Source organism: Nuphar pumila, chromosome 10, assembly GCF_984573655.1.
Source record: "Nuphar pumila chromosome 10, dmNupPumi1.hap1.1, whole genome shotgun sequence".
In the NCBI taxonomy this organism is placed as follows: domain Eukaryota; kingdom Viridiplantae; phylum Streptophyta; class Magnoliopsida; order Nymphaeales; family Nymphaeaceae; genus Nuphar; species Nuphar pumila.
In genome coordinates this window covers 116,651,685-116,723,773 of record NC_143258.1, presented here as the reverse complement: position 1 = coordinate 116,723,773, position 72,089 = coordinate 116,651,685, and the positions used below count along the sequence as shown (strand labels likewise).

The window sequence follows — 72,089 nt, the reverse complement described above, 5'->3', positions numbered from 1 at the left end:
CGAAGAGGTGTCAAACTGAGGTTTTTGAACAATACAAAATGTTTGAAAAATGAAAGAATATAATTTCTAAAAGTTTCAAAAAAATAGCTATATTAGTCAACTGGAATAGTTATTAGTCGACTGAAATCAAATATTAGCAGACTGACTGTTACTGTCGATTGACTATTGTATCTAGCCATTTAGTTTTGAATTATGGATTTCGAAACTTAGTTGACTAAAGAAAAGTTAGTGGACTGATGAAAATCATCAGTAGATTGAAAAAACTTTTAGTCAACTTCTGCTAAATTTTCTAGAAAATCAAACATTCTATCTGGTCGACTAAGAAAACTTTCAATTGACTGTTGTTAAACTTTTCAGAAATCAAACTCTTGGGTCGGTCGACTAATCAGAAAATAGATATTTGGTTTTAAAAAAATAGGCGTTAGAAAATTGGTCAATTGATGAAACTTATTGGTCGACTGATAAACCTGAAAATATGGGTAAATAGTTTTTTGAAATGATTTTCGCCAAGGGTTCTTTTAGAAAAGTTTTTTTAAGTATTTTTAGGTGTAATGCAAGTGAGATATGCAATCAAATGAAGGCTCTTACAAGAATCTAAGATTTTTAAAGAAATTTACATTTACACTCTTGTCTTCACAGATTCTTTAACGAATTCTTCAATTCTTTTCATCTTTCTTTATTGCCTTAGCATAAATTCAGTTGTTTCAGTTGTTCATCATTAAAAAATCTTGTACTTGAAGTGTCGTGTACAACTTCTTTGTCGTAACAATCTCCCCCTTTTTTATGATGACAAACTAGTCACAGATAAAACATTGATAAACAAATAGAGAAAACTTAAACTTACTCCCCTTATCAATATATTGTCAAAACATAAGAAGTTAGCATATCAAATAACATATATCATAATAACCTATATCACACATGCATATTATTTTCCTTCTCTCCATATATCACATATTGTCGTTCTTCTCCCCCTTTGTCATGATCAAAAGGAGTAGGTGGAGTCATAGTATCAAAAGGATACATGCAGATACAAGTTCAAAAGAAAAATATTACAAACCAAAATGTTGTCAAAGCAATATCAGTAAACAAAGTTCAAGAGAAGTGTTGTTTGAGCATCTTCTTGATTTCAGCTATGTCAGACTGATTAGATAAAAGTTGTTGAGTAACATTTTCATGAAATGTATGTTGTTGAAGTTTCAAAGCTTAAAGTCGTTTCAGGATTTCATCATCTTTTTCAGTGGAAAATTTCTTCCTTTTGCCTTGAGATGGAGAAGATAGAGGAGATGGTGATGGTTCAGAAGATATAGCAGATCCAGATGATGAAGGTTCTAGATGGGAAATTTTCATTTGTTTAAGAATAGTTTTATCAAAGATTTTCTTTTGAGAAACAAATTTTTTAGTATTCAAAGGCACTTTGAAATATTTAAAGATTCGAGTAAGAATACAACCATATGGAAGAAAAGGTTTTTGCTTCCATAAAGTAGTAAAGAAGACATGTGCCCAATTTACAGAAACATTTCCAAATAGAACATAGAGAGCAGTAGAAAGATCAGTGGAAAAATAATCAAAAGAACCTGTTTTTGGAAGAACATTATGAGCAAGAATTCAGCCTGCAATCCGTGTGCGAGGTTGAAGATTAGTATTTTTGAAAGGAGAACAATGAGGATTAAGAAGCATGTCCGAAGGCGGTATAGAAAATCTTTTCATCCTCAAGTTCAATGGAATTAAGAAGAGTGCCAGTATAGAAAACATTAAGAATCTTTCCAAGAAGTTTGTAATCAAATTTGATTTCAACATCTCTAACAAGAGAAGATATAAAATCTGTATCGTGATCGATTTGCAAATTTGTGTAAAACAAATAAATCAATAATGGATAGTAATCACGATCAGAAAAAGGATCAAATAGATGTGAAATACCTGTAAACAATTCCTTGAGATTATATCATGCATAGGCATGAAAAAGAATGATTCTACTGGGTAAGATTGGAAGGGCAGATATAGAGCCAAACGTATCATAAAGAAGAGGATTTCAAAGAAGGTTAAGAGAAAATCCATGTTGAGCCTTGGTTGTGGGTGTGGATGAGGAAGGGGAAGCATGTCCGAAGACGGTTTTCTGACGAGGCATCATCGTCAAGAAAGGGGCAAAGAAACTGGAACCTGTCAAAGATGGTGTTGCCGTAGAGAGTGATGAGACGCTGCAAGGAATCCGGCGTTAAAGTGGTGATGTCTGGCGAGTGGATGGTGGATTATTCGGCACTACAGAGGTTGTTGTCGTCCGACAAGTGGAAGAGGGATGCCGATTCACCAAGGGTTTTTAGAAGGGGGAAAGAGGCGGTAGAGAATAGAGTTCGGCTGCTGCAGAGGGTAAAGAAACACACGGGCAGGTTTTTTGAAACATAAGTCGACTGACCCCTTTTTAAAACACATGAGTTATCGGGTCTAAATTTAAAAAAAAAAAAACTAACTATCAGTCGACTAATCGACAAATGTCAGTCGACTGAAAAGTTCTGTTTTTAAAAATTTTTGAAGAAAAACAAAAATTGTAAAAACAAATTATAAATCTAATAATGAGCAAATGCCTAGTTCTCTTCTAATTCTCATAAAATCTTCATTTTTGAGTGGTTTAGTAAAGATGTCGGCATGTTGTACATTTGTGGGTATAAAATTTAAAGAAATATCAACTTTTAAAACATGATCTCGTAAAAATTGATGTCTTACTTCAATATGCTTAGTTCTTGAGTGCTGAACAGGATTTTTCGAAAGATTTATAGCACTAGTGTTATCACAATAAATTATTATTGTGGAGTAATTCAAACCAAAATCTCTTAAGGTTTGTTTCATCTATAGTACTTGTAAATATGCTAAACTAGCCGTTATATATTCTGCTTCAGTAGTTGAGAGTGATACTGAATTTTGCTTTTTACTAAACCAAGAGACTAAAGAATATCCTAAGAAGTGACAAGTTCCACTAGTACTCTTGCGATCAGATTTGCTTTCAGCAAAATCTGCATCACTATATGAAACTAAATCAAAGAAAGATTATTTCAGGTAATACAAAAAAAAGTATGAAGTATCTTTCAAGTATCAAAGAATTTGTTTTACAACAATTAAGTGAGATTCCTTCGGATTAGCTTGAAATCTAGCACACATATAAACGCTAAACATTATATCAGGTCGACTAGCAGTTAAGTATAATAGAGATCTAATCATACCTCTGTAGAGCTTAGTATCTACAGTTTTACCATTTTTATCTTTGTCAAGAGAGGTAATTGTGCTCATAGGATTTCTTCTTGATTTAGATGAGTCCATGTCAAATCCTTTAAGAAGTTCTTTTGTATACTTGGCTTGGTTAATGAAGATTCCTTCTTCTGTTTGCTTTATTTGAAGTCCAAGGAAGTAGTTCAATTCACCCATTAAGCTCATTTCAAACTCTTCCTGCATAGCTTTAGCAAAATCTTTGCAAAGAGAATCATTAGTAGAACCAAATATTATATCATCAATATAAATTTGCATAATAAAAATATCTGAATTTAGATTTTTAATAAATAGAGTGGAGTCTACCTGACCAATGGAAAAACTAGATTTTTCTAGAAAACTTCATAGTCTTTCATACCATGCTCTTGGTGTTTGTTTGAGTCCGTACAAAGCTCTTTTTAATTTATAAACTCTTTCTGGATATTTCTCATCTTCAAAGCGTGAAGGTTGTTCTACATAAACTTCTTCATTGATGTATTCATTCAAAAATGCACTCTTAACATCAATTTGGTATAACTTAAAATTTATGTAGCTAGCAAGAGCAAGCATCATTCAAATTGACTCCAATCGAGCCACTGGTGCAAAGGTTTCATCAAAATCTATGTCTTTTTTTTTGTTGTAGCCTTATGCTACTAGCCTTGTTTTATTTCAAATGACTTCACCGTTCTCATCCAGTTTATTCCAAAAGACCCATCTTGTTTCAATTACTGGATGATCCTTTGGTCTATCAACTAGATCTCATACAACATTCTGAGTGAATTGGTTAAGTTCTTCAGACATGGTCAAAAGCTAAAATTCATCATCACAAGCTTCATAGATATTCTTTGGTTATATTTTTGATATGAAAGGAAAATTTGCAATATATTCTTCCCATTGTCATCTAGTTTGGACACCATTCTTTATTTCTCCAATAATCTGCTTATGTGGATGATTAGGAAGTTCTTTCCAAACCGGTGGAAGATTTTGAGAAATGCTTTCTTGTGAAGTGCTTTCTGTCAAAGGTTTACCTTGAGGTATGACTTCTTCTCCTTCGCTTAGAGGTATAACCTGCTCACAATTCTCATCAAATACAATATGTAAAGATTCTTCAATGCAAGAAGTTCTTTTATTAAAAACACGATAATCTTTGCTTCTATAAGAATATCCAAGAAATATTGTTTCGTCTGCTTTTGAATCAAACTTATCAAGATTATCTTTGGTATTTAGCAAGAAGCACTTACTACAAAAAATTTTGAAATATGAGATCTTTGGTATACGATCATAATACAATTCAAAACATGTTTTATGTAAAAATGGTCGAATAAGAACACCGTTTAAAATATAACATGTTGTATTTACTGCTTCAGCCCAAAAGTATTTTGGTAAATTTTTATCTTGAAGCATGGTTCCAACACACTCTTGCAATGTTCTATTCTTTCTTTCAACAATTCCATTTTGGAAAGTTGCTCTAGGAAAAGAAAAGTTGTGAGATATTCCATATAAATCACAAAACTTTAGAAAAGAATCATTTTCAAATTCTCCTCCATGATCACTACGAATAGTAATAATAGAGGTAGATTTTTCATTTGTAATTCTTCTACAGAGTTTAAAAAATTCAGAAAAAAGCATCATTTTTGCATTTCAGAAAAATCACCCAAGTAAAACAAGAATAATCATCTACTATAACAAAAACATATTTACTACCATTTAAACTTTGAATTATAAATGGTCCAAATAGATCTAAATGCAAAAGTTTGAGAGGACGATTTGTTGAAACTATATCTTTTGCTTTGAAAGAACTCTTGATTTGTTTACCTATTTGGCAAACATCACATAAATAAATTTTTTATATTATATTCTAGGTAGGTCTCTAATAAGATCATTCTTGGATAACTTAGAAATTAATTTAAAGTTAACATGTTCAAGTCTCTTGTGCCATAACCATTGAATTTCATTTGAAGCGATAAGACACTTTTTATTGAAAGTTGGTAACTCATTTAGATAAAGTTCATATACATTGTTCCTTCTTTTTTCTTTAAAGATAATCTTTTTTGAATAATAATTAGAAATTAAGCAAAAATCAAGTTCAAAAGAAACGAGAAAACCTTTGTCACATAATTGATTAATAGATAACAAATTATGCATTAATCCATCTACTAAAAGAATATTTTTTATCAAGAAATTTTTTGGATTATCAATATTACCAATATCGATTACCTTTCCCTTACTATTGTCACCAAAGATGACGATTCCTCCATCCTTACCTTGAAGGGTGAAAAATAACTTCGGCCTTCCAGTCATATGTTTGGAACAACCGTTGTCCAAGATCCACTTATTTCTTATTTTGTGTAACTACAACAAAATTGAAAGACAAAGCATTTGACCCCTTTTTATTTTTGGGTCCATGAGAGTTGGTCTTAGAAACCGAAATCCATTTGGATATTGGTTTCCTTTGAAAATAATCACTCTTTCTAACATAAAATGTTTTAGCATTTCTAGAATTATAGAAGGAAGCATGATAAGATGGATAAACATGTCTAGGCTTATATGCATTGGAAGTATCATGATGTGATATGTTTCTACCATGATATGCATGTCTAGAAAACTGAGTCATTTGAACCAATGATTGAGAATTTTGACTTTCATTTTTTACCACATAGTTTGGTCTATTTTGAGTATCAAAGAAACTATATCCCAATCCAGTTTTGTTAACTAAGCATCTTTGAGAACCAAGAAGTTTTTCTAGATTTTCTTGACCATTAGTGAACTTAGTCACTATAGAGAGAAGACCATTAGATTTTTCTTTAAAACTAGATATCTCTTCTTGTAAGACATTGGTTCTAATGCCGATTTCTTTTATCTTAGATGCTTGAGAGAAGTTTTCCTTCATGAGATGTTTCATCTCTTGAAGTAATAAATTGTTCTTAGAGTCAATAGTCAAATTTTCTGTTTTCAACTCTTTGTTTTTAGAACTTAGACTCTTAAATTTAGCATATAAATCATTGAAAGCTTCTAATAAGTCATCATAATCAACTTGACTTACCGAGTCTTCTTGTGCTACAAAGCACATGTTGGCAACTTCTTCATTTGATTCTTCGTCAAAAGAGAAATCACTTTCATCCCAACTTGCTTGAAACACCTTTTTCTTCTTGAATTGGTCCTTAGGCTTGATTTCGAGAAGAAGACAATCTCTTTTGATATGTCCAGCCTTTTTGCAGTTGAAACACTTGACTTCATTAGGATTTAATGGTTCAATTTTCTTCACCTTTCTTTAAAATCTCCCCTTTTTTATTAATCTTTTGAATTGCTTAGTGATAAGGGCAATATCTTCATCTTCATCTGAATCTTTAGAGTCTGGAGTGACTTTGAATGCAAGAGATTTCTTCTTTGGTTCTTCTTCTTGTATATCTTGAAGTTGAACTTCATATGCCATTAAATTACCAACTAAATCTTCAAAAGAAAGGGTGTTTAAATCATTGGTTTCTTTTATTGCTGTGGTCTTTCTCTCCCATTCAAGAGTTAAACACCTCAGAACTTTTCTAACTAAATCCACTTGTGAATATTCTTTCTCAAGGGATTTAAGAGTATTAGTAATATCGGTCATTCTAGTTATCATGTCAGAAATTGACTCATTTTGTTTTATTTTAAATAACTCGAATTTATGAACTAAAGAGGCAATTTTAGATTCCTTTACCTTTGACGTACCTTCATGAGTCACAAGAGGAGTATGCTAAATTTGATTTGCAGTAGAACATTGAGAGATATGATTGAACTCTACATTATCAACAGCACAATATAGCGCATTCATAGCTTAGGCGTTGAGTGAAGCAGTCTTCTTTGTTTCATCGGTCCATAGGCTAAAATTAGTTGATGGTGCTTGGTATTTTTCTGAAACGACTCTTCAAATTTCAAGATCTATGGATTATAGAAATATTGTCATTTTTACTTTCCAATAGCCATAGTTTGTTCCATCAAAGAGAGAAGGACGAACTGAAGAGCATTCTTCTTTGTGCTGAGAAGACGATGTTGTTGCCATGCTAGATGATGGTAATATCAAAAGATGACAAACCTTGCTCTCATACCAAATGAAAGTGTTGTAGGATTGATGAAACGAGCACTAGAGGAGGGGGGGAGGGGGGAGGGGTGAATAGTGCTTTTAATCTTCGTCTTTGAATTTTTAAGGAATTTCAATAATGCAAAGCAATCACACATAAAGAACACAAAATTTTTATCCTGGTTCAGTCTTCCAGACCTACATTCAGTCCCCAAGCAAAACCCGCTTGAGATTTCTACTATCACATTTGTGTCACCAAAAGATCAAACAGACCAAAACCGGTCCCACTTTTCCTGCTGAAAGCAAACACCTCCTTTAAACTAAGGAGACCTTTTTCCTTTTACAGAAAAATTGAAATAACCGACTTACAATCAACCTTTGAGCCTTTCTTATAAATGCAAATGGAGTGAAATAGGCTTCTAAGGTTGCTGAAATACTCAACTCACAATTTTACTAACGCACAAAAAAATTAGAGTGAAAAACTAGAGTGAAAATACTCAGTGAGCGAGAAAATGAATACTTGAATGAATAAGAGTGAAAATAAAAAAAATTGATGTTTCTCTTGATGATTTTGAGTATAGATTTCATTCTTATTTATAGCTAAAGAATTCAAGACGTTGGTGGTACAAAGGGGTGTCAAACTAAGGTTTTTGAACAATAAAAAATGTTTAAAAAATAAAAAAATGTAATTTCTGAAAGTTTCAAAAAAAATAGCTATATTAGTCGACTGGAATAGTTATTAGTCGACCGAAATCAAATATTAGCAGACTGACTGTTACCGTCGGTTGACTAATGTATCTAGCCGTTTAGTTTTGAATTCTGAATTTCGAAACTTAATTGACTAAAGAAAAGTTAGTCAACTGATGAAAATCATCAGTAGACTGAAAAAACTTTCAGTCGACTCCTGCTAAATTTTTTAGAAAATCGAACATTCTGTCTGGTCGACTAAGAAAACTTTCAGCCAACTGCTGTTAAACTTTTCAAAAATCAAACTCTTGGGTCGGTCGACTAAGAGTCGATTAGTCGACTAATCAAAAAATAAACATTTGGTTTTGAAAAATAGGCGTTAGAAAATTGGTCGACTGATGAAACTTATTGGTCGACTGATAAACCTGAAAATGTGGGTAAATAGTTTTTTGAAATGATTTTTGCCAAGGGTTCTTTTAGAAAAGTTTTTCTAAGTATTTTTAGGTGTAATGCAAGTGAGATATGCAATCAAATGAAGGCGCTTACAAGAATCTAAGATTTTTAAAGAAATGTACATTTACACTCTTGTCTTCACAGATTCTTCAACAAATTCTTTAATTTTTTTCATCTTTCTTTATTGCCTTAGCTGAAATTCAGTTGTTCCAGTTGTTCATCATCAAAATCTTGTACTTGAAGTGTTGTGTACAACTTCTTTGTCGTAACATATTGCATATGATTATGTTGATGTGCTATAAAGCATAAAAAGTACACATGCACATGTGATTACTCATGAATGAACAAGGGGTTGAGAGAACCCATTGGGTGTTAAAAGAGCACCAAGTTGTAAAATGAATATACATGCACACATAAAATAAAAATGTACAAAGTTACCCTAAAGCGGTATGCGATAGTATACTAAAATTTACCTTGGAGCAGTATAATGGGATATGATACACATAACTGAGCATAGAAAACTGTGTAACTATCTCAAAGCAGTATGCGGGGGTGGAATACATATAAATAAACATATAAAATCGTGTAACTACCTCAAAGCGATATGTGTGGGTAGGATACACATAAATGAGCATATAAAACCGTGTAACTACCTCAGAGTGGTATACAAAGTAGGATGCACATAAATAAATATATAAAATTATGTAACTACCTTAGAGCGGTATTCAGGAGTATGATATACATATATAAACATATAAAATTGTGTAATTATCTTGGAATGGTATGTGGGCGTAGGATGCGCATAAATGAACATATAAAATTATGTAACTACCTCAGAGCGGTATGTATGGGTAGGATACACATAAATGAGCATATAGAACTATGTAATTATCTCAAAGCGGTATGTGGGGGTATGATACTTATAAACAAGCATATAAAATTATGTAACTACCTGTGAGCGGTATATGGGGGTAGGATGCACATAAATGAACATATAAAATTGTGTAACTATCTCAGAGTAGTATGATCATAATTAATCAAAATCAAGAATTCACAATATTGTCATAAATGCACCAATAATTTATCATTTATTCATTTTAATTACCAAAGAAAAAATCTCAAGTTTTACGTCCTACTCTCCTTAAAAAGAATTTCATCCCCGAAATTCGATATAAGCGAGACTTGAAACAAATGGGGATATTTCTCCCGTATACTAGCTTCAGGCTCCCAAGTGCACTCTTCGATACCATGATGCTGCCACCGTACTTTCATTAGGGGAATAGTTTTTTACCTTAATACCTATTCTTTCTTATCAACGATCGCTACGGGACTCTCTTCAATGATCAAATCTTTTTTTATGCTCACATCTTCGTATTGGATCACGTGTGAGGGATCCAGAACATATTTTCTTAGCATAGATACATGAAAAATAGCATGAATCTATGAGTACTAAGGAGGTAACACTACTCGATATGTGGTCTCGTCTATCGGCTCTAGAATCTCAAACGGTCTGACGTATCTGGGACTCAACTTCCTTTTTTTTCTGAATCAAAATACACTTTTGGTAGGAGACACCGTGACAAACACAAAATCTCTCACCACAAAAGTGAGCTCCCTATGATACCTATTTGCATAACTCTTTTGTCGACTATGGGTCGCGCGTAGTCTGTCGTGAATCCTCTGAACATGCTCAGTGTAATGCTATAATATGATGGGTGACTCCACTGCATGCTCACCAACCCCATCCCAGTAAACTGGAGATCGACAAGGTTGCTCGTAGAGAGTTTCCTATAGAGTCATCCCAATACTAGCGTGATAACTATTGTTATATGCAAACTCGACTAGTGCTAGATGTGTGTCCCAATCACCCTTTCAATTGAGAGCGCAAGCTCACAACATATCCTCAAGGGTCTGTATCGTGCACTGCGACTCTTCATCAGTCTGAGGATGGAAAGTTGTACTAAACTTTAGCTTCGTACTCAAAGCTTTCTGCAACTGTTTCCAAAAATAAGAAGTGAAACAAGGCTCTCCGTCAAATATAATCGATAAGGGAATATCGTGCAATCAAACTATCTCTCGGATGTATAATTCGGCTAAGTTGTCTAATGACTGACTGATCTCAATAGGTAAAAAGTATACCGATTTGGTAAGTCTGTCGACAATCACCCAAATCACATCGTGCTGACATCGAGTCTTGGGTAAACCTACAATGAAATCCATCGTGATCTTCTCCTATTTCCACTGCAGAATCTCCATCAACTGAATCATACCACTGGGTTTTGATATTCAATATTGACTTGTTGGCAAGTCAAATATCTCGAGACAACTTTACGAAAAGAAACAATGACAAGGTCATATAAATCCATAAAATATATTATAAAGTTATTCATAATCTACTAAAACTACCTACCTTACGATTTTTTGCTTCATTCTATTCCACCAATACCTCATCTGCAAGTCCTTAAACATCTTAGTGCTACTCAAATGTATGGTGTGCTTGGCTCTATGAGCCTCCTCCAGCAACTCTTCCTTAAATTTGGGATCGTTGGGAACCCAAATACGCTCTTTCATCCATATACTCTCATTTTCTCTCTGCTTAAAGGATTAATGCTCCAACCGATCAAGCGCATGCAATCTCTCACACTGGGGGTCTTCCTTTTGAGCTTCGATGATTCGAGCAATGAGATCAGACTAAACAGTCACTCTGGATAACTGAATTACCCCTGCATCAACCGTAAATAGCTGCCATGCCATAAAATCTTCCAACAATTTCCACCTTGCTCCCAACAAACTGGCCAAAATACCTCTTGTCTTTCTACTGAGTGCGTCAGATACCACATTGGCCTTCCCTATATGGTAAGAGATAGAAAAATCATAGTCCTTAATGAACTTCAACCACCTTCGCTGCCTCATATTGAGCTCCTTATGAGAGAACAAGTATTTCAGACTCTTATGATGTGAGAATGCTTCAAATTTCTTTTCGTATAAATAGTGGTGTCATATTTTCAATGCGAAGACAACTGCCGCCAATTCTAGATCATGAACAAGATAATTTATCTCATAAATCTTAAGTTGATGAGACGCATACACAATAACCTTCTCATGCTGCATAAGAACACATCCTAAGCTAGTGCCTAAGGCATCGCTGTAGACCATGAAACCTCCACTGCCAGACGACAAAGCCAAAATTGGGGTTGACATGAGCTTCCTCTTCAAAGTCTGAAAGCTCTCCTCGTACTTGGCATCACACTCAAACTTAGTCCCCTTCCTCATAAGCTTAGTCATCGACAAAACTATCCGTGAAAAGTCTTAGATAAAATGTCTGTAATAGCATACTAATCCAAGAAAACTTATGATGTAACAGACGCTCTTCGGTTGCTCTCAATCTAAGACTACATTCACCTTCAAAATCATCCAAAATTATATAGTGAAAATAAAATTTTATGAATTTGTTACATCAAAACAACAGTTAGAAAAACTTGATTACCTTAGCAGGGTCTACGATAACACCATCCTTCGAGATCACATGATCCAAGAACATAACCTCCTTGAGCCAAAACTCATACTTAGAGAACTTGACATACAACTGGTGTTCCCTAAGTGTACTGAGTACAATCCTTAAGTGATTCAGATGTTGTTCTCTACTCTCAGAGTATACCAAAATATCATCTATAAAGATAATAACGAAGGAATCGAGGTAGGGACGAAACACTCGATTTATCAAATCTATGAATGTGGAAGGGGCATTAGTAAGCTCAAATAACATCACCACAAACTTGTAGGGTCCATATATTGTCTGAAAAGCGATCTTTTGGATATCATTATCCTTCACTCAAAGTTGATGGTAGCTGGAATGAAGATCGATCTTCAAAAATATCTTCGCTCTGTGCAACTGGTAGAATAGATCCTTAATTCGAGGCAACACATATTTATTCTTAATGGTAGCTTGGTTAAGCAAGCTGTAATCTATGCACAACCTCATCGAACCATCTTTCTTCTTAACAAATTAAACTGGTGCTCCCCAAGGCGAAACACTCGACCTAACAAATTTGCGATCCACCAACTCCTGTAACTGCTTTTTGAGTTCTTTGAATTCAACTGACTCCATACTATAGGGTGATTTAAAAATTGGCCTTGTCCCGGGCAATAAATCAATATCGAACTCCATCTCTCTAATTGGCAAAAGTCCCGGTAGATCTTTAGGAAAAATATCTGAAAACTCCTTGACTATCTTGAGGTCTTCTATCAATGAAATGTCAAGCTCTGTCCCAACCACACTAACAAAAAATGTGATGTGTCCTTCATCCAAACATCTCTAAGCCTTCACTGCAGAGATGATATGACCATACAAAGTAGGTCTCGATATCTTGAACTCAATTTCTAGGACATCTACCCTTGATATTATAACCTTTCCTTTTTGACACAAAATACTGGCAAAATACTCGAACAATCAGTCCATTCCCAATATGATGTCATAATCTTTCATATCAAGTAGGACTAGGTTGACAGGTAAGACCTACCCCTGCAACTCTATACATACATCCCAGATATGAGAAACACACAAAAAATTATTCTCAATCGGGGTACGAACATTAAGAGGATATATAAGTGGTTCTATAGGCAATCTCAACTGATTAACACAATTTACTGAAACAAAGGAATAAGTAGATCCACTTTAAAAAAAAACTAAATAAGCTTGTCTCGCCACAAAAATTGTACCTTATACCAAATCATTTGACCGCAACTGATCCATCGTAGTGGTTTACACACGTCCTGACACCTGTTGTTGCTGCTGGTATTGTTGTTGGTGCTATGGAGGCTGTTGCTGGGTCTGAGTCCTCCCAAGCTGTTGTCGCCCCTCACCACCTTGCTTCCTGAAACAGTCTTGAGCAAAGTGGCCTCTCCCGCCATAATAGTAGCAGACGGTGGTATCCCTAGGGCACGTCAGTCCACTGTGCACCCTGTTGCACTTTTGGCACCTCTGCCTAAACCTTTATTGCGGCTGCTGCTGCTAACCTCTCTCTGTTTGCTGCTTCTGCTTTTTGGTAGGAGGAATAAACTTCTTTCCACTTGTAGGATACTGTCTGCGATGATCATCGGTCTTCGCGGGCGGCTACTTAGACAATTCCTTCTTTCCTTTCTCCCATTCAGTTGACAAGGTTGTAGCAACCTTAATCGCATAAGTGAAGGTTACAGGAATGTTGGTCATGACCCAATACCTAAGCATGTTTTTTAGACTCCTGACGAACTTAGTTGCCCTGGCCTCGTCATCCATAAATAGCATGGGGCAGTACCTCTCTAGACACCTGAATTTGGTAGTGTAGTCTACCAAAATCATGCTCTCCTGCTCGAGATCTAAAAACTCATGTTGCATCCTAATCGTGGCATACTGAGGGAAGTAAGTCTTCAAGAACGCTCCTCAAAAAATCTGCCATGAAATATCGACCGCTCTCACAAATCGCACAGTGCGAGTAGTGTCCCACTACTTCCTAACATCACCCTTCAAGCAGTAGGTACCAAAATTTGTCTGTCTGTCTGTCATCAGAGACAAGCAGAACTCGAAAGGCTCGCTAGATCTCCTCGAGCCAATTATTCGCAGCTTTGGGATCAACTTTCCTCACAGAAATAGGTGGTTCCAACTTAAGGAACTTCTCATACGCCATTAGTCCTGGGTTTGAGTTATGCTGCACTACCTGCACTAGAGGAACAAGACGGTTTTGGTTATGCGCTAGTGTTTGAATGGCCTGACCAATGTTTTGAAGGGTGTCCATGACAAAACTCTTCTGAGTCAAGTCAATGTCAATCATCACTGGATTTGGTTTCATTGGAAACATTTCCACTGGAAGTGTTCCCATGATGAGCCATCTATAATTAATTAACCACAACTTAGCTACAGTGTAAGGTATTAAATTTAAATATTTTTTATTTTATATTATTCTCATAATAACCACAAATTTAAATACTTTTTTTATGCAAATACACGGTTTTGATGGAGCATACAACGATATACCAGATTGCTGGATGGCTGTGAACCAATGATTTTTTATCCCTGGGCTCTCATACCAACAGTAACGGCCCGACAAATTTTAATCCAAAAATACCAGTATATTTTTTTCCAAAGGTAACACATTGATTTTCTTTTTCTTTTCTAATATGTAATAATGCAACGGTCTCACCAATGGACATGTTCCAACCATACCAAGTACTAGACGATCTGCTGGAGTGCAAGCGCAAGTGTGTATTAGCCTTTTAGTATCAGATCCAGTATGAAATCATTGTTAACAAATACGAATTAAGACTAGTCAGCTATTTCACAAAATAGGGAAGACATTGTAGTCGAATTTTGGATCAAAAAAACGATAGGCTCAAAGACACTTTCGGCTCTGACTCAAACTGGATGAATATGGATTTAAGTCGCATTTTTTCATCAAGCCAAAAAACATAAATTTTTGACATTGGGATGCTACGATACAGATTAAAGATCAAGTATTTCTAGCAAAATTAGTCACCAAAATGATTGTTTTTTACTATTCGAGTCCGTTTTCATAGTCCGTAGAGACAAAATCTAAAGATGGTATGTACATGAAACAAGTAATATGTGAACCTTAGACAAATATAAACTTAATAAAATGCATAAAATATGAATAAAAATAAGAGTTGAATCTCACATCGAGCTTAGGTAACCCTTTCTACATTGTAGACAAGCGTGGGGAGCACGGAGACACTTCGGCCAAGCACAAGCTCTAAAAGGGATGAGACTCGGTTGATCTGCACCCTAAGCTAGGCAAGTGGGCTAGGTTGGCTAGGTCAACTAGGCTTGGTGGGCTAGGCCTAAAGATTTGTGCAGAGTAACAATACTAATTTTAAATGAGATCTACCTCATCAATAGGGAAAATGCCCCCTTATAGTTTTTTAAGAGGATCTGGATACATTTTTTGTGTATACGGGATCTATCTAGATGGATGGCTACTAGATGGGGATTTGAATGAATGGTTGAGATTTGGATAAAGGGTTTATTGCCTTGATTAGTTTTTTTTGTTTAAGAAAAGAAATTTTGAATAAGATGACTTTCCATTTTCGAGTTTGGAAGGCTGCAAGGGCAAATCCTACCCCAAAGGCGTGCAAAAATGGTGGCTGAGGATGAGTTGGTAATAACTTGAGTGCCAACGACAAGTTAGGTTGCTGTTAGAGCTAGTCAGTGACGACAATTTATGACTCAAATCTACCATGATGGCAATCAACGTGACTCTAATGATAACTCAAGGTGTGGTCAAGGAAAGATGATGTTATCTTTCTGTAATGAAAGGTCTTCTGACGAAAACTTAAGAATGATGATGACAAGTCCCAGACTGTGATATTAGCAAGATGATTGTGATGACAATTCAATAGGCTCTGACGATAATTCAGCATGGGCTAACGACATTATAACATGTCATTAGAGACTGAAAAATTATTTTTGTCATAACTTTTGATTCTGATGTCAAATTGAGGTGATTTTTAGTTCACTGGAAAGCTGGGATTCTCATCTTAAATTGATTATTTTGGAGGCCAAAATTGGATTAAAGACACCTTTGCTTGAGAATAGTTGAATTTTTTAAACAAAACATTTCGGTCAAAATTGAGTGTCTATAAATGTACGCATGAATGTTTGCGTAAATGGTATTGTTTATGTATGTATAACAGTATGCATAAATTGTATATTTATGTGTGCATAAAGGTATGCATAAATTGTATGTTATATATACACATAAATATATGCGTGAATTGAATGCCATAAGTACACATAAATGTTTGCGTGAATTCTATGCAAGAGATATGCATGACTATATGCTTAGATCATCACAAGATAATATAAGGTTACATAAGTTAAATCATAATGGTATAGTTTAGGTATTATGCATTTTAGAGACCTAGTAAGGGTTCGTTTGTCTTGAGACATAACATGTTTAGTGCTTCCTAACCAAGTGCGTAGGCGGGTAGTTGTTGCAGTACATGGAGACTTCGAGGTTTTAGAATGGATTTTATTAGAAGTTATTTATCATTTTGGTTGTAAACTTTAAAATTTCATTTATGGAATAAATCAAATTTATTTTGATGTGTTGTATTGTAAATGGTTTGATTCTAAATTTGTCACGTGACCGAGTAAAAAGAAAAATAAAAGAAACCCTAGATCTTTAGGAATGAAAGTTGGGCGTGACACAGCGGGTCTGGAAAACCCCGATCCGTTGATAACGATCCCATGATTCCTTCCTTTTGTGGTATACGGTATACCTAGGGAGAGGGGTTCTCCTCTCTTAACAGAGGAATCGATCTAGGGCCTTCTCGAGCTCTCATTTTTGTGATTTGGGACTAATAGTAAGTTTTTACTCTACCCCATCTCTCACTTTCTCCCTTTTCTTCGCGAAAACTTCGGATTAATTATCAGTAAATTGATGGTTATATGTCAATTTCGATCACCATCTGAATAGTTTCTCCGAATTTCTGTTGTAGCTGATTTCTGTGAGCAATTATGCATGTTGGCCATTTTATTTTCTCACTGTTTGCTGTTTATGACCCTTTTACCATGCTCAATTGGGTTTTTAGTTGTGAAAATTTTGGTGTTGACTCATAGTTTGTGTTGGTTTTTCCATTTTATGAATGTGGTTGAGATGTTTTGATGCTGGGGATCGTTTCTTGGTTGCAGGAAGATGGCAGAGGAGCCTAAAGCAGCAACGGAGGAATCCAAGGTCGATTTGTTCGAAGACGATGACGAGTTTGAAGAATTTGAATCAGAAGGTAGTTAGATTCGCATGCGTTTCTTTCCTTTCTCCACCACCTTTCTGTTGATTGGTATGTGTGGAAATATGATAGGTTGGATTAGTTTGCCTTAAATTGATTGGGCCTGAAATTGTTTTTTCCATTTCTTATTCGCTCTTTGCCTTGGAGTCGATATTTGTTTCATTGACATGAATTCTTTGGGAGTGTGTGTAGAGTTGCTGAAGTTGCAGCTCTCTCTCTCTCTCTCATGCGCGCACATATGCGAGTGTGAAGAAACACATGAATATTGATTAAGCACCAAAGACTTTCATCACTTAATGGTTGATTAGTATATTGCTGTACATTGATGTTCTAAGTGTTAAGGTCGTTGATATTTTGATGTGTCCTAAAAAAATTGGTATTTACGGCATCCACAGTTCAGTTGATTATTGCTTTTACATGTTAAGATGGTGGTTAAATTTATGTTAGCATGCTGCCATTTAGTTTTGAGTGGTGGGAGCCCTGAGTGGGATGTTGGGCTGGACAGCTGATTCAATTTGCAGTGTTTCCAGTTTGCATTATTTTCTTGTAAGATTTCTTTAAATGATTGTTTTTTTAATATCCATGATTAGAGGTGGCATAATTTTGTTTTCATTGAGCAATAGAATGCTTAAGGTGTTTCACTAAGGATTACAGATAATGCATATATTAGATGCTATCTCTTACTCAATGAGAAAGCTCGTAGAGGGTTATGTGAAATTTCAAAATAAAGGCTTGCTAATGGAAATAATTTATTGATACAACAAAGTTCATTCATTCATCTCAAATTACAAATAATATGAAAAGTTTGTTAATGCCGGTTCTTCTTTCTGACATTCTTGAAAAGAACAAAATGAACATGCAATTGGTCGTAATTTGACCAATTGAGATATTTGAGGATGTTATTGAATTAGCTCTACATTCGAAATGTATTGTGTTACGTGTCTGAGCTCACAGAGTAGGTCTAGGTGGGTTGGCTAGGTTAGAAACAGGCTTAGGTTCAGTTTGGATTCTGACATGTTTTGGGAAAAAGTTCAGTACGCCCAAATTACAACATATAAAATAGTGCAAATTTAGGGTGAGGTTTAAGACACGTGGAAGTAGGTCCTGTTAAAATATCAAGGTCAAACTCTACTTGGTTCGAGATTTATAAGCTCGAGATGAGGTTGTAGGAAACTAGGTCTAGACTGTGTTTTGGGTCTGGTAGGGTTCAATAGAAAATTCGGTTCTCTCTACTAGGTTGGGATATAAGGCTGATTTTTGGAGGGTTGGTTGGGGATACGTGAGAACACCTATGGTTAAAATCTCAGGTTTAGATAAAGTTAGGTTAGGGAGATATGACTTAGGGGAGTCGAATCAGATTCTGCAATTCACAAGCAAAATATGTTAGGTTTCTTGGAATCGGTGCAGATGTGGGTTTGGGCTAAGGTGAGGGCTGGTTCGACTTAGAGGGACCTTATAAACACTCTTGGAGAGTTCTACTACAGAGCTACAAGTTAGGGGGGTCGTTTGGATGCAGGTTGGTGCAACAAGGATTCGGCCAGTGTCGAGCTTGAGTCTACCACACTTGGCTTGGGCCAAATTTTCAAGTTCTTGACCTACTAGAGGTCTGAGCTTTGTGCAACAAGAGTGAACATGAGAGATGGCCTAGGGGCAAAGGAGAGAGAGAGAGAGAGAGAGAGAGAGAGAGAGAGAGAGAGAGAGAGAGAGAGAGAGAGAGAGAGAGAGAGAGAGAGAGAGAGAGAGATTCAAACTTCAATTCATTTCATTTCATGATTCTCAACACATTACAAGGAGGTTTATATAGAGTCTAGAGGGGGTATTTACACCTATACACAAGTTACAAACTCATAATAAAAGAGATTATGAAATACAGTAATGACTACTTGACTAGAACTAAAATTAGGTAAGCCCTCTAAGACCTAGTCTATTCTTAGGTAACCCTCATTTTACTTGGTCAAAACCTTAACTCCCTTGTCACATCCACCCAAGCTCTTAAAATAAGAGAGGTTTACCCCTAGGTGTCTCCTTTGGATCTGGGTCCCTTCAATGTTGATCTAATTACTCCTTGCTCTGATCCGTCCAATGTCAAGTTGGGTTGGATCTCTTATCGCTCCACTCCATCCAATGCCAATTTGGATCCGGGTGCCATTGGATTTGTATCATGTGCTTGGACCAATGAACTTGGATTTGGGTTCACCACCACCTTTACAAGGTCTTCAACATCTGAACATGTAGCATCAAGTGGATCCATCCAAGTCTCTTGGTGTAGTGCATATGGATATGGATTGGAGTAGGCCATACTTAGATCTATTTGGGCCAATGGATGTGGGTTGAAGTCTTTCACACTGGAATCCGCTTTGACTGACTGAGACAATGGGTCCTCCAAGATTTGAACCGTATAACATCGTGTCGACAAGGGTTAAACTAAACAAATTACACAATGAGAAATAGATATGTGGATGTCAGAACTCATTATGGAACCCGTGCTTCATATATCATAAAACTATCATATATTGCAAAAAAATAAACCAGGATGAAAAATAAAGCATTGACTACCTACCTGATGCGGTGCGGAGGCGATGTTCTCACGATAACGGGTGCTCCCGCTCCTCGATGAAGCCACAGGAAACAAACCACAACGTAACGGGCCTGACGCTGTTATAGTTCTCCCACGCACGATCAGGCGTGCGACAGTAAATAACACAGACGAACTGCACTTGATGCAGCGAACATGGGAAATCACAATGGTCATGCGAAGAGGGGCTGACGCTGATGGCTTCGTGCGATGCACAGTCGTGCACCGTGAATAAAGTAGAAACACGTGAAACAATGACAAAAAAAATAAGAAACTGGGAACAAGGAACCCAACACTACGTATCTGAAGGAAGAACCCACTAATGATGCCCACAGAATGGGTTTGCTAACAGGGAGTAATGAATACAAAAAAAACAAAAGACTGACTGAACCATAACACTGTATTCAGACTTGATCAAAGAGAACAAAAATAAAAGACAAAAAAGGAACAGTAAGAAGTGTGGCTGAAAAAAATAACAGAGAAACTCAAAACCCAAAGAAGCAAAAGTCTCCTCAACCTCTTTTTTTTTAATCCACCCCTTGCACGCAACCCTAAGTTGGGTTATTTAAAGGCTTCAACCGGGTCCAGGACCACTTCTGAGTGCTGCTGGATCTGGGGCGTCCCGGCCTGTATTCTCGGTGCTCGTGGACGTCCCAGACCTGCTCTGCATCATTCTCACCTGGTTGGGAAGAAGTCGGTCTGACGACTTGTTGTCACCACGGTATGCATATAAATCAGACACATTGACGATAGGCAACATGTATCGATATTTCAGGACGATTCCAACTTAAAGCCTGTAGATTGGTTTTGAAATTGACCATTTATACCATTTGCTATGGCATCCCATGGAAGCACAAGCTGAATTTTTGTCCCTCCAGCATGCGGTCTTAAGGGTTTGGCTAGAATCCCAACAATACAAGCATGCTTACCAAAAACTGGACCACCTGCTGGAAACTTCACTATATCTGCCCTGAATGCATAGTGGCTCTGCTCACCGTCCATAGAGAAATCCCTGCTCAAGATCTTGTTCCCAAAAGCAAACCCAAACGACTTCAAAAGATCAATTATTGCTGGAATGTTCAATGTTTCGTAAAGAGGCCCGTCATTCCTCATTGCCGAAACCATAAAAATATTATTTGCAGTCAACTCCCAAACCGTTTCGACCAATGAAAGGTCTAAGTAATCAGGTCCACAAATACGCAAATTTAAGACATCCATATTTGTTGCAATGGCATAATTGAATGCATCAAGAAACCATGATGGATATGACACCATCTGCTGGATGGTCGCGCTGCCGACATCCCTGCACAGGCCCACCTCAATGTCATTCGGTTGCACGTCGAAGCCCTGCAAGCCCCACCCACCTTGTGGTGCGAGCTCCCCAGCCCGAGGCCACGAGCCCAGGCCTGGGACAGGACCCAGCGTAATGCTGTGGTCCTGCAACTCAGGCCCAGCCTGCGATGCAGTCGTAGGGACTCGCTGCCACTGCTGGGGTGCATTCGCACCTTGATGGTTCGGTTGGAGGGTACATGGACATGGGCGACCCAGGGTTGCTGCTGATTCGAGATGGAGGGAGAGTACCGGATGGGGAGAACTGCCGCAACCTGCATCCCTGTGCAAGGTTTCCTCAACGCCTTCTCATCGCGCCGTGTGTTGGAGCGTCATTAGGGTTGGATTGACGACGATAGTATCAACATGGTTAATCGCGCGCACGCCTAACTGATTCAATTTCACTGTGTGCACATCCACCTTGGATTCAAGCGCATCCATCCGTGCTTCGACCCCATCCATTCGCTTCGACAGACCGACTACCTCCTTTTCTAGGCATAGCATATCTTCTTGCATCTCCATCAACTTGTTGAGCATCCGCTTCATGGTCTCCTCTCGCGCCTTTCCGCTCGTAGGACCGTTCCTCGCTTATTTTGTCATGCTGTTGACGAAGGAGGAGGGGCTGTGCTTTGATACCATTTTGATGCAGTGCGGAGGCGATGTTCTCACGATAACGGATGCTCCCGCTGTCGCTCCTCGATGCAGCCACAGGAAACAGATCACAATGTAACAGGCCTGACGCTGTTATAGTTCTCCCACGTACGATCAGGCGTGCGACAGTAAATAACACAGACGAACTGCACTTGATGCAGCGAACAGGGGAAATCACAATGGTCACGCGAAGAGGGGCTGACGCTGATGGCTTCGTGCGATGCACGATCGTGCAACGTGAATAAAGTAGAAACACGTGAAACAATGACAAAAAAAATAAGAAACTGGGAACAAGGAACCCAACACTACGTATCTGAAGGAAGAATCCACTAATAATGCCCACAGAATGGGTTTGCTAACAGGGAGTAATGAATAAAAAAAAAAACAAAAGACTGACTGAACCATAACACTGTATTCAGCCTTGATCGAAGAGAACAAAAATAAAAGACAAAAAAGGAACAGTAAGAAGTGCGGCTGAAAAAAATAACAGAGAAACTCAAAACCCAAAGAAGCAAAAAGCTGCTCAACCTTTTTTTTTTAATCCACCCCCTGCACGCAACCCTAAGTTGGGTTATTTAAAGGCTTCAGCCGGGTCCGGGACCACTCCTGAGTGCTGCTGGATCTGGGGCATCCCGGCCTGTATTCTCGGTGCTCGTGGACGTTCTGGACCTGCTCTGCATCACTACCATATTGTGCCAATTCCCTGAGTTTCCCTCTACTTGTGCCTTCACTGCCGTACAGATTTGCAATATCAGACAAAACTATCTTAGAGCACAAGCCAGGCTCATGATAGGTGAAGAATCATTCCCTTGTTTTTTCAGTTCATTGTGTTGTTTAGATGCAACCCCCATTCACTTCTAAGACTAAATACCCCTGCAGAAGACGAAAAAGGTGAACATTGACATGAGAAAGGTTTTCAAATGAAAGTGCTTAGAGTCTGCAGGCGTGCTCCACCTAGCACAACACAAAGAAATGTTGATTTGGTATATGCCTTCTTGCCTGGTGGAAGAAGGTTGGGTAGCACCATTCACGATGGCTTGTTCTTTTCAAGTTGCAATTTGCAAGGCCTGTGTTCACTAATGGGTAGGGAATAGCTGATAACCAAAATAGTTTCATGCCTTTTTTGGGATTTTCCAATTGCATGTGTCATTTTTGGGATAGGGAGTTGATGGAGCATTCCCTCTAGTTGAAGTGATTGATTATCCATCAACTGTTTTTACTTCTTAGTGAGGTATGCCTTCCTCGAACAAAAGAATATCTTAAATATTTCACAAAACAGGCTCTTATAAACCCTCAATCACCAATTCTTGGATGACTTGCTAGGCCAAAGATCTAGATGTATACAATATAAAGGGATTTTAGGGGTGGGCAACGGGCCGGGCGGCCCGATGGGCCAAGCCGACCCAGCCCGCCATGGGCTAGGTTTGGGTCAAGGATCTAGGCCTGGGCCCATTAGCTACCAGGCCTAAACCCAGCCCATTATATACGTGGGCTGGGTTCGGGTCTTCCCGTGGGCTACTGGGCCAGCCCGACGGGCCTGGGCTATTTATTAATTTTTAATAATATAAAAGTTAAAAAAACAATTAGTTGCATTAATTTTATGAAAACTAGAAAAATAATTAGTTGGGTACATGGGAACTTGTTAATTATTTATTATTTACCTAATTAGTTGCACTAGTTAGTTGGGTTTGGGCCGGTCCGGCCTGGGCCCAGCTTGCTTCACATTGGCCCATTCGGCCAATGAACTGGGTAATTGGCTGCTTTTCAAACCCGAGCCCATTAAGAACCAGGCCAAAGCCCAGCCCGTTAGTAAATGGGCCCTGGCCATCTCCGGGCCGGGCCGAGCTCTAAACGGGTCCGGGCCGGCCCGATGCCCACCCCTATTGACGAGAACTTTGTCCTAGCTCCTACTTCAGTTCAATAGTTGTTGCAAGTGTTAAGAGTTAAGTGATAGTGTGTACATTGATAATGTGTGAAAATGTTATCTTCTGTGGAATGCTGTGAGTATATTATATGCCACCTTTTGGGTTTCTAAGTTATCAGACTGTTTGTCGACCATGGAGTTCAGAGGGCATTATATACACTGAAACATGCCCCATCCCCATGTCTTGGGTTCAAAAAATTGTTAGTGTTAATTTACTTGAAGCAAATGGGACTGCTCTAGGTGCATCATACTCTGGTTTTCTCACAGGAAACTGATACATTTGTTCATTTGGAACAGATATAATTGTTATAGGTGCATCATTTTATGCTTTTCTTATAGTGTCATAACCCCTTTTAGGTTTTGATATTTTTTTGTTGTCCATTGGGGGCAGTTGATAGACTAAAGAACGTACTATCTGCTTGAATTGGACAATCAATAATTTTCTTCTTTTCTTAAAAGAAATAGCATTCTCATTGGTGCATGGCATTCTCATTCCTACGGTGAGGTCTGAGGCAATCAAACTTTGAAACTCAGGTCCCCTTAAAATAGGATTTAAGATTCACATTTTAGTTAAGATACATGTAGATTGCCTGGACTTTGGGGTTCACTATCCAGAATCTAGTCATTTAATTGAAAGTGTACATGAATCTAATTAGTTTGATTATTGAATCACATGAGTGACTTCTTTTCAATGCCTTTCTCTTTGTTTCATCTAACTATTTTGCAGTGAAATTATGTTTGCTTTTGACTTCCGAAAAAAAGGAAAGATTCATTGGCAGATAACATGCTTAGTTGTGTTAAACTAGAGCTTCAAACCTTTTACTGAAGAGGATACCAAGTTTCAGCATAATATCATTGTGCCATGGTAGCAATTCCATTAGTATTTTCTTTAACCTGCTAGGTCATCGCCCAGAAGCGACGCGTCACACAGGCGCCCGGGTGTGGTGTCAAATAGGCAAGGGTTCCCTCACTTTGTTGGACGGGTGGAGGTAAACAAGATAGTTCAAGACCATAAAATTAGGTTAGCCACTTGGAACATAGGGTCTTTAACTGATAAGTTGGTAGAGTTAGTAGATGTTATGTGTAGGAGAAAGATTGATATTTTATGTCTACAAGAGACCAAATGGGTAGGTGAGAAAGCAAAAGTGATAGAACCTTGGGGATATAAGATTTGGTATACAGGAATAAATATGAATATGAATGGAGTAGAGATTGTTATTAGTCGTGAGTTTATAAATAATGTAGTTGAGGTCCATAGGAAGGGTGATAGGATTTTACTTATTAAATTAGTATTAGGTACAAATATTATTAATATTATTAGTGTTTATGCACCTCAAGTAGGTTTAGATGATTCCATTAAGCATCAATTTTGGGAAGATTTAGATGAAGTAGTACAAGGGATATCTTATTGAGAAAAACTTTTCATCGGCGGTGACCTTAATGGACATGTAGGCATTAGTATGGATGGATTTGAGAGTATCCATGGAGGCTATGGTATAGGAGAAAGAAACGAAAGTGGAGAAAAGGATTTTAGATTTTGGTTTGTCCTATGATATGATCTTAGCCAACACTTGGTTTAGGAAGGGGGAGTCTCACCTAGTAACATTTAAAAGTGGGGTTAATACGAGTCAGATAGATTTTTTTCTACTTAAAAAGAGAGATAGGGGTTGTTGCATCGATTGTAAGGTTATACCGGGAGAAAGTGTAGCTACACAACATAGAGTCTTAATTTTAGATCTTAGATTTAGAAAATGCCGCAAAAGGGATAGACATATGATAGATCCTAGAATTAAGTGGGGGGCACTGAAAGGAGCTAAACAAGGAATGTTTGTAGAGCAGGTAGTTAAGGAAGCTGATTGGTGTCTCGAGGATGATTCAGAATCAATGTGGAATAAGATAGCGGGTTGCATGAGAAAGGTGGCTAAGGAGGTATTGGGTGAGTCTAAAGGCGATGCACCACTAGGTAAGGATACATCATGGTGGAACGAGGATGTCAAATTAGCTATTAAGGTTAAAAAAAAGTGTTATAGAAATCTAAGAGTCGTGATAATGAGAATTTGGAGAAGTATATGATAGCAAAGAAGGAAACTAAAAAAGTAGTTCAAAACGCGAGGGATAAGGTATATAAGGAGGTTTATGACAAGTTGGATACCAAAGAGGGCGAGAAGGATATTTATAGGCTTGCAAAAATGAGAGATAGGAAATCGAGAGATCTGAGTATGGTTATATGTATCAAAGATGAAACACAACGGGTTTTAGTCAAAGATGAGGAGATTAAGGAGAGATGGAAAAATTATTTTGATAAGCTATTTAATGAAAGTCATGCTCAGGATCTTGAAGACTTCTCCATTCTTTTTCATGAGGTGAATCGTGACTTCATGTGCAAGATTTAAAAGAAAGAAATTGTAGAGGCTTTGAAGAAAATGAAATTAAGAAAGACAGTTGGCCCAGATGGTATACCTATCGAGGCTTGGAAATGCTTGGGTGAAAAAGGTTTAGAATGGTTGACAAATCTTTTTAACAAGATTTGATGGACAAATAAGATGCCTAATGAGTGGATGAAGAGTACTTTGGTGCCTCTATATAAGAATAAGGGCGATATACAAGATTGCACAAACTATCGTGGTATAAAACTCATGAGTCATACTATGAAACTTTGAGAGATGGTGATTGAGTATAGGTTGAGGAAGGTTGTCATGATATCGGAGAATCAATTTGGTTTTATGCCTGGAAGATCAACTATGGAAGCTATACATCTTCTTAGACAACTTATTGAGAGATTTAGAGAGAGGAACAAAGATTTGCATATGGTTTTTATTGATTTGGAGAAGGCATACGATAGAGTACCAAGGGATGTTCTCTGGTGGACAATGATGAAGAAATGTATTTTTTTCAAGTACATTAGTATAATTAAAGATATGTACGAAGGAGTAGTAACCAATGTCCGCACTTGTGGAGGGGTGACAACCAATTTTCCTATAACGGTTGGGCTACATCAAGGATCTGCATTAAGCCCTTTCCTATTTGCTATAGTGATGGATGAGCTTACGAGATCAATTCAAGAAAATGTGCCGTGGTGTATGTTGTTTGCTGATGATATTATTTTGATTGATGAGTCTAGAGCTGAGGTTAATGCTAAGTTAGAATTATGGAGACAGACATTGGAAGCAAGAGGTTTTAAGTTGAGTAAGAGTAAGACAAAATATATGGAATGTCGGTTTAGTAAGCAACGTAGTGATGAGAGTGTAGTGAAGCTTGGTGAGCAAGAAATACCGGTAGATGACTGTTTCAAATATTTGGGATCTATCATTCAAAAGGATGGCGAAATTGATGGAGATGTAAATCATAGGATAAAGGTTGGATGAATGAAATGGAAAAGTGCAACTGGAGTGTTGTGCAATCGTAGAATGCCATTGCGGTTGAAGGGAAAGTTTTTTAGGACGACAATTAAGCCCGCTTTACTATATGGTACGAAATGTTGGGCTGCCAAGAGACATCATATTAAAAAAATGAGTGTAGCTGAGATGCGTATGCTTCGATGGATGTGTGGAAATACAATAAAAGATAAGATTCGAAACGAGGAGATACATAAGAAGGTAGGCGTTGCATCCATTGAAAATAAGATGAGAGAGAATCATTTACGGTGGTTTGGACATATTTGGCGAAGGGCTAATGATGCTCCAATTAGAAGGATGGAGAAATGGAAAAATATATTAGTTAAAAGAGGTCGGGTTAGGCCTAAGAAGACTTGGATGGAAATGATATGAAAGGATATGAATGCTTTGAACCTCACCGACGACATGACTTTGGATAGAAATGATTGGAGGAGAAGGATTCACGTGGAAGACCCAGAATGATTTTCTTATTTGGTTCATATCGCCAACCCAATTATTTTGGGATGAAGGCGTAGTTGTTGTTGTTGTTGCTGGTCCAGCCAGTGTGGTCAAGAAGAAATTTGCTTACCAATTGACTACTTCGACTAAATTGTGGAAGAAAAAGATGTTAGGTGTGTTTTGCGGGGGTGTTGTGGTGTCTCTGGGCATTGTAACTGTGGTTGCACTTTTTTTTACTTTGCTCCTAGGAGTGTTATTTTTGGAACTTTTAGCAGCTTTTAGATGTTGCACATCTTCTAGTTCACTTGTTCACAAGTGCACATCAAGATTGGCATGATGATATTAGAACTTAGTTTGCATGTGCGTGTGTGTGCATGCACACACAAAATGTGTATTTCAGGATTAACTTGGTGTATTCGATAATTCAAGTACTTAAGCAGTGCATTTCTTGTATTGAATTGTAGAGTGGGACAATGACAAGGAGGAAGGGAAAGAAGACACTCATCAATGGGAAGATGACTGGGACGATGATGACGTCAATGACGACTTCTCTCTGCAGCTGAAGAGGGAACTAGAAAGCAATGCAGAGAAGAAGTGATTGCTCTTGCTCTCTCCTTTTTGGCCATTTGAATCTCTATAACATAGTGGACATGTGATAGTTGCAGTGGGTGCCATGAATGATCTTTAGAGCTCATAGCCCTAGTAGCTTGATGTACTTGAATTTCTCTCCCTTTGTCACTATAATGTCTAGCCTGATTTACTCTCACGAGACCAGACCCATATCTATGCTTGTGGAGCGGCTCTTCTGTACTTCACGGGCCTGTGCACTTCATATTTTTTCTTTTTTGGCATAAGGGTGTCTTGAATTCAGTATTATTCTGAACTCTCTCTCTCTCTCTCACACACACACACACACACACACACACACATAGACGCACATGCATGTGTGCATGCACACTCACAATTATCTGGCACTATAAGCGAACTATGTGTCCTAAACTAGGCTTGGACTTAGAGGGCATATCTGATCGCAGATGGGCTCGGCCTCAAAGTTGGTTAGGACGGACTGTAGGATGACTAGTCTTAGTTCTTTACTACCGGACTTTGATTGCTTACCTTAGTCAACTTTGTCTAGCCTTTTGCCGTACCAAGTTTCTTAGTGTCCCTTTCCACAAGGTCGAAGCTGGGTGTACTATCTGGTGGATAGGGGGACCTCAAGGGTTTTACCCACTGGAGGACAGCCAATGTGCAGTCCGTGATGGAGGGTTTTTCCCTTGGATTATCCAAAACAAGTTTTCTACTTGGGCGCACAACAGCTTGAGTTGGGTTGCTCAAAATCCTCTGATTGGAAACTGACCATTGGCGTGTGCTGAGAAGAAATGGAGAATTCTCAGTTCCCAAATCAGTTTCGGGGAGGATTTGTAGGAAAACATGAAAATAGCACGTCATTTACTGACTCCAGTTCCTCAAATCGTTGCCCATTAGCATGAGGTGATAGTTTTTTTTTTTGAAAGGCAAGCTGGGGTTAGCCAGACCCCAACCGGTTATTATTCAACGTACCACTGGGTTTTGAACCTGCAACGCCCCTCCACAAGGAGACATGCACTGACAGCTCCTACCAACCAACACCGGTGCAAGCTACTCATCCAATCGAAGCTAGCTTTCCCTCCGGTGACCTCAGCTACTTTATGGTTACGTTTCATTCCCATGGAAGGGAAGGGTCTTTCTGGGGAAAGCTTCTGCTAGTCCACCCTTCTCGTAAAGGTTCTTTGATAAGGCAAGATAGGGATTTTCTCTCAAAACAAAAGGAAGATAGGGATACAAAGGGATTTACAAAAGAAAAGAAAGTAGTGTGGAAAATTGGGGTCCACTTGAGCATGGCATTTTCCTACAATGATTGTTGGGTGTTTGTTTCATCCATGGCAAATGGAGAAAAGGGGATGTCAGCTCAACAATTTTCTATGAAAACTACATGAAACAAACGGGCCCTTATGTGTTTATTTGTTTAGTCTGAAAGGTCCACGCTAAACATGTAGTGGAAATGGTAAGTATCTGGCTGATACTTTGAGGCTGCTACCAGTCCTTAGTGTTTGACCTGAATGAACACTATTGATTGACTCACTATAGGTACAACAAACTTGGGCATGAAGCTGGACTTGGTCAATCAGTGACTACTCAAACTTGACTCAGTTGGCTGGTTCATTTACGACCACTGCACCAGCATATCACCTCAAAAAAGCTAGAGTCTGCCAGTGTCTCGGATTTGGTCTTCTCTGAAGGTCATACTATGAGACAGACCAGTTTGCAGCTGAGCTAGTCAAGGTGCAGTGTGAAAAGCCTTGCTTTTAAAACTTGACCCATTTTTTCATGACAAGGCCAGTGAGATTTGGTTAGCTAGCCAAGCCACTTGACTGATTCTTGACTAGGCTCCCTTTCTTTGTAGCCTAACCAAGTAGTCAAGAGATTAAGTTTTTCCTGAGCCATAGTAGTACAAACGTTGGCTGAAACCATGTTGGGCTTGGTGTTTTGACTGACAACTCGAGTCTCAAGCTTGCTGGGCTAGGACCTAGTCAATTCCTAGCTAGCTGACTTGAAGGTTGAGTTCTAGATGGTCATTCACTCCGAGATTCTTCAAGTCAAAGGTTCCCTATTCTTGGCTAAGGCAAGACTTGGGCAAGTCTTACTTCGGTCGTACTGATCCGCATCAATCCAATCAACTAGAGTCGGATCACCTTGTTCTTTCTTAATAAGACACATTAGTCTCAGGAAGGAGCTGACTGACTCATGAGGGTTCCTTGAAAGTTGTCCAGATTTGCGCCTGAGTCAGTCGGATCAAGCCCACGTGGTTCTTTCCATGTCTTCTCAGTCAAACTTAATGCATCCAGGAAAGATCCAGGTGAAATCGTGGGGCTCTAAACCCGATCTGGATTTTGAGGGCACATTTGTCATTCTAAACATAGTTCAAGGGTAGATTAGGTGGCAATCAAACTACCAATTAAGAAAGAAATAGTTATCATAAATCTCACGGCAATGCAATTAAAAAGCAAGTCAATCTTAACGTTTTAACAACGTAAAAATATCTTTCTGTATATAACTGATGTTGTTTGGCTCAAAATTATGCCTACTTAGAACAAAGCTTTTTGGCAAAATAACCTTTTCTTTTGTCTTGTTGTTTGAATTTTTTTTGAGGGAAAAACTTAATTTATGAAAATGTTTAGTCTCATATTGATCATCTTTGAAAAACTCTTTGAGTTTAAAATAAGAGGAGTTGCTTTATAGGGCAAGGCCCTAAAGGGGCATTAGATCTTGGGATTGTCAAATGAACTTTGAATATTAATATTGATTTGGATTTGGGGTTTGGTCTTGGTCTTGGTCTAACTATGATCACTCTTTTTGGACTTGTGAAATTCCGCGTTATATGCGGTTTTCTTTTTGTGACCTATCTTATTACTTGTGACTTTTGGTCAACCTCAATGTGTCAACATGTTGGGACGGTAAGTGCATGTTGCACCCATGTTTGGTCGATGGCCGCTCTTGATGGGATGCTACAAGGTCAAGTTTTAAGAGACGAAAGTGCGTAACTCTCTAATTTTTTTGTGGGTTTTCTCATTCTTCTTCTCCCTCGTTGTGAAGCTGTTTAGGGTAACTATATGGTGGTGACTAGCCTACCTAGTACTAGGGGTGGTTAGTATTGCACAAGAAGGTACATGCTTAGTTGTATCACAAAAGTGAAGTTGTGTACAACCGTACTTCACTCGAGTTTATTCATAGTGGGACAATTGTAATTTTTAAAAAAATATCTTGTTATGCGCCTTCAAGCATCGTTCTCATCGAACAGAGTAGAAATGGTGCTATATAGATTGTGCATAAATTTTCAACAATTTAAAAGCGGCATCATGCTTCAAGGTGCCCTTGTATGTAGATGTTTGATCAATCATAGAAAATTGAATGAAATAAGGTACACTATTAATCTTATACTTAGTTTCGTCTTCTTGGCAAAAAGCTATAGCCTATGCTTTTTGGACCAATAGGATGCATGCTCAAGCATACTTGAGCCTACCTATGGAGGAACTATGGGATTTCTAGTGGGTATTTGCTAATCTCTTGGAACCACTTTTATATAGATGGATTATATTGGTGTTTTTCATCATTAGAATGTACAATATTGATGCATGCATAATTCTGTTTTTGGGCCCTATTTTTTTATTAGAATTTGTGTTTTTTGATCTACATTGTGATCCATTTTCTTATCCTAATTTATTTTAGGATTTTTATTCTTGTGGGATCCATTAAGTTATGGGATTCTTGTGATCTGAGTTTTATGATTCACTTAAGGTCGTATATTGAGTCTTTTTCTACATGAAGCATGTTTCTCATGATATTAGATCTATATCTGCTTTCATGTTTTAGATCCATTTGAGATTGATGTTCAATTGTTTATACTTATTAACCATGCAAGCTGAATTTTAATATGTTGTGATGATTGAAAATTATTATTATTTTTTTATCGATCTTGTTAGTAGCATGGTTTATACGTTTTTGGTATTGGATCCATATTAATATCCACTATCATGCTTTGTATTCTTTTGAGTTCAATGATTCATATCCATTCAAACCGATTTTATGTAATTATATGCTTATTATAGTTGAAAATAAATCTTGTATTGGGCCTATCTCGTATTTGTTGAGTTATGTGTTTGGATCCAGACTTATTTCTATTTGATGCAATTATCTAGACCATATTGTTGTTGGTGTACCTAAAAGGGTTATATGCATATGTTGATAAACTTTATTATTCTGGAGGTGGTCCAGACCCTTCTAAACCAATTTTTGTTTAGGCCCCTTTTTTGTTATATTTGAATTTTGACCTATATTTGAATTTGTGGATCAAAGTGTAGTTTCAAATATATATTTGTGAATTAGATCAATCTGTTTATTCCTTATGACTATTTTTTATCATCATGTATCTTGACTGATAAATGCATGTCATGTGAGGATTATTTGGGTATGGATAAAATGAATGCTTTCACCTTATTGTGTATAGATAATACCCTTATTATCAATGAGAGAGACCTTTATTTTATATTTCAAGTATTCTTTGATGTGTATATCCAAAGTTTCTCTTGAGTGATATGATGATTAACTCAAGAGTTCTTTGATGTAAATACTTAGAGTTTCTCTTGATTGACAAATGACATTGTGGATTCTTCTTTAATCCAACTATATGAATCTAAATGAGACTCTAATATGCTTATGTTTTAATCCAAAGGAAAATGAGATATTTATTTATTTCATGAAAAGTGATTCATGATCCTAGTATTGGGTTTTCAACATTGATTCTACTTTGAGAATATGAATCTTGACGTTCCTTGTGTTGTAAATTATCTTTAAATTTTTAAAAAAAATCTCATTTGTCCAAGATAACTTATTGGCCTACTATGAATTAAAATGAGATTGTTTGAGAGACACATACACTACGAGAAAAATGCGTATTGGCGACGGATTCTATCCATCGCTAGTCCGTCACTAATCCGTCGCTGTACATGTTTATGACGGATTTTGCGATGAACTAGCGACGGATAGCATCCGTCGCATAACCCTAGTCGCTAAATTGTGACAGAATTTAGCTGTCGCCAATCCGTCGCTATGTTGTAACGGCTTAGCGACAGATTATATACGTCGCGAATTAATCGTTAAACGAAGACCGATTTGGTTAAGCGACAGAATTTAATCTGTCGCTATTTTTGTCGCTACCATTTATTGACGGATGAGTATCCGTCGCTAATTGACGATGGACTAAATTCCATTGCAAACCGACGACTGCTTCAAATTGGTGACAAATAATATCCATCGCTACTCCATCGCTAATTTGTAATAAAAATTTTATTTTTTTTTAAATATTTTGAAAATCGAGAAAAATTTCTCGTACAATTCATATATCATGCTTATAAAAAAACAGTACAAATAAAAAATGCATACAAATTAAATAGAAATGCTAAGTTAAGCAAACTTTAACTACTAAGTACAGTCCTTGCAAATTTATAATTAGTTACAAGTTTGTCAAATAAATTAAACAAAAAAATCTAATCCTCGCCAAGATTTCAGGCATCATCCTCTTCATTTTTTCAATCTGTCTCTTCCTCTATGCCTCCATCAGCTCCTCTACGGTGATCATCTCCTTCATCCTACAAAAGAGAACCAAAATGTTAGTATTTATAAACAAAACATAATGAAATAAATTATATGCTTTCCACCTAATCTAATGCAACAAAGTAAATGGCTGAATGACACATAGACTAGTAATAAACTGAAGGACATTAACAAAATTATAAGAAAAAATTTATAGCAATTCAATCATGCATACTTGATGAGAACTTGAGCTCATGTTGAATGTAGATGAAGTTCTCCTATATTGAAAAAAGTTGCACAACTCATTACAGACAAGGTTGAGAATGACTTTGTTTAAAAAGTGTTGCATTTTGTCCTCAAGACACTGACAAACACCATCCCAAGACATACCAGGGTCAATAGGACGTTGGGAGTTGATGCTGGCGAGAGAACTCTGTGAGCCCGGGCTGCAGGAGGCAACGACTGGTATGGTGTTCATGTTACTCTCAAACCCGAACACACGACCCTTTTTGGGTTCACCTGTAGCAGTCACCCATGCTGTAGGATCAAAAGACGGATGCTGAGTGGAGTCATCGCCATATCGTTGTATCATTTGCTGCTCGTATGACTCCTACAAAGTAATAATTAGAATATGAATTAATAATTAAGAATTACAATATTTATGATAACATAATTCAAAGTAACTTGTATATTACAATGTTTATTAATACAATAAATATATACCGTTGTCGCTCTCACCTTCTCTGATACAAAATCTCCCATGCTCTTACGTTTATGTGTTTCAACAAACACATCCTTGTAAGGCACAATGCTTCCTTTTTCTGCTTCCTGCAATGTGACATGATATAAAAAATCGATTAATAAGTATGCAGAAATACTTACAAATTTGACAATATATATATATATATATATATATATATATATATATATATATATATATATATATATATATATATTGATAACTTACCATTTTCTTCTGGTGGTTCCCAAAAGTCCTAGATCCACCTGTGTGTAGATGTGTATCGGACATCACTGCTCGGTTTTGTGCAGCCTTTGCTCAGCAATTTTGAAAATCATTGCTCGCCCACTTGTCGCACATGCCCTCCCAATAATCTCTCCTGACAGTAGCTGACCCATGACCCTTCCACTGCAGTGGATCATCTATCCCACCAGCTATTTTTTTTGTTGCAGTCTTCATATTGTGCAACATGTCGGCAAGTAAATTGGCAGCCACCTTCTGTCACACTACCCTCGCGTCCTTCTCCTCGTTTGCACTCGCGAAGCGATAAGAGACCTACAAATACTTTCAGAATGTTAGCACACATAAATATAAAACACTGCTTGTTATGATAAATGATTGCATACCATGAATGAGGAAATTAAGTTGTCCAACACCTCTCTCGGGTACTCTTTTCATTGCGCTACCGATCCTGGAAGATGATGCAGTAATGATTTCGTAATCCCTCATATTACTTCTTGCTGCTCAAACCTCGCACTGCACATGAAAAGATATACATTAACAATCGATCGTCAATATACATTTTTTATAAGTTAAATATTGAACAACTAATAATGAAATACTTACGGTCAACCATCGATATACACTATTTGAATTACTTGTCGTAGGTCACACTGAGAAGACCCTACATCTGGCGTAGGTGGGTCATGTGTAGGCGAAACAGCACCTACAGAACAATGAGTTAAAAATTCATATAATGTAAATTTCAACTAATCAAATATACAATTATTTAAATGATATACCTATCGAAGGAGCCCGTGAAGATGAAGGCTCAGACTGACTACCACTGGGTGCTCGACGACTGTGTCCTTCATGAACCATATTCTAACAAATAAAAATGTACTGGCAATACATTCAAACATGGCAATGCATTTCAATATATTCAAATCAATACAATACATTTCAAATCATTCAGATCATTCAGATCAAATTAAAAAAAAACTTCATTCAAGATATTTAAACATTGCCATACATTTCAATATATTCATATCAATATAATACATTTCAATACATTCAAATCATTCTAATCATTCAGATCAAATTGAAAAAACCTTCATGAAAGACATTCAAACATTACAACACATTTCAATATATTCAAATCAATACAATACATTTCAATACATTCAAATCATTCAGATCAAATTGAAAAAAACTTCATGCAAGACATTCAAACATTGCAATACATTTCAATATATTCAAATCAATACAATACATTTCAATACATTCAAATCATTCAGATCAAATTGAAAAAAACTTCATGCAAGACATTTAAACATTACAATAAATTTCAATATATTCAAATCAATACAATACATTTCAATACATTCAAATCATTCAAATCAAATTGAAAAAGCCTTCATGCAAGACATTCAAACATTGCAACACATTTCAATATATTCAAATCAATACAATACATTTCAATACATTCAAATCATTCTAATCATTTAGATCATTCAGATCAAATTGAAAAAAACTTCATGCAAGACATTCAAACATTGTAATACATTTCAATATATTCAAATCAATACAATACATTTCAATACATTCAAATCATTCTAATCATTCAGATCAAATTGAAAAAAAACTTCATGCAAGACATTCAAACATTGCAATATATTTCAATATATTCAAATCAATAAATACATTTCAATACATTCTAATTATTCAGATCAAATTGAAAAAAACTTCATGCAAGACATTCAAACATTGCAATACATTTCAATATATTCAAATCAATATAATACATTTCAATACATTCAAATTATTCTAATCATTCAGATCAAATTGAAAAAACTTTCATGCAAGACATTCAAACATTGCAACATATTTCAATATATTTAAATCAATACAATACATTTCAATACATTCAAATCATTCAGATCAAATTGAAAAAGCCTTCATGCAAGACATTCAAATATTGCAATACATTTCAATATATTCAAATCAATACAATACATTTCAATACATTCAAATCATTCTAATCAAATTGTATTACAAGTTTTATTTCACTAGCTCATGAATGACTCATCGTCACTTGTCTGACTTTCATAGTCTTCTTCTTCCTCCTCCTCTTCGTCATCATCTTCTTCTTCTTCATTTAGTGCCCATCCACTTCGTATATCATTTGGATCACATTCTTCTATGCATGTGCCATCAACCAATGGAGATATGACATGCATACCATGTGCGACATCGTGACCATAAGAGACGTCATACATATCATCTGATTGATAGTATTCACCCTCTTCAACAATCTTGTCTTCCTGTAACTGATCATACTCGGAGTATAGTTTAGACTTCACCTTACAAACTGCCCACCATTCATTTCTATCTGACTTTCTTGTACTCGGATATGCAGTATAGTACACTTGTTGAGCTTGCGAGGCTAATATGAATGGTTCATATGTTCCAAACCTTGACTTACCATTCACCTCCACAATGCCTGAGACTTTGCCGACTCTAGTTGCTGTGGGATCAAACCTAAGAATGTTACGCTTATGTCTTAAGAGAGGTATTGTAAGTATCGTGACTTAATGGGTTGATTCTGTGGTGGGATGTTATCCTTAGATATATGACATGTGCCTACATATTAAAAGTAGTTAGTGGACATATATTGATGTTTGTATAAGACACTAACGTTAAGAAATTAAAGTTAAAAGAATAATGTGCATAGGATCTAGTAAGTGAGAATGGTCTAGGGTATTGTTTGGGGTGTGTATCTCATTTATACTTCGGAATTTGCTCAGAAATTTCTAGGTGACCCTTATGGATTAAAAACATTTCCCACTAGATGCATGTAGGATGTAACATAAACCACAAAACCTTGGGGGTAGGTTTAACCTCTCGAGCTCTTCGGCTAGCTACCGATGATTACTTTGTGGCTCTTGGCTTGCAACCGATGAACAACTGTTGCATTTATGAGTCCATAGTTTGGTCCGATTTGGATTATGTTGTTGTAAGTGGTTCATACATCTGGCCAATGTCTTAGACTTTGAGTTGTCTACATGTATTGCCACGCCCAATGAGGCTATTTCTAGAATAGCCAATTAAAGTAAAACATGAATGTCTACTTTAAGAATGATAATAAAGAACAATAAAAGGAGGTAAAATCTATAAACAATATATGTGTTTAGTTAGCAAACTAAAGTAAGATTAGCTCACTACAGTTGTAACGATTATGTCTAATTTGTAAATGAAAACTTACTTAGTTGTAGATTCACCCCCTCTCTTGATTGCAATTGTAGGTTCAATGATTGCTGCCAACCGAAGGAATTGATTGTGAACTTTGATTTAGCTACCACCAAACTTCTCAGCATTTGAAGTACTTATGAAATTTGGATGATAATAGTTGTTGTTGATGGATGTATGAACCTTGAATCCTTATAATAAAAAAAATTCTGACATGGTTTTTAAGATTATTTTTTATAATTTTTCTCTGAGAACTGATATTCATGCACTCGGGCTGAGGAGGCCCCAATTTGGGTCATTACACCAACACAAAATTATCACCCAAACCCAACCCTCATATTACTCGGGTCAGGTTTGGATTGACCCTAAAAGTACTTGGGTCGCCATTTTTTATGCCCATACCTGGGTATTTGGGTTTGGGTTGGGTTCGGTAACCGATACAAACGATACCCGTTGACAGCCCTAAATTTGAGTTGGCTGACGTGCATTCTATAAGGCAGCCAAGAGATGGCTCATACATAAGGCTGCAATAGAGTCCAATCAGCAGCAATATCATAACATGAAATCACACGCCCCTATTACATGTGCACCAAAACATTTGTGTGCGGGCTCAACTCTTGCCTTTGCGATTACTCATGTTTGGATCCCAATTCTCTAATGCTGACGCTCCTCTTTTTTCTCATACGTGACCTTTTAAGAAGTGGTAATTGGTTAAGATGCATGTTGGTAGAAAAAAGGGATGATAGCATTGGTGACTAAAGATCTCTGAACGGCAACAAAACGGCAGTCAATATCTCGTGTGAAATTGATTCTTTTTTTTTTTATTTTTTAACTGCAAAAATATTTCTTGAAATAAATAAATTAAAAATAATGCAACGATATATGTAAAAGTATACCAAATGAGATTATAAAAATGATATTTTTTGAAGATATAACCAATAATCATTCTAAAAAAAAGCTATAGCCAATAAAAACACAACTATCAAATTAAAGTTGTGATGTCTTATAAATTAAAAATATCATGATATTTTCAATGTACCCCTTATGTTTTGGCTATTTTAAGCGATTGGCAAAATGTTTTGTAAAAGAGAAAATTCCATTTAGGGTCCAACATTTGGACCATAATTCCAAGTATGAGCCAAACTTTCAAATAGGGACCTCATGTCAACACCCATGTTATTGGAAAATTTGAGTCGTTTTTTGGTTTCTTGTATTATCTCTTGAAAACTGAAAAGTAGTTATCTTCATTAAAAAAAAGTCAACTGAACTTTTGTCATTGTTGTAAAATGGAAACCCTTGTTTAATAGTTTTCAGAAAAAGTTTGGTCAATATATGAAACTTCATAAATGTTTGGCTCATATTTGAAATTAAGAGCAAAAGGGTAGCCTCTCAATGGAATTTTCCCTTCAGAAATTTTTGTAATATGCTGTCAATTCATGGGAAACAATTATGGCCACCCATTTTCATAGTGGTTTGGAATTTGAATTATTCATCCTAATGTTCCTCCAGGCTTTTTTTTTTGTGGCTACACCACCGACCTCACATGGGCTGGCCTCTGGTTGGTGGGGAGTACACTCAGCTTCGACTTTGCGGCTTCTTTCACCAACAGTATTTGAGTAGGACCAGTTCACACTGTTGTTCACTGACTTCAAATTGGACCAGGCAGGCTGCCATCCGATTCATGTTGGTTGAACCATGACCCAGTCAGTGGAATCTTATGAAAAAGTCTTCCTTCTAGATCATCAGTGACCATACTTGGCTCTCAATTAATTTGGACTGTGCCATTATGAGTATATAGAGCATATTTTAATTAATTTCTTTAAACCCTAAATTCTGTAAATTTGCAAAAACCCCATTCTGAATTCGACCAGTTACAACCCTATCTTTGAGGTACTTAGCCTGTCAAATGGTAATCACATTGCACCTGATCCTCCCATCTTTGTATCTTGGAAGTAGAGATCTTGCCTAACTAGGTACACTAATCTAACTATTAATAAACACAATTACCAAAAAGGAGTTTTTTTTAAAATGCCCAAAAGGATTTTAACATTGGGCTATATTCACCAAATGTGAAGTTCCAAAATTCATTGAAGGTGAGTTTGGATACTAAGTAATTTAAGAGAAATGGAATTCTACTATATAACATATTTCACTTGTTTTGATTCACTTTTGTGCTTATTAATTAGAATTCTAAATCTTCTAAAATCTGTCATTAGAGGTCCCAACTGAGGAGGTGGGAAGTCTAATTGTCAGAGCCCCCGGGACATCCAGGCTTCTTCTGTGAAGCTTCGTCCTCCTCTTCTCCTTCTCCTCCACCTCCTCCTCCTCTTCTCCCATCCGCCTCCACCACCACCTCCTCCTCTCCTCCCCTCTCCATCACCACCACCACCGCTTCCGCCTCTTCTTCTCCCCATCCACCTCCACCATCTCCTCTCTCCCCTTGTAACCACCACCGCCTGATGGAACGCACGCCTCTCAAGCTGAGCACAACTGGCCTTATGCTGGCTATCTAATGCCGTTTTTTGACGGAATCTGGTGCATGCATACTCGCTCGTCCCATCTCCGTCCACACCGTATCCCTTGCCCCTCTCTGTCGAGAGAGAGAGAGAACAAAAAGAACTTATTTTTAATAAACATGAAAAAAAATTTTTATTGAAAGCTTGAGGGTGGGGCCGATGTGCTCATTTTGTGCTGCAAAGGATCAAATACAGGTTGTACTGATCCAAATCCTAATCCAAATTTTATGATTCGAATTAAAACTAGGTAGAATGGCCTAAAATTGGATTCAGATCCAAAATGTATATAGTGATATTGAATCTGGTAAAAAAATTACCTGAATCAAGGTTTTCACATGTACAATGTTCAAATGAATCAGATTTGATCAAATCAAAACATGGATATGATAAAACATTGATTTGAATACAAAAGTGATCCAAAAGTGTATGAATCTTAATCTAAGTGTATGAACCATTGGTTACAACCAGTTTGTTACTAAAAATTTTAAAAAACATTTTTATACCCATTTTATAAATAAAAACCATCTTAATAAGTGAGGATTTTTAAAAGAATTCATTTTGCATACGAGAGCTATCCAAACAATGGAAATCTAAAGATTGAGAATTATCTTTCTTGACTTTTCCTGAAATCACTTTCTATGAGAATTTTGTTTCAAAATATCCAAACGCACCCTAAGTTTCCATTATGAATATGCACCACTTGCGACTCGTGAGACCTTCATACCACAAAACCGAATAACACTTGTCTTTCTGTAATTGATCATACTCGGGGTATAGTTTAGACTTCACCTTACAAACTGCCCACCATTCATTTCTATCTAACTTTCTTGTACTCAGATATGAAGTATAGTACACTTGTTGAGCTTGCGAGGCTAATATGAATGGTTCATATGTTTCAAACCTTGACTTACCATTCACCTCCACAATGCCTGAGACTTTGCCGACTCTAGTTGCTGTGTGATCAAACCATTGACACTTGAATAAAGTTAAGCTATTATTTGTGCCTAAGTAAGTCAACTCCATTATTTCTTCTATAACACCGTAATCCATTATTACTTGAATAAAGTTAAGCTATTGCTGTGGGTTCATTTTCACCATAGCTGCTACCCTTGACGCACACGCTACTATTTATCATTGACTTATTGACACCGTAGTCTTTTGTATGGAAACAATAACCATTTACGATGTACCCGTTGTAACACTGCATAACTTTAGATGAACCATTTTGTAAATCACATATTCCTAGATCATTAACATCACCATGACGGACCTCCAAGCACAAACAAAGACTATGATCACGACAAATTAAGTATCTTATTGTTGTATAAAGAGAAAAAATATATACAATCGTCCTTACCAACTCTTTCAACCATGCCACAAATTTATTTTCACGTTCTTTCTGTACTTCTGCATCAGTGAGTTGTGGAAGTTTTCTTCGCAACTTCAGATCAAATCGTCTACACTTAACATAAACTTATTTTACCGAACCATGTATACACGTATAGAACTTAATGTTACGTATTAACTATACTTACTCAATGTATGGGTCGATTGCTGAGCAATTGAAAATGATTTATATTTGTGCTGCGTATTGCTCTCGATCTTCCAAGAGTCTTGACCGACAATTGCCAAATGCATGTCCAAGTGGTTAAAATATAGACAATTTGTCAGTTATAGTTAATTGTTCTTCATCATCATTACGAGGTGGGCACGTGTAACGTGTTGGAATGTGAGGTTCAAAGTACATAGATGAGAAATTTGAAATCTCTTCCAAGGTGTACGTCTCACAAATAGAGCCCTCTACTCTTGCTTTATTTCAAACCTTTTTTTTTGAGGTCAAACATGCATCTGTCGATAATATACATCTCGAATTACAATAAATTTTTCAATAGTATTGAAAAGAAAAATTTAAATAAATATATACCTTTCAAATGGGTACATCCACCGATATTGCACAGGTCCACCAACCCTAAGTTCATATGACAAATGTATAACCACATGTTCCATAACATCAAAAAATGCTGGTAGAAATATCTTCTCTAATTGACAAATAGTAGTTACGAGAGATTTCTCGAGATTCTTTACCTTAGATACTACAACTTCTATTGCGCACAATATTCTAAAAAATCTACTCAACTCGGACAATTACTCCCATATAGGTTTGTCTAACATATCATGGAATGCTAGGGGTATCAACCGTTGCATAATGACATGACAATCATGGCTCTTCAACCCATATAACTGTCCCTCGTCTATCTTCATAGCCCGAGCAATGTTAGAAATGTAGTCGTTTGAAAATCTTAATTGTCTCAACCATTGACATACCAACTTTACTTGATCTGGACCAAGCACATACCCTGCCTTTGGTTTCAGTACTTTGTCATTGTACTCTTTGAGTTCCAATTCTGGTTTACATACCACTTTTAAATCTATACGTGCCTTCAGATTATCCTTCATTTTTCTTTTCACGTTCATTACTGTATTAAACACATTATCGAACACATTTTTCTCCATATGCATGACATCCAAATTATGTCATATCAATAAGGTTGACCAATATGGTAGTTCCCAAAATATAGAATTTTTTTGTCTAATTATGATCCTTCTCAAATCCAATAAAGGGTGTTATCCTACGGGCATCTGTCAGTCCACATGGAAAGTATCTCAATGCTCTTAAAATCTCTGTGCCAGACAACCTTGTTGGTGGACCTTCCATTTCAGTTATGCCTGCTCGAAACATATTCTTTTGTCGTCGGAACGGATGATCGCTGGATAGAAATCGACAGTAACAATCAAACCAGCACGACCTCCTTCCATGCGTCAATCTAAACGATTTTGTATTCTCCATGTAGTACAAACATGCTAACCTCCCATGTGTGCTCCAACCAGATAACATACCATATGCAGGGAAGTCACTGATTGTCCATAGAACAACAACCTTCATATTGAAGTTTTGTTTTTTGTGGGCATCGTACGTGAGAACACATCATCCCACAGTATTTTCAGTTCATCAATCAATGACCTCAAATATACATCAAGATTTTGGTCGGGAGACGTCGGACTAGGGATCAATAGAGACAAGAAAAGATTTTGACGCTTCATACACAAGCTTGGAGGAAGGTTGTATGGGGTGACAAATATCGGCCAACACGAGTATGTGGTTGATCTACCCTCAAATGGATTAAATCCATATGTACATAAACCTAGCCTAACATTTCTCACTTCTAAAGCGAAGTTCTGATGAGTACGATCAAAGTGCTTCTAAGCTTCTGCGTCAACAGGATGTGTGATCTTGTCCTCATCATGTCGAACTTTATTTGCATGCCATATCATTTGTTTAACTGTCCTCGAAGACATATAAAGACGTTGCAATCTAGGGGTGAGAGAGAAGTAGCAGAGTGACTTATATGACACTTCTTTTGATCTTGTGCTACCATTTTCTTTTGTCTTTGGCTTGAACCGAGGATGTCCACATGATGGACATGATCTGCTTTTTTCTTGATCTTTAAAATACAATATGCAGTGATTGAGACAAGCATCTATCTTTTGATACCCCATACCTAGAGCATTGACCATAACCTTCACACGATAGAGATTTTGTGGCAATTTCTCATCTTTGGGTAACATACTCTTCGCAATAGAGCACAGACGATCAAAACATGATTGACTCAAATTAAACTCGCACTTCAAATTCAGTAGTTTAAGAACCGCGGACAGGATAGTGTGACTCTCGCAACCATTCCACAGTGGTTCATCAACATCTCTAAGTAAGTCATAGAATATACTAGCTATATCGTTTGTTGCTTCTTCCTCTACCCCAGTTGGTGCATCACTATGTCCCACAGCAGAACCTATTTTCGGTCCTATGGCATCCAATATCAGGTCCACATATGGATTATCGTGCACTACATTTACCATTGCGTCATAATTATTCCAAAATTCTTCACCATGAAGCGTCCAATTTTGATAACCACTAACAAAACCCTTCCTATATAGGTGATGTCTAACGCCATGAGGTTCTACAAATTGATTGTTTTTACACATTGTGCAGGGGCATCTGATCCGACTGGTGGGATCCACTATACTGACATTTGCCGTTGTGAATTCAATAAATCTGTCAACACCATCCATATATTTATGAGACACCTCATTATCAACCATCCTACGATACATCCATTCACAATTTGCAGCCATTTTGTCCTATAATATTATAAATATTTTCATCACCAGTTAAAAGAAAATCTTAATAATGCTATGATGAAACAAATATCTAATTTATCTGTTAATTATCAAGCGAGGCATGGGGGGCGACCCCTTGTCAACATCACCAAGTTGATGAACATAAATAGACTGATAGAGATACTGAAACAAACAGATATCTAATTCCTACGCCCAAGAGGGCTTAAAATATTGAAACAATGTTATTAATTTTGTAAACCTACAAAATGAAAACCTATAAAATGGGCTGGTTGTTAAATTAAACATGCTAATAGATTTTTGATATATTTTTTTGAAATTCTGACCCTATAAATGTGTTTAGCATCATCAACACTTGGATAATGCTTTTGGATAAAATAATTGGTATTTAGAGCCTCAAAAATTTATAAAAAATTGTATGTCGTTGATTTTTGAAACCTTATAAAAATCTTATTTATGCATTTAAATCAAATGCTTGAAGAAATAATTTCTAAATAATTGTTTGTGAGTAATTTTTTGTTTAAACTTTCATGTGAAATACACCATCACATCATATTTATACACATCACGAGGATATTTATAAATTTGAAATCAAATTACATAGAACGATACATTCATTTGAACAAAAAATTCATAATACAATTTCACATGAAAGGCATAATCAAATGAAAAATAACTTCATGCAAGCATGAATACATACACATCAAATATTATAATACATTCAAATCATTCATATCAAAACAATATCAAACATGTACCTGCAACAAACACACTCCAATATCCCGTTAACTACTACCATGCCTAGCATGAAATCCGTACTCAAAAAATAAGAACACTTTTATTCTCATACATTAAAATCATGCTCAACATGATCTCCAAACTCCATTGAAGCAGTTCTAAATATCAACAACTAAGTGAGTGTGTGAACAGTAAAGTGTTGCATCCAATAAATTAAATAACATGTGATGCGCTTGCATCACTTACTCACCACGGGTATTTACCTGATTTGCATTATTTTTGTCACTTACTTACCACGGGTGGCGGGGGCACAAACGAGATCCGTTGAGAAATCTACAAGGGACACTGTGTTAAAATGAAGCCACCCTCTGCCGAAAAGAAAAAAAACCAGTCAACAAGACACTTAATCGTGCACCAACAACTTATCTAGAGCTCAAAGCTATAAACTAAATATTGAATAGGATTCACAAGCAAACCAACATACTATATCGGGCCCTTGGTTCTTGAAATACTTTATCAAAACAACAACCAGTCAACCATTCAATGAAGAATAATTTAAATATCACAAAATTTTGATGCAGTGTGAGGATACTTTTATAAGAATGCTGTTTGAACATCAACATAACATTAAACAAGTCAGAACTTAGTAATACAAAAAATTATTAGCATATTTACCTTTTTACCCATTTAAATTCAAATGTTTTCTTATTTGTGAAAAATCAAAACGCTTCACCCCTGAATTGGTTTGGTGCCAACATGAGTCAATTAATTAACTCGAGTCACAAGTTGACTCACTGAGTTTTACAACTATGCTTGCAGGTGTGGTCACCATGGTTTGTTTAGTAGGAAAGGACCTTTCAATGATCTAATTACAACATATGAGCAGGTTTTTATAAAGCTTAAAAAATTAATGGTCCAAAATTTTTATAAATTTCAAGACTTATAGCAAAATCACATTTTTCTCATAAAAAATACATAATTCAAGAATCAGTTCCTAGCAAATAGACCATGTTAAACACATATATTGGGGTCTGATTTAAAAAAATAGAACCTGAAACATAAAGAATTAGCACCTTAAGCACCTTGTGATGCTCTAAATATCATTAGTCATTAAGATAATAAATACATAAACGGTAAATGATTAACTTTTAATCCTATTTATTTTCAGGAAATACGCTGGTGGCTCGAAGAAAAGAAAGGTAGATTTAAGCTTTAAGGTGAGATTTAGGACAATGTCTGAGGTCGAAATAATGGACGATGGCTACAGATGGAGGAAATATGGAAAGAAGTTTGTAGATATGGAACTTAGTAACACCAATGAAAAATCACAAAATAGAGAAGAGAAACCAAAACCTACGAGAAATTCCCATGTAAATAAATCAAGATTAGGTTTCTTACCTTATGCAAATCGTCAGTAATTCCACCACCACAACCACCTATCAACCTTAGACTCAGGAATGAACTCCGCACCTCTCTTCCCGGCACAACAACCTAACAGGCACCCAATACAGGAGTCAAAATAAAACCCAACCTTAAAACCAAAAAAAGGGAAAAAAACTAAACAGAAGGTGGAGCCATCTTCTGCAACCAATCACTAGCGCCATCGGCCTCGTCGGAGCCATCTTATGCAACCGAGAAGGCGACGACTCTATTTTTACAACATCAAAAGGGGATTTCTTCCCTTTTGCTTTTGCTGAGAGGTCGGTGGTGGCTAACGGCGATTGTCGTCGCTATCGACCGACCGTCAGGGCCAACTGCCCAAGTTGACGACCGACAACCATGATCGATCGTCGGTAGAGGGAGCAACCCCAACGAAAACAAAAAAAATATGCTAACCCTTACCTTTGCTGGGGTTTCTATCGTGGTTCGTCCTCCAGACAGGGGGGTGACCTTTGTCGGGGGCCGCCGATCGATTCACTAGCAGCCTAGAGTTTCGACAGAGAGAGGGAGGGGGCGGTCGACGAAGAGCGGCATGGGTGAGAGAGAGAGAGAGAGAGAGAGAGAGAGAGAGAGAGAGAGAGCAGCGTGGGTGAGAGCAAAAAAAAAATATGAATTCGTGCCCTAGGGCGTTTTATATCAACATTTAGCGACAGATTGTTTTCGTCGTAAATGCCGTCACTAACTAGCGACGAAAATCAATCCATCGCTAAGTGCGCCAGGTTTTGCGACATAAAACTTCGGTCTCGAATCCGTCGCTACTTAGCGACGGATTTGGCGACGGAATGTTTTTCGTCACTAATTTCATAAATATTTATGCAATTAGCGACAGATGGTTTGCTCTCGCTAATCCGTCGAAATGTTGCGATAAAAAAAATCCGTCGTAAAGTTCCATCGCTAATTAGCATTTTTCTTGTAGTGATATAACATGTGCATATATTGAAACATGATATAGCTTAAATTGTGCAAATGCATTGAAACATAAGAGGGTTTATTGCCATGATCCAACTTCAATTAGATTAAGAATGTGATATCTTATCATGTTTCTTATGTTGCTCTCATTTTCTGGTAAGCTAGGTAGCACTGATTGGGAGTGCCAATTCAGGCTATATTTATGTGACATTATACTCAATTACATATTAATGGTAGAAATGAGTAAATATGTTTTGATTCAGATAAAGGGTGAAGCATGGGTTTGGATAATTGATTCAATCCTACATGTCTAAATTACACTTTATCATGGGGGTAGACATATAGTCTTAATGAAGACTATTATGGAGCCAAGTGATGGCAATATGGGTATTAAATTCTACTTATGTAAATGACTTACCCTATGAGATTTGTATTGTGTATTCACCGTGGCGAATCTTCACATCTACTTATTATATATGGTTAGTAGGTTAAACCTACTCTTGATATTTTGATATAACTAATAGTTGGGGGTTAGTATGACTTTGTGAAATCCTATTTAAATATTAAGTTGATGATATTTTGCTTTCATATTTAATTTGAAAAATTTCTTAATTGCTGATATGAGATCCTTATATGCTTGGGAACATGAGTATATTATGATTTGTGTTTGCATCATTATCAAAAATGGAATTACATATGTGGGACATCATAGACAAAGTCGTAAAATAATTTCTCAATTATAATTGGTTTAATTTTTTGTTTGGTTGTTAAATGAGTTAAATAATATTTGTCATACGCTCCAACTCGTAGGGGTAAAAATTGATTTGATAAGATTTACAATCAATTTTTTTTTTATATCTACCATGTTTGAAATTCTAGAGGAATCTTAATGCTCATATTTTTCTTTAAAAGGAAAAATCTTCCAAAAATTATTTTATGAGCTATTAAAACCTAAAGAAGGGTAATTTATTGATCTCTAAAAAAATATTTTTTAACATTGAAATATCCATTATATTTATATAGAGATGAATTTGAGAATAGTTCCTATAAAACAACTATATATCACTTCAAAAATTGAGTTTTGTATCTTAATTAAACAAACTTTACAAATAATATATTTCATAATCCTAACATGCTATGCTTGAATTTTAATACATTTTATATAAGTGATATGTTGTTTATGAGCAATAGAATGTATTACAATATTGCTTATGACCAAATTTTCATGTTATGAGATTGATTTAATGTGTGGTGTTATAATTGTTTTATCATACAGTGAATCATAATCCATTCATATTGAAAGACTTTAGAGAAAAGTCTAATCCTTGATGTATGGTTTGATCCTAGTGTTGTTTTATACTAAATGATATTGGTCACAACTAAAGTGTGTGGATATCATTGAAAATTTTACTTGTGCTATGTGTTGGAACTAAACCGATCATATCTTAAGTGAGATCAACCTAATAATTGATAATCTAGGGAAATAGTAATATGGAATGCTATTCTTGTTATGCCCTGAACAATCTTGAGAATTTAAGATTATAAGACAAGTTATACTTAAAAGTACAATGATGAGAATGATAATTCTAATCCAATTTTATTGGATATATGAGTGAATGAATTTTACTCTTTTATATCTAGATGTTCAAGTATCTTGAACATCTAAAAACATGACGACAACTCACTCGATTCCATGAATTCAATTGAGGATATTAGTTTTGTTAATATGAAAGTCACATTTTATATGGTTTAATATAAAGATGGAGAAAATTGAACTTGGGAAAATCTAGACTTATAAAGTCTAAAGCACGTGAATCATTACTTAATCAAAGAGTAATGTTTGTTGATTATGAAAAGATCGTGTAAAAACTAGGCAGATCTATAAATGAAAGGCCTTTCACAAAAAATCATTAAAAATACATATGAGAGAATGAGATAAAACCTACTAAAGAGATTACTCGTGATGAGAACCCTACCGAGTGACTTGAATTGCTTGAGTTCTTGGTTCAAAGTGAAGAATAAGTCATTGGAGTGATCAGGTGAGCAGTAAAAATATATATGAAGATAGAGTATTATCTTCATGTCCCATTCTGATATAAGTGATCGGAAAAACTTGTGACATAAAGATAAGTCTCTTAGCTCTTAATGACATCTGTAGGCCAGATTCATTAAGGTGGTTGAAATATGTTTTCACTTTTGACACTCACCTATATGAGTGTGAAGGTGTGGTTGTCCTCTATGAGATTGAGATTGCCTCTAGAGCACTAATGAAATAGGATACTACATAGGATCTTAAATAAATACAACCTTTATAAATTGATGACACATATAGTTACCTGAAAGAAGTATGCATGTGAATAGGCTTAAGAAGTTCACATTAGGGACTAAGTTCAACGTTGTTAGCTACTTAGTTTTTAAGTCTGTCTGAATCTTGTTCACACTAAGTGTAGGTTCAAACCAAAAGGTATCTTCACATATGCATATGACTTTCACGAACATCTTCACTCTTCCATTCTATCCTAATTTTGACCCATGTGAGGGATTGTTGTTATTTAGCTCAAAATTATGCTTACATGAAACTAAGGTTTTTTGGCAAAATATTTTTTTCTTTTACCTAGTTGTTTGAGAAAGGTTTTTTGGAGGAAAAAACCTACTTTATAAAAATGTTTAGTCTCATATTGATAATCTTTGAAAACTCTATGAGTTTAAAATGAGGAGAGTTGCCTTAGAGAGCAAGGCCCTCAAGGGGTGTTAGATCTTGGGTTTGTCAAATAAACTTTGAATATCAATATTAAATATTAATATTGATATTGATATTGATATTGATATTGATTCAGGTTCAGTTTGGTTCGATCCTAGACCTGGACCCAGACAATGCGATTTTTCTGTGTGACTTGCAAAATTCCTTGTAATATGCGATTTTCTTTTTACGACTTTTTTTATTACTTGTGACTTTTCGTCAGCCTCAACATGTTAACGCGTTGGGACAATAAGTGCACGTGACACCCATGTTTGGTCGGTGGCTGCCCTTGATGGGACGCTAGAAGGTCAAGTTTTAAAAGAAGAAAAAGCAAGTGTGAAACTCTTTGATTTTTCATGTGGTTTTCTCCTTCTTCTTCTTCCTTACAGTGAATTTATTTAAGATAACTGTGTCGTGGTGACTAGCCTACCTAGTGCTAGGAGTGGTTAGTATTGCATGAGAAGGTACAAACTTGGTTGTATCTTAAAAGCAAAGTTGTGTACAACCCTACTACACTCGGGTTTATTCCTGGTGGGACAACTGTCATTTTTAATAAAGCGTTTGTTGTGTGCTTTCAATCATTGTTCCTATTGATCAAAGCAGAAGGGGTGTCATGCAGATTGTGTAAAAATTTTCAACAATTTAAAAGCGACATCAAGCTTCAAGGCAGCCTTATATGTAGATGTTTGATCAATCGTGGAAAATTGAATGAAGTACAACCTCTGGTTTTTAACTGTGTCGTGGTGACTAGCTAACCAAAAGTGAAGTTGTATACAAACTTACTGCACTCAGGTTTATATTTGGTGGGCAACTGTCGCTTTTAAGAAAGCGCCTTGCTGCATAGGGGTGGCAATTGGGTCGGGTTGGCGGGTCAGCATACCTCAACACAAACCCGACCCATTTATTAAACGGGTCGGCTGTGGCAAACACGAACTTGACCCATTTATTAAATGGGTAACCCGACATGACACGGTTAACCCGTTTAATAAACAGATCGGGTCGGGTAAACGGGTTGGCGGGTCGGGTTCGGGTAAACAGGTTGGCGGGTCGGGTTCGAGTAAACGGGTTGGCAGGTGGGTCAGGGTCGGGTAAACAGGTTGGCGGGTCGGGTAAACGGGTTGGCGGGTCGGGTAAACGGGTTGACCCGCCCGCCTAACCCGTTTATTAAACGGGTCAGCCGGGTTGGCATACCCCTAACACGACCCCGACCCGTTTAATAAACGGGTTAGGCGGGTTGACCCGTTTATGACACGAACCCGTTTAAGCCAAACCCAAACCCAGCTAAGAAGCGGGTTGGCGGGTCGTGTCAGATTTTGCCACCCCTATTGCTGCATGCCTCCGAGCATCATTTTTACCGACTAGAGCAAAAAGGGTTTCAGATCTCCTATAATGGTTGCCATACAAATTGTGCAGAAATTTCCAACATAAATTTGAACCATAACCAAAGCCACACCAATTTGGAACAGTAACGTTGTTTTGAGGTGCATCTTAAATTGTTAAAATGGAAAATAGCACTTTAAAATGCGTAATCTTGTTAAAAAGCTTATTTTTGAAAGCAAACTACCAATTAAGAAATAAACAGATACCATAAGCCTCACGGCGCTGTATTAAAAAAGCAAACCAATTTTTAGCGCTTCAACAACGTCAAAATATCGCCCATACGCAAAAAAGAAAATCGTTATTTTGAATGCACACCACCAATTAAGAAAGAAACAGTTTCCATTATTATTATTTTTAAAGATAATCCAAGAAAAAACTCCAGACTACACATTGGTTGGTAAAACTAGGAACCGGTGGACAAACTCGTGCCCTAGACACCAACTAAGCAAATTTAACTTCGTTTTAGGCTTCATCTTAACTTGTTAAGAGAGTTCCCGAAAAATAAAGGGGCCCTACTTGTTAATAACACCATCTGGAAATACCGAAAAGAACACTTTAAGATCACGTTATTTTGAGGGAAAGCCGGAGTTTTGGGTAGCGATCATTTTCTGCAGCTGATTTTCCTCACTTTATAAATAGAGCGATCGATTCACACACACACACACACAGATAGAGAGAGAGAGCAATGGCGGAGGAGGAACACAACGCATGGAGCTCCGAGACGAATTGGAGAGTACTTTCCGGCGATCCCCGGAGATCGATCCTTCTGGAAACTTCCGGCGGAATTCTTCTCGGAGGTGACGACCGATCGGGCGCCGCCGGGCCTCTGCTTCTGGCGCCGCCGATGATCGAGGAGTCGGAGCCCTGCGAGATCACCGGTGAGTTTGGGAAACGCTTCCCTTTGATTACTCCTTAGAACGGGATTTCCTGTGCATCTGATTCCGTGCTTGTTAGGTTTTTCGATTCGTGCTGACTGAGTTCGTTTGGGTTTTCCGGTGGTTATTTGGTTTCCTCTCTCGTTTAGTCGGTTTTCTGGGGTTTTGGTATCTGAATGAGAATTCCTTCGGACTTTTCTTTTCATCTTTTTCTTTCTTTTCTTGGTGGACTTAGTCGTCGTGAGACGCTTGTGTTATCTGATAATTACCGTTGTTTGTTTTGGACGAGACGCTTGTGTTACTGTTTCGTCATGGAATTCTAGCGTTTCCTTATCCGTTTTTCTTTATGGAATTCATGCTTGAATTCTAGGGTTGTTGCGTTTTTCTCCTCTTTTCTTTGAAGAATTCGTGTTTTTTGGATGTTTGACTGGTTGCGATCACCTTTTGATTTTGCGGAAACTCTCTCTCTCTCTCTCTCATATGAGAACTAGAGTGTGAACTAGACACTTTCCACTCTTTTTTGCAAATCTGACCCTGAAGATGTGTTTGGCATGCTCCATTTGCTAGGCATCGACTATTAGATCATGTTACGAAAACTTAGAACCATCTATTTTCAAGTCTTAAAAAAAACTGCTTATGCAAGATAATCCAAGAGCCCATCCGTATAAAACCAAGCATGAAGATCACATCCGTACAGTCAGTTTTAAGGAAAAAAATCCTGAGTATGCGTCATAATCAGATGGTCCAAGAGTCAGTCCCTATAAAACCAAACATGTACATCACATCCGTACGGCCAGATTTAAGGAAAAACAAAATTCATGAAAATCTGGGTTCACACTCTAGTCCTCGTGTATATATATATATAAGATTTACATGAAATCAAGGATATGATTATCCTTGATTACCGGCAAGGACTCTCTCATGTCTATTAGCCTGTAAAGAGTCTATTAGCCTGCAAAGAGTCCACCTACTTTGCAATGATAAGGATAAGGATAAGGATAAGGATTGTTAAGAGTCCGGTCAAAGGTTGTGATACCAGTGTCATCCCGGGATTGTCTGAATGATGGAGAAAAAAAAGGCTCTCCATCCGGGTGTAGCCTTTGGCCATGAGTTGGGCTTTGTATCTTTTAATGGAACCATCAACACAATATTTGAGTTTGTAAACCCACTTGCAACCAACTGGATGTTTTCTCACGGGCAAGTCAACAATCTACCAAGTGTGATTTTCTTCTAATGCCCTAATTTCGGTAGTCATAGCCTCACGTCAGTCCTGGGACTTCATGGCATGGGGAAAGGTTTTGGGTTATGTGGTTTGAAAGATGGCACTTAATGGAAAAACGATCATACCTTAAAAATTGAGAGAGCTCATGATTGGATGTGGGGACCGCCTCTCTTGTCGCGGTCGACTGGAGTATGGGAGCAACCGTGTAACAACTGTAGTCCTTGAGATGCGTAAGGTTTGCAGACTACACAAGTCGCTGTATGGTCTGAAGCAATCATCTAAAAACTGGTTCGCCAAGCTTTTACGCAATCTAAGGCCGATTATTTTCTTTTCTTCAAAACCACTAATGGGGCACATATATTTGTTCTAGTCTATGCGGCTGACATCATCATTGCAGGCGATGCCATTCAATACATCAAGCAACTTAAATTTAACATAAATAAACAATTTTGCTTGAAAGACCTTGGTTGCCTGAAATATTTTCTCGGCATTGAAGTTGCACAGTCCGAAGCTGGTATTTTCTTATCCCAGCGCAAATATGCTCTTGATATTTTGCAGGACATGGGCCTCCTTGGAGCCAAGCCCAAACAGTTCTCTATAGAGCTGCATGTCAAACTCAACAATGATGATGGTGTTTTACTCGAAGACCCAGGGATGTATAAACGCTTAGTGGGCCGGTTGTTATATCTTACCATAACCTGCCTTGACATCCTCTTCACAGTCAACATTCTAAGTCAGTTTAGTAGTCAGCTGCAACAGCCTCATATGGATGCCACCCTTCGAGTACTTCGATATCTCAAAAGTTGTCCAGGACAGGGTATCCTAATGTCCTCTACCAGTCAGCTCCAAGTAGTTGGTTATTATGACTCCGACTGGGCCTCTTGCCCCATCACTTGCTGCTCTAGATCAGGATATTGCGTCATGATCAGGGATAGTTTAGTTTCTTAGAAGACCAAAAATCAATCCACTATCTCATGGTCCTCGGCCAAAACTGAATATCGTTCTATGGCCCTCGCTTGCTGCGAACTCATTTGGATGAAATATTGCTACTAGACTTTGGTATTACTCACCTTCAACCAATGATACTGCATTGCGACAATCAAGCTGCCATCCACATTGCTGTCAATCCTGTTTATCACGAGCGCACTAAACACATCGAGATAAACTGCCATCTCGTGCGTGAAAAGATTCAAAGTGGTCTCATTGCAACCCGTTTTACTCTTTACTAAAGTGCTAGCCACTGGACATTTCTATCGTCTCAAGTCCAAGTTGGGTGTTCTTAATCTCCATGCCCCAACTTGAGGGGGAGTAAAAGATTTACATGATCTACCGGTAATCAATGCTGTGATTATCCTTGATTATCGGCAAGGACTCTCTCACGTCTATTAGCTTGCAAAGAGTCCACCGACTTTGCAATGATAAAGATTGTTAAGAGTTCGGTCAAAGGAAGAGGTTTATTAAGGACGTCGGTTTATCTTTATTCGTTGTATTTTTTCCTATATATATGCATCGGCTATGCTCAGTTGTATTATTGATTTTTTAGTAAGGAATAATACATCAGACTTCTATATTCCTTGATCTCGGTTTTTATTCAATATATATATACACACACAAAATGGGCACAATGTTAAATGAAACATAGTATTGGATTTTCGGTGTTTTTTCGAAATTCTTACCATACAGATGTGATCTATATGTTTGTTTTTGTAGGAATCACTTCTTGAAGCATTACATTCCAATGCATGGATAGGTTTTTATCAGGTTTAAAAAATAACGACCTACAATTTTTTATAACTTTTTGAGGCTCTAAATACCATTTTCTCTTCCAAAATGCATGATCCAAGTGTCAATTTCTAATTAGTCAATCATGCTGAACACATCTATGGGGTCAGAATTTCGAAAAAAAACATTGACAATCCATTACCATGTTTCATTGAGCACCGTGCCCATTTTGTAGGTTTTCATTTTCCTATATATATACACCGTATCATCAAACATGTAAAGTGTTTGATGACGGTCAGATGACTATCTGTCGCTGATCTGTGTGCTCTGCGGTAGAAAAATGCTGTTTTTTTATCAAAAAGTGTCTTTAGTGGCGGTTCCACCACTAAAGACCAACAAATCAAAAATAAAATAAAGCAAAAAAATGTTGTGACCCTACATCCAAGGATTGGGTGTTCGACGTGTTATCATATATATATATATATATATATATATATATATAAGTAGAGTAATGTCGGACAACATTACTTTGTTGAATGAGCAAATGCACGGTCACGCCCAACGCGTCTGCTCAAAAGGCCTTTAGCGGCAGTGGTGGTGGTCACTGCTAACGGCCCTGTAGTTATGTTAGAAAATAAATGTAGGTTCTTCAGTGGCAGTAAAGACCGCCGCTAAAGGCCCTTTCTTGCGCCTTTCAGCTTGCGTTGTTGATCTCGTGCATGATCGATGGCATATGCTCGTCCGACAAGGGCGTCCACTGTTTGGGCATCCACCAATACCTCTCTCTCTCTCCCTCTCTCTCTCTCTCTATATATATATATATAAGAAGAGGGATCATCCAACCAAAGAAAGGTCCAAAATCTACAACCGATGATGATCGACGGTGTTCATTCTTTAACGATTAAGATTTTCATCGAATAGACTTTATATATTGGATTTTATCATTTATGTAGTAAGCAAGATGTTTTAGATTATGAATTTTTGATATTTAGATGTTTTTTTTAAAGCATTAAAAAATGACCCAGAATATTTTTTATTGTAAAGTTTAACCCCCCCCTCTCTCTCTCTCTATATATATATAAATAAATAAAAGAAGAGGGATCATCCAACCAAAGAAAGGTCCAAAATCTACAACCGATGATGATCGACGGTGTTCATTCTTTAACGATCAAGATTTTCATCGAATAGACTTTATATATTGGATTTTATCATTTTTGTAGTAAGCAAGATGTTTTAGATTAGGAATTTTCGATATTTAGATGCTTTTTTTTAAAGCATTAAAAAATGACCCAGAATACTTTGTATTGTAAAGTTTAAATGCATTGTGAGCCATCGATTTTTCATGTTTGGAAAAACATTAGATGTCAAAGTCTTTGCGTAAAGCATGTTTCTTAGTAAATGAATTGTAAAGAACAAATATATAAGGTACGATCAATGTTGTGAAAAGTGTTGAGGCGTAGCGTTGTGCTCCACCAAAAACTGGAGCGAGGTGTAAAGCGTAAGCCTCAATTTTTTTTTAAACTTAAAAAAGCATTTAAAAATATCTACAAATACAAAATGTGTTCAATTGCAAAAATTACATATAAGAAAAGACAAACAAAGAATCAATTGCAATTTACTGTTATAAAAACTAACAAATGAACAATCAATTACAATTACGTATAAAACACAAATAAGGAGATGTGAAACCTTTTCCAGCTTACGCATTTTACTACTTTATACTATTGCTTGCAGGAGATGCAGAACAACAATAAAAAATTTGCAAATAGCCTCAATCAACTCATACGAAAAAATAAATCCAATAGCCAGGGAAAAGATTGATGACTTTCAGGACTAAAACTTTAGTTACAGATTTGCTAACCATAATAGCTGTAACAGAAAATTAGATCCTCACATTTTGTTGGAGTATAGGAAAATTCTATAACCTTAGCATCAAATGAAAAGTTACTTCTCCAGGGTCCAAACAATAGAAGATGTCATGTTAAATGCTTCCAGAACTGAAAAACTCAGTTGCACTTAAGACTAACCTAAATCGGTACACAAAAGAAATGGCAATAACGACACACAACAATAGCTAAAAAATGCGCAAGGATCACACACAAAATTTTCCTACATATCACATGCTTTTACAGAATTATTCAACAAAAATGAAGAGGGGAGAAAGAAGAAAGGAGAGGAAGAAGAGGGAGGAGGCGAGTTGAAGGGAGGAAGAATAGGAGAGAAGAAGAAGAAAAACAAGGGTGAAGAGGGAGAAACAATGGGGAAAGAAGAGGCGGAGAAAGAAGAAGAGAAAAATGAAGAGGGGGAGAAATAAGAGAGAGGAAGAAGAGGGGGGCATACCTTCTTTTTCTTTTGTTTCCTTTTCTTCAGCTGCTTCTTCCTCTTAGAGACGAGACACGAGAGAGAGAGAGAGAGAGAGAGAGAGAGAGAGAGAGAGAGAGAGAGAGAGAGGCGAGAGAAAAATGAGAGGCCCGACCCTAATAAGGGTCGGGCTCGCCCCCAAATTTGGGTCAAATGGGGGTCAAAGCCTGCATTTGACCTAAATTAAATGAGGTGCATGCCTCAAAGTAAGGTGCACCTCACCTTGAGGCGTGCGTCTCAGTACTCTATGTTAGTGTGCCTCAAGGCAAGGCGTGCCTTTTGCGCCTTGAGGCACATTTTTAACAACACTACACCCAAACATCCAACCAGAGAAAGAGAGTCACTAGAATATGAGAACTGGAAATATGAGAACTAATGTGTGAACCATGATTTTCATGGATTTTTTATTCTTTTCTCTTGAATCTGACAATATGGATGTGATCTACATGCTTGGTTTTATAAGAAAATGCTCTTGAATCATCCGATTTTGATGCATAAACGAGATTTTTTTAAGGCTTTAAAATCAATGGCTCATAATCTTCATAAATATTCAAGCATTCAAAAATCACATTTTTCATCGAAAATACACGATCCAATGGTTGATTCCTAGCAAATTCACCATGCCAAGCACATCCACATGGTTGGATTTGCAAAAAAAGTGTTAGAAATACTCATATTTCTAGTTTTCATATTCTAGTGACTATATATATATATCAAAAACCAATTGGGTCTTTGTTTCTACATGGCTAGCAAAAGCCCCTTAGCACAAAGTGCGAACATATTGGAGGTTCTATTTCTTTTTTTTCTCTAACATGCAAAAATGTCCCCAGAATTTATCCTTAATAAAGAAATTTCAAATTAGTGTTAAGAAATTCCTTGTCAAGAGTTTCATGACAACCATCTCTCTCTGTGTGTGTTTAACTCCTGTTTTTCTTGTAAATAATGAGTAGAAATTTCTTTCAGATTTTCAGCCAATCTGACTCTTTTCGCATGAATGTTTTGTGTTGCGATCCACAGTTAAGTTCGACAAAATGCATGAGATCCACAGGGTTTATGTTCGGAGCTCAGCTCGTGTCTATGAGATGTACTATGCAACCGAGCTTCATGGTGGAAATGAGTATCTATGCACAGTCCGTTGCGGACCTGCAGAGAGACAAGATCAAACATCTCAATCAGATGGTTCTGCTTCACTCAATGAGGCTCCCAAGAACAATCTCACCCATAGCAGTAGCGATGAAGATGGCTGGGTTGAAGTGAAGGTTCCAGGTTCTACTGTGCTGGATGAATCACCCCTGTCCCGAAAAGCATCTGGGGTTAAGAAACAGGAAGATAATTGCATGTTTTATGAAGCCACAGCAGAGATTTCAGATGCAAACCCTTGCGTCTCTCTAACAATCCGTCTGCTCTCTCTGAAGACCAAGGAATCTGTTTGTGTAGATGAGATTTATATACTTGCTGACCCCATCGACAACTCTGAATTCTGTGAACCATCCAACCCAACATCGAGTTCTGGAAATGCCTCTCTGCTGGCTTTGCTTGTCCCCAGTCTTATTCAACTTTGTAGAGCAGGCTCTGGGATGCAGGAAAAGCGATCTTCTGATGGTACGAAAGCATGGAAGGGACCAGATATGGCAACACAAAACAGAATTCAGATGAAAAAACCCATCGAAGGAGAACTTGGCAAAGTTGAACAAATGCAAAACAACTCTGCCTCAAAATGTATCGATGAGTCCATACAAGTAGACGATGATATCATCAGGATTCCTGCTGGCAGATCTGGAAATACATCCTGCAGTTGCAGGTGTGAAGAAGCATTGCAGCAGCTGTCACAGAAGATGGACAAAATAGTTGCTCACTTTGTAAGAGTTGAGGAAAGCATTCTGGGACCTCTTGTTACCATGGAAACAAGACTCAATCAACTGGAAAAGAAACTGGATATGACTCTTAGTTCATTTGACTCAAATATGTGTCTTAAAGATAGCGTTTGTGACAGGGGGCATCCAGAAGATGAGGATGATGAAAGTAAAGATAGTGAAGTCACTGAAACAATGCTGGCTATGCTTATGACACCCAGCAAATTAAATAGATGCCAGCCTCAACTTACTGATGACAGTGGTGATTCTGTTGATGAAAGCGATGGAGATAACCGTGAAAAGGAACTCAAAGGAAAATTGGATAGATCTACAAGAGAAACATCGTCTGAATCAGATAGCTGCTCCCATTTTAATAGTGAAAACTGTGGCAGTTCTGATGATGTTGATGAGAGTGAAGATGAGGATGATGGAACTGAGGAATCTGATAGTGATGATGAAACTGAAGGGGAGGAAAACTGCAGAAGTGGAGAAAATGAAAATGATGAAACTGAAGAAGATGAAAGTAACCATGATAATGAGGAGGAAGATGGTCACCTTGCTTCAACTAAGGAAGAGGGTCGCCTTGGTGCTCCACCTGATGCTAAAGATGTGGTTGCCCCTTCTTCACATGTTGAACCACGGTTGCTCATTGATGAAATATTAGCCTCTGCACTTTCTGCATTCCTATCCACTGCTTCTACCACTGCTGGTGCTCCATGTAATGAACAAGCAATCCTTTCTACCGGGAACAAGAAGAAAGAAAGCTGGAGACTTGATTCAACCGAAGCCAGTTTTGCAATTCAATCGGTTAAAGAAGTGCAACACCTTTCTTCCCTGGACACCGACATGCAAGACCAGCTTCCCATGGCAGATCCCAGGAATGATGATGCCACAACCAGTTCATTCTCGACCAGTTCCAGAGAAGACAGCACATATGAGCATGTGCTCAGAGATATCCAGGAAGACCAATGGGAGCCTGAAAATGAAATGGAAGAACGCTTTACACTCAAACCAGTTTCGACTCCTGAGCCTGAAAACGAAATGGAAGATATCCAAGAAGACCAATGGGAGCCTGAAAATGAAATGGAAGAACACTTGACACTCAAACTAGTTTCGACTCCGGAGCCAGGATTTGGAATCCTTGACTATTTCAAGGAACAGACTGACCTCGGCAAGGGAAGAACTTTCAAGGTTACGTCCGGCTCCGAAGCTTCTTCATTGTTGGATGTAAACTTTGTCATAGACAAGAATTGGCAATCTGGTGTTCCACTCGAAGCTCTTCTTGGAGAAACCCCTGCTATTGCAGCAAGCTCAATTGATCCTATGGAGCAATCAAGCAATGATGATCGCCTGTTATCTTTTTAAGGGACTCTGACTTTTAGATACCATACAAATTTGGTCGATCAAAACGATTACTCGTCCGGATGTGAAGAGTTGGATTAGATGGATTCTGGCTTTGATGGATCAACCATTGGATGACGTGCAGATTATTTTGTAAATAGCTCCTTGCTATTTATTTTAAATTGCATGTTTTGGTGTTATAAACGTTTTTTTTTTAGTTCTTTTAATATTTTCTTATAAATTTAATGACAGACCATCCTGTTTTTTTACTGCAAAGACCTTTTTTTTTGTTACAACTAATTATTTTCTTTTATTCCACTTTTACCACCAATGTCACCACTACCATTATCCCCTCCACCACCACCACCACCACCTCTAGCACGGGCACGGCTTTATTTTGAGCCCCATCGAGCATATTGGATGACATTTTCACTCATGCGAGTGATTTGTTTTATCTAAGAATGACGGCAACTTCGTAAGATTTCAGTTGATGAAAGAGAGAACTTTGTGCCTGCAGAGCAGGGGCAGTAGCGTTGAGGCATTGCTCATGTAAACGGGCAATCAGGTTGCTGCACTGATAATGTTTCCAATGGATCTTTATTAGGCTTTGAAATGTAAATAGTTAGTTTTTTGTTGATAAGTTTCATACAATATATAAAAGAAGAAGCCCAAGTATTCGATGCTAAAATTTGGTTCTTTATGATCTTTTTTAAATGACTCTCTTGCCATAATTTTTTAGTATGTAATTTTCAAAACATTTATATTTTTTTTAACAAAAAAAAACAAGTGTTTTTTTTTGAAAGACAAGCTGGGGTTAGGCAGACCCCTACCAGAACAACAGCTACCCTCATGTGGCAGAGGGATTCGATCCTGGGCCTTCAGCTTGACACAGGACCCCGCTTACAACATGGGATACCACCTCGGTGGTAAAAAAACAAGTGTTATATACATGGTACTTATGTAATTTTTTTAAACAATAAAAGTGTCATTTAAGTAGGTAAAAATAAAGTTACTTTTTCAAACAATAGAAGTGTCACTTAATTAGGTAAAAATAAGGTTACCTCTCTCATAGGTAACTCATTTCTTCTCCGCCCCCACCCCCCCTCTAATTATCATTTTTACCATTTAAGTGGATAAGCTCACCCCTATGTTCTACCTCGTTTATATGAAAAAATTGAACAGTTAACAATATTGGGTATATCACAACTTAGATTTAAACTTAGAATTTTCTAAAAAAATAGGCAGAAAAATAGGTATCCTGATACAGTTTGGATAGCAAGTCAAGACAAAACCATGACATTTGCCTTTTTTTTTTCTTTAGGTAGGGGTGCACACGAGCTGGGCTCAGTTCATTCAAGCTCGAGCCTGGCTTGGCTCGGTTCGAGTTGAGTTGTTTTATTTAAAAAGAAAAATAACAAGAATGAGTGCATTATGTGTAGATCTTATGAGATTTAAACCCCAAACCTTACACGCAAGTCCCAAACACCCTGCCTACTTGAGTGAAACACCTTCTTGTACTTGTTATTGGACAAAAAATCTACATATCTTAAAACTGGCCACTATATGACTATTAGCCGATCAAGCTCGGCTCGTTTACTTACTCGGATGAGTCTGGGCCTGAGCTGGGCTCTCGTTGTGCAGCCCTGCTAAGAGGATCACGATTCCTCAATTTCTGAGCATTTTTTCATCAATTTTGGACTAAAATAATTAGTCTTTCTGTTTTCTCTTTGATTTCTTCTTTCTTTTTCCGTTTTTTCCTTTATTTTTTCTTTCACTCTATAGCACTTTTTGTTTGCGCTCCCTCTTGTTTAAGTTGGGATCCTTTTATTTTTAAGTCTTGGGGTTTCAATATAGCAGTCAGGAGTTCACATAGAGGAGACTATCTTTCACAATAAGTTCGCCAATAACCTTGAAGATGAATAAAACTTGATTGAACGAGGCTTAAGGGCAAACATGGTTGATTACCACATTCTCAAGCTACAGCTAGCCTTCAAGTCAATTTCAATACCATGGTGAGGGCTCTCTTAGTTTTTTTTTTTTTTTTGAAAAAAATGACCCTCCTAGATTCAAATGAAGTCAGGTCTAATGATAGGTTATTAGTTATGACCTTTCTGTTTCTTGGGTTTCTCATCACCTTTTCTTTTGTATTGAGACTACGCTTTTGTATGATATATGCATAGTGTTTGTTTTTTTTCCAATGTTAATACGAGTCAGATAGATTTTTTCCTACTTAGAAAGAGAGATAGGGGTTGTTGCATCGATTGTAAGGTTATACCAGGAGAAAGTGTAGCTACACAACATAAAGTCTTAATTTTAGATCTTAGAATTAGACAATGCCGCAAAAGGGATAGACATAGGATAGATCCTAGAATTAAGTGGTGGGCACTGAAAGAAGCTAAACAAGGAATGTTTGTAGAGCAGGTAGTTAAGGAAGTTGATTGGTGTCTCGAGGAGGATTCAGAATCAATGTGGAATAAGATAGCGGGTGGTATGAGAAAAGTAGCTAAGGAGGTATTGGGTGAGTCTAAAGGCGGTGCACCACTAGGTAAGGATACATCATGGTGGAACGAGGATGTCAAATTAGCTATTAAGGTTAAAAGAGAGTGTTATAGAAATCTAAGTAAGAGTCGTGATAATGAGAATTTGGAGAAGTATATGATAGCAAAGAAGGAAGCTAAAAAAGTTGTTCGAAACGCGAGGGCTAAGGTATATAAGGAGGTTTATGACAAGTTGGATACCAAAGAAGGCGAGAAGGATATTTATAGGCTTGCAAAGATGAGAGATAGGAAATCGAAGGATTTGGGTATGGTTAGATGTATCAAAGATGAAACGCAAAGGGTTTTAGTCAAAGATGAGGAGATTAAGGAGAGATGGAAAGATTATTTTGATAAGCTATTTAATGATAGTCATGCTCAAGATCTTGGAGACTTCTCCATTCCTTTTCATGAGATAAATCGTGACTTCATGCACAAGATTCAAAAGAAAGAAATTGCAGAGGCTTTGAAGAAAATGAAATCAAGAAGGGCAGTTGGCCCAGATGGTATACCTATCGAGGCTTGAAAATGCTTGGGAGAGAAAGGTTTAGAATGGTTGACAAATCTTTTTAACTTGATTTGGCGAACAAATAAGATGCCTAATGAGTGGAGGAAGAGTACTTTGGTGCCTTTATATAAGAATAAGGGTGATATACAAGATTGCACAAACTATAGTGGTATAAAACTCATGAGTCATACTATGAAACTTTGGGAGAGGGTGATTGAGTCTAGGTTGAGGAAGGTTGTCATGGTATCGGAGAATCAATTTGGTTTTATGCCTGAAAGATCAACTATGGAAGCTATACATCTTCTTAGACAACTTATTGAAAGATATAGAGAGAGGAACAAAGATTTGCATATGGTTTTTATTGATTTAGAGAAGGCATACGATAGAGTACCTAGGGACGTTCTCTGGTGGACAATGATGAAGAAAGGTGTTTCTCTCAAGTACATTAGTATAATTAAAGATATGTATGAAGGAGTAGTAACCAATGTCCGCACTTGTGGAGGGGTGACAACCAATTTTCCGATAACGGTTGGGTTACATCAAGGATCTGCTTTAAGCCCTTTCCTATTTGCGATAGTGATGGATGAGCTTACAAGATCAATTCAAGAAAATGTACCGTGGTGTATGTTGTTTGCTGATGATATTGTTTTGATTGATGAGTCTAGAGCTGGGGTTAATGCTAAGTTAGAATTATGGAGACAGACATTGGAAGCTAGAGGTTTTAAGTTGAGTAAGAGTAAGACTGAATATATGGAATGTCGGTTTAGTAAGCAACGAAGTAGTGATGGGAGTGTAGTGAAGCTTGGTGAGCAAGATATACCGGTGAATGATTATTTCAAATATTTGGGATCCATCATTCAAAAGTATGGAGAAATTGATGGAGATGTAAATCATAGGATAAAGGTTGGGTGGATGAAATGGAAAAGTGCTACTGGAGTGCTGTGCGATCGTAGAATGCCATTGCGGTTGAAGGGAAAGTTTTATAGGACGACTATTAGACCCGCTTTACTATATGGTACGGAATGTTGGGCTGCCAAGAGACATCATATTCAAAAAATGAGTGTAGCTGAGATGCGGATGCTTAGATGGATGTGTGGAAATACAATAAAAGATAAGATTCGGAACGAAGAGATACGTAAGAAGGTAGGTGTTGCACCCATTGAAAATAAGATGCGAGAGAATCGTTTACGGTGGTTTGGACATATTCGGCGAAGGCCTAATGATGCTCCAGTTAGAAGGTTGGAGAAATGGGAAAATATATTAGTTAAAAGAGGTCGGGGTAGGCCTAGGAAGACTTGGATGGAGATGATAGGAAAGGATATGAATGCTTTGAACCTCACCGAGGACATGGCGTTGGATAGAAATGATTGGAGGAAAAGGATTCATGTGGAAGACCCAAAATGAATTTCTTTTTTGGTTCATATCGCTGACCCCAATTGTTTTGGGATGAAGGCGTAGTTGTTGTTGTTGTTGTATGCATAGTGTTTGTTTTTCTTTTGTCTCTTATTTTATTAGTAACTATATTTATGGTTTTGATATTTGTGGTTGTTGTAGAGTTGTTCAGTGGATTTTGTTTAGGAAACAGTATTGTTAAAAGCGTGCTTTGAGGAGCAAAAGGTGCGCCTTGCCTTGAGGTGAGGCTCTCTGCACCTCAAGGCGCCAGCCAAAGGTCGGAAGAAGAAGAAGACGTTTGAGATTTATTTATAATTTTAGATATTTTTTATAGTTTTTTTTAAGTTTTAAAAAAAATTGAGATTTATTTATAATTTTAGATATTTTTTTATAGTTTAGAAGAAGAAGTTTGAGATTTATTTATAATTTTAGATATTTTTTATAGTTTTTTTTTTAATTTTTCAAAAAACAAAAAAATTAAGGCTTACGCCTCGCCTCAGTTTTTGGTGGAGCGCCTAACTTTGCCTCGATGCTTTTCACAACATTGGTAGGAAATATACATTGGGTTGAGTTGCTTTGTTTAAAACCCTGATTTTTTTTTTCTTTTGTCATGAAAGTTTGGCACATTGTATATCATTGATTTTTTAAGCTCTTGAAAAACTTATTTACATATTGCAATCATGCAATCCAAAATGTAACTCTTAGTAAACTAACTGTGCAGGCAATGCCTGTCGGCTTCATCTTGGGAGTGATATAATGAGCTAGTTATGCATGACTGTAAGGTGGCAAATAGGGGTCTAACAAGCTTTGTTAGGGTACATTAAAATTTTAGACCTGAACCTAAACCAGTTTAGTTTGGGTCTGGCTTTTATTAAACATGCAGACCCATATATAGGTAAAGGGGTTTGAGCTTAGATCTTTTGGATTTTAAACACATTTTTTTATTGCGTATAAAAATTAGATTTTAACCTGTTGCAATTTGATTTCAAAAACGATTAATCAGAATGAGTTAATAAGTTTGAACATGAGTTAATACGTTTGGATATAAATCGTATTAGACATAAACAAGTCAAAAAATTATATCAGTATGGGTTAAGAGGTTTAAGCAAGTTTTGGTGCGTCTTCTCAAGACCAACCATATTGAAGTCTGTCGTAACCTTAGTGACGGCATTTTAATGGCAAATTATCAACCAAGAAACTATTATAATATTTGTATAGTTTTTGCATTTTTACCAAGAAAATATGAGAAATATAAAAATCAAACTATAAAAACATGAAAAAAAACATACTTTCCTAATCTTTTGTCATTACAAATCCAGATAGCATGACAAAATTTATTTAAATGATAACATCATTATATTTTTAAAATAATTTGACATATGGAACTGAGGGGGTCGCCCTCTTGGCCAACAGGGTGATTGTGAAGGCGTTGAGTTGAAGATGCAGGATCAAACCCCACTGGTGTGTCCGTAGCTTTCAGAGGTGGACCACCTAAGGGAGGTTGGTCATAGGGCCTCACCCAGGTTTTTCCTTGCTTCGGTACAGGTTCCTTGTAATAAAAAAAACATTGTTTGCATTATTTTCAGCACACACACACACACACACACACACACACACACATATATATATATATATATATATATATATATATATATATATATATATATATATATATATATATATATATATATATATATATATATGGTTATTAAGGCTGGTTTGGGTCTCAAGTTGGTTAAGGTTCAAGTTCAGTTGGCTTTGTGTGGGTTTGGGTATAAAAACAGGTTTTAGGTATGAATTGAATAGAACCGTTTGGGTCAAGCATAAATCAAGCCAGACTCATATGAACTGGTTGAAGTCGATATCTTTTACACCCAAGAACTAAACTATTTTTTAAATGAATCTACATTTTAAACCAGACCCAAGCCCATGGGTCTGTCAAGATGGGGTTGTATTGTGTCTAATGAGTTTGGGATATTTGAGCATGTCTGGGCTCTGGATGGATAAAGTTTATATTAAAATATTTATTATAATACAAATATTATTACATTTTTTATTTATGTAGTTTCTTATGCATTAGCTATAGTGCTTGTGTGTTTTCAATTTAAAATATATATGAGAATTTATTGAAGGCCACATTGAAGGGATGTAAGGGTCGGCAGTGGGTTGAGAGAGAGAGAGAGAGAGAGAGAGAGAGAGAGAGAGAGAGAGAGAGGCAGAAGGCCGAGAATGATCTGAACCGTCCAATCGGACAGTCCGAAATTTGGACAGTCCATGTGCTAGACCTCCCTTCCCTAGTACTTGTACGGTGGTATAGATCTAAGCTCCAAATGAAAAATCTAACCTTTGGATCATGTTTAGTATATTCTATTTATTATTCTCATGTATTAAAATTTACTCAAATATCTCATTTTATACCATTTTTAAACCACCCTTATTTTCATGAATTGTGAGTCATTGATTTCACTGTTTCAAAAATAGAATCTTATGGTGTATTAAACATGATAAAACCTTATAATATACTAAACAAATCATACTAAACACAAACACATCTTTACTATTTGGTAACTGGAGATATATGGTGGATCTGTACCATGATATCATACTGTGGTACAATTGTTTGCATAGATCTAACCACTAAATAGTAAATCTAACCGATGCGTTTAGCATGATTTATTTAGTACATTACAAGGCTTTATCATGTTATATATATATATACATTCTTGTTAGTGCCGTTCTACTAGTCTCAATAAAAGCAAGAAAAGCGACATGAAAAGAAAGGCCTAAAACCCATCTAAACTATAGGTTTTCTGGCGAAAACTAAAGAGAAAATCATAAGCACTGAGTTTCTCCTCTAAAACAGATGATTACGCACTCCCTCTTCATGTTGCCCATACATCCCTTTCTCGTTCACTGGAAGCAAATACGCAGTCCAAGCTATTGGAAAACTAGTTCACTTGGATGTTGAGACTTTTAACCATCTAGCCATTGCATCCATCATGACACGAAAAGGAGAATTAAGGGAAAAAAAGACTTCCTGGTGATCTTGGAGACACCTCACTGAAACCGTTAACAAATGTTAACGGTTTGGAGGAAGAGAAACTACCCTGAAGGCGGTAACTCGCTCACTACAAGAAAATTGTTAATTAGCGACGGAAATTTACGACGGATTTTTTCCATCGCTAATTAGCGACAGATTAGCTAGAGATACAATCTGTCGCTAATTTGCGACGGATTAGCGAGGAAACAACTTTTATCGCTAATCTGTCGCTACTTAGCGACGGATTAGCGACTGCAATTTTTTGTCGCTAATTCTTATTACAAGAACACCATTTTAGCGATGGATTTAGAGAGGGAACCCTGTCGTCGCTAATCCGTCGCTAATTAGCGACGACGTAGCGACGGAATATGTTCCGTCGCTTTTTTGGTATTTTGATTTACGACGGCTTAGCGACGAAATTATTCCGTCGCTAAGCCGTCGCTAAATGTCGCGTAAATCCCTAATCCCATCCCTCTTTCTCTTTTCCCTGTTTTGCTGTCTTGCTCCCGCCCGCCGCCCTCTCCCTCCCGCCGCCCGTCGGCTCTCGCCACCGCCCGGCCGCCGCCGCCCGTCGGCTCTCGCCACCGCCCGGCCGCCGCCGCCCGTCGGCTCTCGCCACCGCCCGACCGCCGCCGCTCGCCAGCCGCCGCTCCCCGTCCACCGCTCGGTGCCACTTTTTCAGTTTCCGCCATCTTTTTTTATCGCCTTTCTCCCCCACCAGTTATGATATAAATATCATTTTCACCCCTGTAATTACCCCCACTCACTCCCTCTTCTTCTTCTTCTTCCTCGTCTGCGAGAGGAGGATCTCTTTCTTCCCTCTCTCCTCTTTACTCTGACCTACAACAAACCAGAGGTATATCTCTCTCCCTCTCTCTCTGATCCGTTGCACGCCGTTGCTATTATCGATCTCCTTTTTCGTTGTCTGAATCTATAAACTTTTTCCCGCTAAAGATTGATGGAAGTTACCCTAAGATTTGGTAGTGTTTTTCTTTATAAGGTTTTTAGCCCCAATATTTTGATCAAAAGCAAGGTTTTGGGGTTAGATCTACTGTCTCGTTCATGGATGCGTTTCGTTTGTTATGCATTCTGTAGATTTCTTGTTTATGAGTTGCCTGCAAATGGATTTGAGGTTTCTACTGATGGGAATGCGAGATTGAGATTTTTTGGGTTTTTAGTGTTTTTGGTTTCTTAATGCTTTTCTTGTTGATATTGATGTTGTGATGATCTTCGTGAATAATTAGGATTTATTTTATCTGGAAGGGATCTGGATCTAGGGTTTCTCAACAAGAGATTTTCCTGCCGAAAATTGGGAGTTTTGCTTGAGAGCGTGAAATGTATTACATTGCTTGCTTCTTCTTTTCTGGGTAATTTTTGTTATCTAGTGGTTACAAGTATACGAGGTTGGATGGCTTTTAAGACTTATTGTCAGAGCTTCTTTTTTCTCTACTTGAGATGGTGCCCTCCTGAATGTTGTGGCATCCAGGGGAATGCTAATGTGATGTCCTTTTTCCCGTTTGTGGCCTGTATAGCTATTGAAGGATCTCCTCTGTCGTGAAATTCTGCATTCATTGTATTGATCTCTGACTCTTTGGAATTATTGATATAAAACCTTTGGTTCCGATACCTTGGCCCAGTCAAAGCGGTCATTGTGAACAGGGTCTGCATACTGTAAAATTCTTTGTTCTTTGGTTCCGATAACGAGTTCTTTTTCCTATTTTTTCTTTGTTCTATTTTTCTTTGTTTAGTCTTTTTGCTTCCTTTGCATAAGTGTTTGTGTTTCCCTAATTAGCTTCAATATTCATTGCAGTACATTACTTGCACACTTTATTTCATCGCATTTCATCATTAGATATATCATCAACAGTTTAGTTGTTTTTTGCATTGCATAAGTGTTTGTGTTTCCCTAATTAGCTTCAATATTCATTTTAACACAGTGTTTTTTGCAGATTTCTCAACAGAACTCGCTTGTGCCCCGCCACCCGTGGTAAGTAAGTGACAAAAATAATGCAAATCGGGTAAATACCCGTGGTGAGTAAGTGATGCAAGCGCATCACATGTTATTTAATTTATTGAATGTAACACTTTATTGTTCACACACTCACTTAGTTGTTGATATCTAGGACTGCTTTGTTGGAGTTCGGAGATCATGCTGAGCATGATTTTAATGTATGAATATGGAAGTGTTCTTATTTTTGGAGTACGGAGTCCATGCTATGCATGGTAGTAGTTAGTGGGATATTGAAGTGTGTTTGCTGCAGGTACATGTTTGACATTTGTTTGATATGAATTATTTCGATGTATTGCAATGTTTGATGTGATTGTATCCATGCTTACATGTAGTTACTTTCAATTTGATTATGTCTTCCATGTGAAATTGTATACTGAAAGCATGCTTCAAATGAATGTATCGTGTCATGAATAGTTTACACGTGAAAATATTAAGTTATCAATGCATGCATCATAATTCTTGTGATTGTATGACATCATATATTGCATGATAAATTTGATATTTTCTTCATCATAGCATTCTGATGGTTCTCTTTTAACTGGTTAAGATACTATTCGTAACATCATACGACAGAATGACTGCAAACCGTGAATGGATGTACCGTAGGATAGTGGACAATGAGTTATCGCATGAATATATGGATGGTGTTAACAATTTTATTGAATTTGCAACGGCAAGTGTCAGTACGGTAGATCCCACAGGTCGGATTAGGTGTCCCTGCAAGATTTGTAAGAATAATCGATTTGTAGAACCTCATGGCGTTAGACATCACCTATACAGGAAGGGTTTTGTGAGTGATTATCAGAACTGGACGTTTCATGGAGAAGAATTTAGAAACGATTTTGATGCACGGGTGAATGTGGTGCACGATAATCTATGTACGAATTTGATATTTGATGCCGCAGGAACAGAACTGGGTTCTGCTATGAGTTCTAGTGATGTAAGAACTGCCGTAGATGAAGAATCACCAAACGATGCAACTAGTAGATTTTATGATTTACTTAGAGATGCTGATGAGCCACTTTGGAACGGTTGTGAGAGTCACACTATCTTGTCTGCAGTTCTTCAACTAATGAATTTTAAGTCCGAGTATAATTTGAGTCAATCATGTTTTGACCGTTTGTGCATGATTGTGAAGAGTATGTTGCCTAAAGATGAGAAATTGCCACAAAATTTCTATCGTGCGAAAGTTATGGTCAACGCTCTAGGTATGGGTTACAAAAAGATTGATGTTTGTCCAAATCACTGCATGTTGTATTTCAAGGAGCAGGAAAACGACATATCATGCCCGTCATGTGGGCATCCTCGGTTCAAGCCAAAGACAAGAGGCAATGGTAGCACGAGATCAAAGGAAGTTTCATACAAGTCGCTCCGCTACTTTCCTATCACTCCTAGATTGCAGCGATTGTATATGTCTTCAAGGACAGCTAAACACATGAGATGGCATGCAAAT

General features: G+C 37.2%; 1 protein-coding gene across 1 annotated transcript; it reads left to right on the top strand.

The window, feature by feature from the left end:
- Nucleotides 1-52,416: 52,416 nt before the first annotated feature.
- LOC149828033 (40S ribosomal protein S27) lies at nucleotides 52,417-61,427 on the top strand. The gene is made up of 2 exons (XM_090019824.1): nucleotides 52,417-52,655; nucleotides 58,975-61,427. The coding sequence occupies exons 1-2, from the start codon at nucleotides 52,463-52,465 to the stop codon at nucleotides 61,173-61,175; spliced, it is 2,394 nt and encodes a 797-aa protein (XP_089875950.1). The 5' UTR covers nucleotides 52,417-52,462; the 3' UTR covers nucleotides 61,176-61,427.
- The last annotated feature ends 10,662 nt before the right edge of the window (nucleotides 61,428-72,089 follow it).

Bases quoted from the DNA above. Each gene is read 5' to 3' on its own strand.
- LOC149828033 (XM_090019824.1), top strand. From the start codon at position 52,463: ATGGCGGAGGAGGAACACAACGCATGGAGCTCCGAGACGAATTGGAGA. The intron at 52,656-58,974 runs GTGAGTTTGGGA...TGCGATCCACAG, and splicing joins GGAGCCCTGCGAGATCACCG to TTAAGTTCGACAAAATGCAT.